Below are 72,089 nucleotides of genomic sequence, written 5' to 3'. Positions count from 1 at the left end.
CCATCTTGAGTGAACACTGCACGTTCCCCAGGTGGAAGAGCAAGAGTAGTTGCTCATCTCTCACTGTGGGTACTGGAAGGCCCACAACAATTGTCAGCACAGCCCCTAAGGAAGTCTTAGTAGCAGGATGCCTCTCATGCCTTGGGACTTTGCCCAACCAGTTCTGAATGGCCTGGTATGAACAAACCCCCTCCTCAATGTCAATATTCTGTGACTCTTATAAGCACATCCATACTATGGTTGACCTCAACAATGAGGTCCTTAATAGCCAGAGGAAATGTGGTGTAAAGGGCAAAGCCCAGAACTACTCACATGGGTAAGGAAAGCTCCCCAATTAAAAAGAAAGCTGGAGGCCGGGCGCAGTGGCTCACACCTGTAATCCCAGCACTTTGGGAGGCTGAGGCGGGTGGATCACAAGGTCAGGAGATAGAGACCATCCTGGCTAACATGGTGAAACCCCGTCTCTACTAAAAATACAAAAAAAAAAAAATTAGCCGGGCATGGTGGCGGGCGCCTGTAGTCCCAGTTACTTGGGAGGCTGAGGCAGGAGAATGGCATGAACGCAGCAGGCGGAGCTTGCAGTAAGCCGAGATCGCACCACTGCACTCCAGCCTGGGCGACAGAACGAGACTCTGTCTCAAAAAAACAAAAAACAAAAAACAACAACAAAAAAGAAAGCTGGAGATAATTTAGTACTTTCAGGATGCTGTTGTTTGCTACAGATCATTTTCCTGCTAATGTTGAAGTTAAACAGAACAGACACAGTATGAAGAACTTTTTTTTTTCCTTTTTAACTCTGAGGAGACCACCCTATGCAAAGACATGGTATCAACTGTAACCTTTCTTTTTGGGACACAGAACTAATTTGTACTTATTCAGTAAAAAATAATCTGAAAGAAAGGGATCTTTATTGGGGATTAGAGAAAGATATTCTTGTGTCATCTTTCATTCCTTCTGTTTCTATGGTTTCATAAACTCCTCTCTCCATCTCTCTCTGGGAATAAAATCTTTTATAGTGGACCTCTTGGAACCCCAATCAGATCCTGGGACCAGCAATCAACCCTCCTGCCTTTTAGTGCTCCTGTCCTTTTTCCCCACGTGGCTTCCCACTGCCAATTCAAGTAAGGGATATGACTCCTTTCTCTTTTTTCCCTTCCCTTCCCATCACATGTATTGAGTAACTGTGTTCTCTCAGACTCTGCACTATGCACGGTGTGTACAGTGGTGAACAAAATAGAAACAGTGCCTGTCCTCGTGAGTCTCATAACCTAATATGGAAGGCTGATATTTAACAATGAAACCCATTAGAAATACAGATACAAGCTTTGAAATATGCTATGAAAGAAAAGATTTTGTTCTGCAAAAGACAATAACACACTATCATGCTTTAGTTTGAGAACCTAGGGAAGAACCCAGGGAAGAAACTGCCATGGAGTTGGTTCTGAAGGATGATGAACAAAAAGGAGTTGCCAGGTAAGGAGAGGAGTGGAAACTTTATTCACTGAGGAAACGGATTCTCTTAGTTGGCAGAACACTTCCTCCCTACTTGGAAGGAGGAAAACATCTTTCTTTGATTTATGAACATGAAAGGAAACTTGGTTAATTTTAAATTATGGGAATCTCAGGTTTTCTACTCAAAACCTTTAGATGTTTCTCGGAGTAGTTTTGGTATCTAAATTTCACAGAAGAAATCAAAGGCCAGCCAAATTTTCTTGCTTACATATAATGTTTTTTTCACCTTATGAAATTCGTAAGTGCTTATGATATTCATACATTATTTCTTTACATTTGAGATAGTCCCCATATGTGTTAGAAATCTTATCTTTAATTATTGTTTCAAAGGGCGTGTGTTTATCTTATTATATATTTGTATTGTGTTTACTACATTTGATTTGATATCAATTCTAGTTTGTTGCTTTTTTCTTTGCTTTAAAGACAAACTGATTATTCACATCTTAACTTTCCATTTGCTGCCATAAAATAAAATAATATTATATCTATTCATTTTCAGTTTATTTCCTTTCCCTCTAAAGTCTGGCAGAAATTATTAAGATTTGACTGCAGGACCAATTCTCCTCTTTATGAAGAGCCACCTTTTTCCAAGAATCGTTGGCCCTCACATAAAGCAATTGATCTCCAAAGTTCTTTCAATACTCTGTGTCCTCACCCTGTTGCCATCATTGATTAGACACTGAGTGGGGATCTATCCCAACTCACATTCAATAGATTTCCTCTCTCTTGAGAATTTATAATTGGGATTTAAAGTGACTTTCAAGCTCAAACACATTAATTTCTAACTCTTGTTTCCAAGACTCCTCAGACCCAACAGACCACAGAGTTCACAGAAACCTCTGTATCTTCCTAATATTTTCCCTTTTTGTGTTTGTTTCTACAATTGTATTTTTATTACTTTAGTGAAAAATACTTTGCCCAAGTCCATGTATCAGGAGAAATTATTCCAGTCTTCCAAATGGCTGCTCACTCTAACCTACATGTAGAGGATTAGAAAATATTTAAAGAATTTAAAATTGATGAAAGACATTTTTTTCTGCTTGAATAGCATAAATTTGAATACAAGTTGTATATAATGAATACTCACACATTGCAGGTTTGAAAAGAAAGATAAAGGATTTAAAAGGCATTAGGTGACTTTCCTTCAGCTCTCCACAGCCTTTGATGTTCTCACAGGGCCTGCTAAATCCCTGTCAGGCAGACACAGCAAGGCGGGAGGGGGTCTGTTGCTTCCTCCAGCAATGGTCATTTCCACCTTGTCCAGAAGACACCATCTTTTGACCGAAAGTTCAGGAATAAAATAATGTTCATCTATGTGCATGGAGACAGAATCTGAAGACTTACAGATCAAAGGATACTGATAGTGGAAACAAGTGAGGTAGAATGGTCAAGGAAAGATCAGCATTATCTTAGTCTGGTAACTGGTAGCTGGGAAGTGTATCTACTGAAGTTAGAGTGATCATTAAGCTTAGAAAGAATACAGAAAAAAGGTGAACTATTATCCCTACAGCAAAAAGACCAATCAAAGATTTCCTTGGTGAACTGGGAACCCTTGGACCTGTCACTAGTCTCATATGAAAGGTAAAGCCCTGAAACAGAAGCAAAGCCCAGCATTAAAAAAAAGCAGAACAGAAAACATAAAACAATCCCATTTGGGGCATTCACATGTTGGCATAGACTAAGAGAAGAAACAAAGGATTTTGTTCATATTTAGTAATTTATTTGCGTTAAATAATAACAGAACTACTATTTGTTAAAATTTGTGTGACACAGATAATGATTCTTACAGGGAAAATCATAGCCTCAAAGGCTTATACCATACCAGAACAGAAGGAAGGCTAAACGTTAATGAGCTAAGATTTCAACTTAATAAAAAGCAACAAAAATCAAACAAAAATAAAAGTAATCAAATCAGAATAAAGCATTGCAAATCAAAAACAAAAAAGGAAACAATAAAGAACAGGAATTAGTAAAAAGAAAACAAATGTAACATAGATAATATCAGTAGTATCAATTTCTGTTCATTTCAAAATACCGTAAAAACTGACAACCCTCTAACAAGACATATAAAGAATAAAAGTCTCAAATAAGTAACTTTAGGAATGCAAAATGTGCATTTTTGAAGATGCAGGGAATAAAATAATAGAGGTGATCGTAGAGCAATGGGTTCCTATGTATTGAAAATTGTAGTGAAATTGAAATATAATTCCAAGAAATATGAGTTTCCAGAAGATAGAAAATTTGAATTCCCTTTTTCTTACCCTACTTACTTTTTTTTTTTTTTTTTTTTGAGACGGAGTCTCGCTCTGTCGCCCAGGCTGGAGTGCAGTGGCGCGATCTCGGCTCACTGCAAGCTCCGCCTCCCGGGTTCACGCCATTCTCCTGCCTCAGCCTCCCGCGTAGCTGGGACTACAGGCGCCCGCCACCACGCCCGGCTACTTTTTTGTATTTTTTAGTAGAGACGGGGTTTCACTGTGTTAGCCAGGATGGTCTCGATCTCCTGACCTCGTGATCCGCCCGCCTCGGCCTCCCAAAGTGCTGGGATACCCTACTTACTTTAAATCATAGTTATACCAAGTATTCAAGGACTAGACGACTGTAAATTTAAGAAAATTCTTTCAGAGACTAGAAAGAGATGGTACTTTGAAACTCATGTTTTGAAGTTAATAAAATATTCGTATCATAATCAAGGTAGGACAATAGGATAAATGAAAATTATAGTTAAAGCACTCATGAACATGAATGCAAATCTTTCACCTCCCACTCAAAATCAATAAAAATGGAATCCAGTACTGCATAATAAAACAAAGGGCATAATACATCTTGACCAACTTGGATTTGTTGCTTATATGTAAGATTATTATGTGGTATAATTCACTATCGTGAGATATTGAAAAAGAAAAGTATAACAGATTTATAATCATTGCAATAGATGTTTCAAAATGACAAAATTTAATAACCATTCATGACAAAATCCAGCCAGAAAAATTTCTCAACAAAATAGGAATAGAACTTTCTGAAGTGATAAAACATTTTTATTTAACAAATAACCACCAAATCTTTTGAATGATTGTATTAGTCAGGGTTCTCCAAAGAAACAGGACAAATAGGATGAGGGTGTTTGTGTATGTGTGTGTTTGTTTCCCTCACATACGTGCACACACGCACCCATACATGAGATTTAAGGAACTGGTACACACAATTATGCAGGTTGGCAAGTTCAGAACCTGCAGGGTGGGGTGGGGGGCTGAAGATCTGAAGAACATCCCATGTGGCAGTTGAAATCTAATGGTTATGTGCTGGCAGAATTCTTCTTTGCTAGGGCAAAGTTAGTCTTTTCTTCTATTCAGGCTTTCAACTGATTGGATGAAACCCCCTCACATTATGAAGGGCAATCTACTTTACCCAGAGTCCACCAATTTAAATGTTTATTTCATTTAAAAAACACCACACTCACAGAAACATCCAAAATAGTGTTTTACCAAATACCTGGACACTATGTCCCTGCCAGGTTGACAAATAAAATTAACCATCATGGTAACAAAACATTTGAAAGTATTTTCTTTAAAATCAGGAGAGTGACAAGGGCATTTGCTACTAACATTTTTATCCAGCATGGGTCAGAGGTCCTAGCCAGTATAATAGGACAAGAAAAAGTAATCAAAAGTGAAAAAATTAGAAAGGATGAAACTAAATTTTTATGATCTCCCCGTGATATGATTGTCTCAAAGAAAATTTTCTATCAGAAAATTACTAGATTTGAAAAGAGATTTCAGTGAATTTTCTGGGTATAATGCACAAAGTCTATTTTATTTCCAAATGTTATCCACAAACAATTAGAAAAATGCAATTTAAAAAGATATTATATAACTGCCTAGCCATAAGCAGAAAATTGAAACTGGACCCCTTCCTTACATCGTATAAAAGAATCAAATCAAGGTTGGGCACAGTGGCTCATGCCTGTAATTCCAGCACTCTGGGAGGCCAAGGCAGGTGGATTGCTTGAGTCCAGGGGTTCGAGACCAGCCTGGGCAACATGGCAAAACCCCGTCTCTACTAAAAACACAAAAATTAGCCAGGCGTGGTTGCACAAACTTGTAATCCCAGCTACTCAGGAGGCTGAGATGGGAAAATCATCTGAGCCTAGGACGTTGAGGCTACAGTGAGCCGAGATCATGCTACTGCCCTCCAGCCTGAGCAACAGAGTAAGACCCTCAGGAAAAAAAAAAAAATCAACTCAACATGGATTAAAGACTTAAATACCTCAAACTATAAAAACCCTAGAAGAGGCCGCACACGGTGGCTCACGCCTGTAATCCCAGAACTTTGGGTGGCAGAGGTGGACGGATCACTCGAGGTCAGAGTTCAAGACTAACCTGACCAACAGGGTGAAACCCCATCTCTACTAAAAATACAAAAAAATTAGCTGGGTATGGTGGCGGGCACCTGTAATCCCAGCTACTAGGGGGGCTAAGGCAGGAGAATTGCTTGAACCCAGGAGACGGAGGTAGCAGTGAGCCGAGATCACGCCACTGCACTCCAGCCTGGACAAAAGAGTGAGACTCCAACTCAAAAAAAAAAAACCCTAGAAGGAAATGTAGGATACCATTCAGGACATAGGCACAGGCAAAGATTTCATGACAAAGATGCCGAAAGCAATTGCAACAAAAGAAATCATTGACAAACGGGATCTAATTAAACTAAAGAGCTTCTGCACAGCAAAAGAAACTATCAATAGAGTAAACAGACCTACAGAATGGGAGAAATTTTTTTGCAAACTATGCATCTGACAAAGGTCTAATATCCAGCATCTATAAAGAACTTAAACAAATTTATGAGAAAAAAAAAAACAACCCCATTAAAAAGTGGGCAAAGGACATGAGTAGACACTTCTCAAAAGGAGACATACATATGGCTAACCATCAGGAAAAAAGGCTCAATATCACTGATACTTAGAGAAATGCAAATCAAAACCACAATGCGATACCAATCTCATACCAGTCAGAGTGGCTACTATTAAAAAATCCAAAAATAACAGATGATGGTGAGGTAGTGGTTTAAAAGGACTGCTTTTACACTATTGGTGGGAATGTAAATTAATTCAACCATTGTGGAAGACAGTGTGGTGATTCCTTAAAGACCTAGAGACAGAAATACTATTTGACCCAGCAATTCCATTACTGGGTATATACCCAAAGGAGTATAAATCATTCTATTATAAAGGCACATGCATGTGTATGTTCATTGCAGCAAAGACATGAAAATAGCAAAGACATGCAATCAACCCAAATGCCCATCAATGATATGCTGGAAAAAGAAACTATGGTACATATACACCATGGAATACTATACAGCCATAAAAATAATGAGATTATGTCCTTTGCAGGGACATGGATGGAGCTGGAGGCCACTATTCTTAGCAAACTAATGCGAGAACAGAAAACCAAGCACTACATATGCCCACTTTCAAGTGGGATCCAAATGATGAGGAACACATGGAAACAAAGAGGAGAACAACACACACTGGGTCCTGTCAGAGGGCAGAGGGTGGGAGGAGGGAGAGGACCAGGGAAAATAACTAATAGATAATAGGCTTGATACATGAGTGATGAAATAAAATATGCAACAAACCACCATGACACATGTTTTCCTATGAAACAAACCTGCACATCCTGCACATGTACCCCTAAACTTAAAATAAATGTTAGAAAAATAAAAATTTAAAAAAGATACCAGATACAATAGCAATTAATGTGTTTGGTACCTAGGACAACATTTCACAAAAGGCATGGAAGATTTTTATGTAAATAATTATAAAACTTTAAAAATGACATTAAAGAAGAACTAAATATATAGACATTGTTTTCATGAGTAAAGACTCACTCTCAGCATTATAGATGCCATTTGTTCCCAAATTGACTTACAGATTCAATATAATTGAAATAAAATAACATTTTACAATAGTATTTTTATTTTATCAAATAAAATTTGACAAGATTGTTCTCAAATGTATCTGGAAGAGCAAGGGGCTCCAAATAACCATAAATACAAGCTGCATTAGAGGTAGATAAGTGGATATATAAGTAATAAAGTATGATATGTCATAGAAATAAACAAATATTCTACCACAGGCACATAACAGATAACCAAATGTAGACTCAGGAATCTGAAAAACTGATATAATTCAAACTGACTCAGCAAATTAGTGAGGAAATAATTAACCAATCCTGTGGATCAATAAGAATAAGTCCCTTGAAAAAGCATTTCTTACGAGCAGAAACGCAAATGGCAAAAAAAAAACCCATGAAAATGAAAAAATGCTCAGTCATTAATAATTCAGAGAATTGCAAATTAAAACCAACAATTAAATATTATTTTATAGTCACTAGTCTGGAAAATACTTAAATCCTGCCAATTCCATGCTTGGGGAAGGATATGAAGCAAAAGAAAACTCTCATGACTGCTGGTGGACGTATAAATTGAAATTACTTTGGAAAATAATTTGACATTATCCAGTAATGTGTGTATTATGTAACTACATAATTCTGTTCTATTTCTAGGTATATGACTTCAACTCCTGCACAAGTGTACCAGGTAACATGTACAAAAACATTCAGAACAGCATTGTCTAAAATAGACAATTATGAACATAGCTTGTATTGATTTCCCTTTGCTGCTTAACCAATAGCCACGGATTACATGGCTTAAAACATTTATCATCTCACACGTCCTATAGGTCAGAAGTCTGAGCTCAGCCTAGCTGAATTTGTTACTTATGGCTGAAGTCAAGGTGTTGGCTGGGCTGCGTTTATTTCTAATGTGGGGTTCTCTCTCAAGCTACTGTGACAGTTGGCAGAATTCAGCTTCTTGCAGCTGTGCGATTGGGGTTCTCATCTGCTTGCTGGCTGTTGGCTGGGGGCCCGTCTCCACTCTACAGGTCACCAGCAATTCCTTGCCATATGACTGTCTCCTGCTTTGAATCTCTCTGATTTTATATAAGGATTCATCTGAGTAGATTAGGCCACCCATGATTATCTTCTCAACTTTAGTAAAATCAACTGATTAGGGATTTTAATTACATCTGCAAAGCCTCTTCACAGCAGCGCCTAGATTGATGTGTGATCCAGTAAGTGGGAGAAGGTATCTATACATCAGGGTTTGATTATTTGGGGGCCATCCCGGAATTCTGCCTGCTGCACAGTCCAAATGTTCTATTTCATTAGAGTGAATAATTATATGTTTTAAGATATAGTCATGTGACAGAATAAGTTACAGTAGTGAAAACAAAGTTGAGTTACATGTATTTAGATGCAAGTCAAAAGTATGTTAATGGAAAAAATTAAATAATAAAAATATTACAGCATGATTCCACTAATATAAATGCCAAAAATGTGCAGAATTACACAAAATTTAAGTTTATAATACACATAGGTGCAGAATAACATCTAAATATAACGAAGATGATTAGCACAGATTTAGAAAAGACTTCTGGATTGGAAGGCAGAAAATGAGTGCAATTAGGGAGGGAATGCAGGGGGATTTAAACTGAATATTAATGTTCTATTTCTTAAGCTGGTGTTATAAAAATGTATAAGTACTGTATATATTTTTAAAATGCTACATATGCATATTTTGTACATTTTTATATGATAAATTTTACATTAAAATATTTTAAGATAAAATTAAATATGTTTAAAAGCTATTTCATTTACAAAAGCAACAAAAAATGAAATAATAAGAACTGTGCAGTCTCAATATAAAAAAATCTGTTGAATATCCTAAATAATGACTTGAATGAATGGAAATAGGTCTTTTAAATAATAGGATCCAATATTATCAATATGTCAAAGACATAGTTTAAAAGACCAAATTTGTCATCATTTTCTATTAAATTTATAATGTATGTGTGACTTTCAGCTTAATACAAACAGGAAAAAGATCAATAGTAAGTCCTTTCATTATTTCCATAAAATTTCTCCTTTTATTTTCTAATCTTTCCCTGAAAAATGAAACTAACTTTAGTAATTTGCTGCCATCGTGCTTCCCACCTGGAGCAAATGCTGTGTTCTTCCTGGTGCTGCCTTATGGGTGCATTTCTAGCAGCAAGTTCTGCTGTAACCAATGCATTTAAGGAGCGTGAAGAGGAACTGGCTCCGTCTTCCCTGCTCTAATTTCCCAAATAATGTCTGTGAATATAGTCTTCACAACCTGACTACCTAATTAAGAAAGTGACATGTTTGGAAAAGATTTAAAATGCCAGTGTTTGTCAAGCTGTTTGTTTAGTGAACTCTCTGGGTACACTGTTAGGCAAGAACTGTCTTAATTAAGGTTAATTGATGCATAATTAGAGGCACTGCCTTTGGAAAATATTCTACTGGTGGTAAAACAATGAGAACCCTTAATGTCTAGATTGAAGGACAAAGCAATTGCAATCAGCCAAATTTCAAGATATACCCTCTGCTTCCAACACAGAAGCTTTGCCCCTGGTCTGACCTATTTGGAAAACGACCTCTTTCAAGTGTTTGGAAACTTTTTGTGGACTTTGGATACCACAATTATTTTAATAAAATAATTTTTATTGTATATATGTAATATATAACATCATATTTTGATATACATATTTGCATTGAAATGATTACTACACTCAAGCCAATTAACATATCCATGATTTCACATAGATAGCTTTTGTGTGTGTGTGTGTGTGTGTGTGTGTGTGTGTGTGTGTGTGTGGCAAGAGCACCAAAAATCTACTGTCTTAGCAAATTTCCAGTATACAGTACAATGCTATGTACTGTAGTCCACATGCTGGACATTAGATCTACTCTAGATGCATTCCTGAAAAACTGCAACTTTGTACCTTTTTGTCTACATCTCCCTATCTCCCCCTACCTCTGGTAATCACATTTCTACTCTAATTTTATGTATTCAAGCTTTTTAAAGATGCTGTATATAAGAAAGATCATGCAGTATGTTTTCTTTTCTGCTTATTTCACTTAGCATAATGTCTCTAGGTTCATCATATTGCAAACGGCAGGATCTCCTTCCTTTCTAAGGCAGAATAATATTCCATTTTGTGTGTGCGTGTATCACAATTTTTTATCCAATCATCTGTTGCCAGACACTTAGGTTGTTTTCATATCTTGGCTATTGTGAATAATGATTCGATAAACATGGGAGTGCAAATATTTTTACAAAGTGCTGATTCCATTTGCTTTGAGCATATGCCAGAATAGGAATTGCTGGATCACATGGTAGTTCCATGTTTAATTTTTGAGGAATTTCCATACTGGTTTCCATAGTGATTTTACCGGTTTCCATTCCCAGCAAAAGTGCTCAAGGGTTCCATTTTCTCTACATCTGTGTCAACAGTCGTTATCTTTTGTCTTTTTGATAATAGCCATCTAACAGGTGTGAGGCGATATCTCATTGTGGTTTTGATTTTCATTTCCCTATTTTTTAGTGATGTTGTATACCTTTTCAAATACCTGTTGGTCATTTCTATGTCTTCACTGGAGAAATGTCTATTCACATCCTTTGGTCGTTTTTCAACTGGGCTATTCATTTTATGCTATTGAGTTGTCCTATCCACAAAGTCATTGCTAAAACCAGTTTTATGGAGTTTTTCCCCTGTTTTTTTTTGGGGGGGGGGGAGTTTTATAACTTCAGGTCTTATATTTAGGTTGTAATTAATTTAGAGTTGATTTTTGTGTGTGGCGTAAGGGTCCAGTACCATTCTCCTACAAGTGAATATCCAATTTTCCAGCACCATTTATTGAAGAAACTATCCTTTCTCCATGTGTCTCCTTGGCGTTGTTATTGAAAACTAGTTTTTTGTATATGCTTGTGTTTATTACTGGGCTCTCTATTCTGTTCCATTAGTTCAGGTGTCTGTTTCTATGCCAGTACCAAGATGTTTTAAAATGTTTTGACTACTATAGGTTTGTAATACAATTTGAAATCAGATACTGTGATTACTCCAACTTTGTTTTTATTTCTCGAGATTGCTTTAGCTATTTGGGGTCTTTCGTGGTTCCACAGACATTTTAGAATTTTATTTCTATTTCTGTGAAAAGAGCCATTGGAATTTTGATAGGGTTTGCGTTGAATTTATGTATCACTTTGGATAGTCTGGACATTTTAACAGTATTAATTCCTTCAATCCATGAACACAGAATATCTTTCCACTTATTCATGTCTTCCTCAATTTCTTTCGTCAATGTTTTATAGTTTTCAGTGTACAGATCCTTTACCTTCATGGTTAGATTTGTTCCTAATTATTTTATTCTTTTTGATATTATTGTAAATGTGGACAAAGCAATTCTGATTCCAGCCTCATGGTAGTTACAAGAAAACAATGAGTAATCAATTTAGTCGTGGGGTGCTTATTATTCTAAACTATGTTAAAATTTACATCAGGCAAAAATCAGTCAATTCCACTTTCTCTGTTCTTCTTACCTTTTTCCTCTGCAAAAAGGGAGAAGTTGGGTGGATGGGAAGATGAGCATAGAAAACACAGGCAACCTTTTACTCAGGGTCTTCTCAGTAATGGAGAATTGACTAGGAAGAATGTGATGGCCTTTTCTCATGTCTATCCACAGTGCTATGGTGCATGATAGTGCACCATAAATCTGGTTTTCTCATAAGTCTGGCTTTCCTGGTAGTGAGGGCACCAAATACTAAAATGAATGCCAAAGGAAGTCATAAAAATTTCATTGGTACTTTAAAAAATAGGACAAAAGTGCCTAGCAATGCCTGACCTATAATAAGAACTTATTATACTTGGAAGCCAGAAAGTGACTGGAACTTCTGTAAAACAAACAAACAAACAAAACCTTTTTTGTTTGCTTGCTGTTCATTTATTTTTTTAAAAATTTCCAATTCATTGTGGACCAGTATTTTTATAAAATATAATACAAATGAGCTACTAAAAACTAAATAAGATAAAATTCAAGACCAAATATATTATTATGAGATTCAACAGACATAGAGTTGAATTGTTATATGAGTTTATAATATTTCTGTACTAATCTCTGTGAAAACTTGTAAGAAACAGTTCTTGCAGCAGTGCAGGTCTGTGGAACCTATGTTGAATACAACTGGACTAGATAATGTGTCAAAGTATTTATGTCCTGGATGTTTTGAGCAAACTTCACATCTGTTTGCTCTTTCTCCAGTTGGTTGTTGCTTTATATCTTCTCTCTTCTCCATAAAGAATTGAAATATTCATAAATTCGTAAAGCCTTTTTGTTCAGGCCAGAACTGCTTACCCTTCTGACACGTTTAGATATTCTTCAAAGAATCCTTTATTGCTTGAGAGAGAGGATTTACTGCTCAATAAAGAAATAATAATATGTGCTAACAAGCACACTGCTTGCTTTTGTATTCAGTTTAAATGCATTGGGTTTTTTGACAGGTGAACCTTTGATAACATCAGTTACTATTTTTTCTTAACTTCCCTTGAAACTTAAAAAAAATGTTCCACATAGAACCAATAGTGGCATGTTTAGATAAAGTAGTGGGCTTGGGATCAGTTTCCTCTAAATGATTGGGCCTTGCTTGTCTGTTGTGTTCACCTGGAAATTGAGCCTCTGTCTCTGAACACTCAGTAGGAAGGCTTTTTGTCCAGATGGATGGTCATTAAATATAAGAAAACTTCCTGTCCACTGCAGAGCCGGCTGAAAGGTGTTGTTTTATTAATTAGAGTGAGGAGCTTCGTAGGCTACTCCTGGGTCTGGTAAGTGAGTCTCTGTACCTTCTAATGGTGCATTCTAGTTTGTAAGACTTTGAATCATAGACGCATACTGTGAAGGCCAAGGAATGAATTTATCACCCGAAAAAGGTGGGGTATTACAGGCCTCTTTTCAGAAGAATGTCTTGTTCATTATTCAGAGTATATATAGATTTTGGTTAGCCCACATCTAAGTTGATTCTGTGTACCATCATCTTGTAAGCATCAGCAATTTACAAGTTTTCAGGAAATTGAGAAGCAATGAAATACGTAAACATCTAATGTTCTGCTGAACATGACTAAATCTCCTTAATGGCTTTGAAGGCAGTTCAGGATTTTCCCATTTCTCTGTGTAATCATTAAAAGCAACACTTTTCACAGTGCTGGACAACAAACACAAAAGGATTGAATCATGGCCTGATTCTGTTTTATTCTACGACACACTCCAGCTATTTATTGAGCAAAATTCTGATAAATTTGTTCATCATTCAACCATTTAAACTGGAGTTGTAGAGTTAAGGGCATGAGAAGGTATTCAAGCTTTTTCAATATAATTATTTCACATACAAGACTCTTGGCTCAAAGCATTTACCTGAAGAGAAGTTGATTTTTAAAGTCATTGTATTGTTTAATTTTTTCAAATGAAACATTTTAAAAGAATATCGTATTTCCTTATTTTGTCTCCCTTCTAATTATAAAAGAATGTTCTACCTCATGTCTGCTGACACAACTACCAAGAATTAGTCAGAACAGTGTAAGAATGTTCTACTTAACAGGTAAGTTTTATATGCAAATTAAGGGCTTCTAATTTATGTGACCCAAGGAATGCCAAGAATTGGATCAGAAAATAACTTAATTTTTTGGCCATTTAAAAATCTGTTTTCCTAACTGACATTACAATAAATAGAAAATGTCAACATGGAATGTCTTTTTAGAGTGTACAGACAGGAAACTATTAGATTGAAATACATAAAATTGCCATATTTGCGGGTAAAAATTGCTCAAATATTGGCAATTTTAGGTGGTTTAGTCTAACAGCTGATGTGGCAGGTGTTTCAAAAGTTTGAATCTAAAAATAGCAACTTGGATACTTTTGGTAGATGGCCTGAAATTTCCCAGAGAGTCATATTTTCTTTAGAGTAATTTGAAATTAAAACACATCTGTTTATGAAAAAGAAGGAAACAAAAGACAGATTTATCTCTTCCATCCTGTTAGCATAAAAAGGAAATACAGAGATAGTCAATGAAGTAGCGTAATGAACTATAAGCGCGGCATTTGAAAGTAACACGATGTCTTTTCTCTATATTCACACTGACATTTGAGAGAGATATGTTAAAGAGAGCGATAATTTGAAGGGATTTTTTTCTCTTTATTGCTGATTTCAAGATATAAAAATATATTTGCATCTCAGGCCCTTAACTCTTTTGCATTGGTTTAAGGTTATAGAAAGCTTTGTATAAATCTTTGTATTGGTTTTTTATGCATTAAAATGGGTGATTATGCTGAGTTTTTCATTTACTGTTGATTTCAAGATATTCAAAACTTAGTTCTATAAGTGATTAGTGTTGCTCAAGTACAACCTCGTTTTGAAAGGAGATCTACATTTCTATGGCCACTTAAATAGGATTCCAAGGAAACATTAAACTCCAAGTGAGTTTATTTAAACTCTCCATTGATTTTGGATGCTTAGAAGTAATTTCCATCAAAATATTGCCATAGTCAACAGTAATTTGGCTCTTTAAACATCTACATTCTGTTTTGGAAGGACATGTCATGCTAGATTTGTGAGCACAAAGCAGCCGTGTGACTTTCTGAACAATGGCAAAGTAAATGTGTCTCTGATTTCACATCTCTAGCACTATTCAAGTGTTGATAGCATTAATACCCAAAATATATGCCTTACACTTGAGGAAAAAAGTCATCTCACGCCAAGCTAATAAGCACATTCTTAACAATTATACATATATTACACTGTACTTATAAAACACTGCTTATCAATGTTCAACTCTATGGCAACATTTTATTCTTAAGTGTATTAATCTCAAGAGTATCCTTCAAACTTTTTCATCTCTATCTTTTATTCCATGTCACCAATGTGCCAGGAACTGGGCGAGATGTTTTTGTATCTCTTAGCTCACTTTATTGTCACTTACAACTCTACGAGTAGCTGTGATCTCTATTACCTATCCTCGGGCATAAGGATCACACACCTAGTGACTAGAAGGAGGAGATTTGAAACTCAGTCTTTCTTCTTTCATAGTGTGAGAGTTGTCCTGAAATGCATGTTGCAGGTGTAGCTAGGTGTTTTGAAATTTCTGAAGTCTAGAGTGTCTTAGACTTCAATAAAAATTATCTGAGAATCTTGCTAAAATGCCGACTCTGATGTAGTAGATTGGGGTGGGGTGGGAGAGTCTACAGTTCTGATAAGCTCCCAGGTGATGCTAATGCTGCTGGTCCGGCAATCCACCTAGAGCTTTGAGGATCTACACTACTGGATGCATGGCCAGGTAGAGAGTTAAGGCCTGCACTTTAAAATGAAAAGACGGCTTTGAGGAGAAGCAGGTGTGAGATATTTAAATCAGCCATATCCTAACAAGGCAAATGTGGTACTTTAGGTGTGGGAGCTCCTGGAGCCTACGAAATTAAATAGGAGTTGGGAGATCTGGGAAAATTAGCCAAGAATATTTTAATTTAGATGAGCTATACAAGACAGAAATCATGGAATAGGGATGATCAAAAATAGGACAGTCGGGGATGAAACAGGGAAGAGAAAATTGGGAGGGGATGTTCTGGCATTTATGTCATGACCTGCCATCACACCCTGTTAGGAGTGGCTTCTGGCAAGTGAGTACTTAAAAAGATACTGTACCTGGGAATGCACTTTTATGGAAGCATTCATCACACAGAACTGTCAAAATTAGTCTAAGTTTTTGTTTCCTCCTTGAATGAAGGCAGAGGCTATGGTTGTTCACTTGCCTATGAATGAATGAGAGCAGGAAGTTTTAATTGAGATCAGGCACTCTGGGTTATCTATTAACTAGCTTTTGGTTAGTAGAGATACTTCCATTTGTTATGTGGTACCTTAACAGTCAAAGTGTTATCCTGGGAGAAGCAGCATCAGCATCATCTGGGAACTTATTAGAAATGCAAATCCTTGATCCCTACCCCAGACCTATTGAATCTGAATTTGCATTTTAGCAAGATCTGTGGGTGATTCCTATGCACATTAAAGTTTGAGTTGCACTAATATAGTAGAAAGTGGGAGTCTGGAAGAAAGGCCCAGCTGTTTGCTAAGTTTTGATGGGAACAGAGAGAGGTTTGGGAAAGAAAGAATTCTTTATAGGCTTACCAAAGAGATGAAGCCCAGAGAGCATGAGGATGCTGGCTTAACTGAATCAAAGCTGCAAATTCAAAGCTACTACTTGGAGCAGAAAAGAGCTGTTTGGATAACCTTGTTAACTTAGGCACATTAGGCAATTCCTGATGGCTCAGTGGTATTGCCTCTCAGGGCCAGAATGCCTATGCAATTACTTCCCTGGCACCATCAGTAACCACCCATGACCAGATCCAAAAACAAGAGAATTTGTAGCTCAGTTCAACAACAGTTTCCTCTATTGCTTGGATAACCTTGCACCCTTGCCCAGGAAAGGCACATGTGAGGAGTTAAAATTGTTTAAGAAAAATATGTCAGACTCTCCTTTATCAGAATGTTTTTACTCCTTTGTAGAAAGCTCCCCTCTTCAAGATATCTCGACCCTCATTATCTTAAACTGTGTTGTCAACAAGATCAAAAGCAGCTGAAGCAGAAGGACAAGCCAACAGCTTATAGCTTCTTGCCTCTTCCTCTATTATGACACTAAGCACATTGGTGCAATTGGTTTACGGGCTGTATCAATTAGTATCTTTCATGTTACCAACCTTCCCAAATGACCTTTATTTAGCGCACAACTCTGGACTTAGCTGGGCAGTTCTTCTGGCCTTAGACGGCATGTGTTTATGGTCAACTGCCAGCTTGGCTAGGGGCTGGATGTTCAAGTTGGCCTCTGTAGGCCACTTCATCTCTGCTCTGTGTGGTCTCTGATCGTCCAGCAGGCTAGCTTAAGTTTGTTTATATGCCAGTAGCAAGGTTCCCAGGGGTTGCCAGGTGCACCCAGTCTCTGAGGCTCAAGGTGGAACCAACATACTGCCATTTCTGTTCCATTTCATTGACAAAAGCAAGTCACATGCCATCCAAGACTCAAGGGTGGAGAAATAGATATAAAATGCTTCAGTGCCATAAATACTGTAAATACAGAGAGGGGAAGAATTATGTCCCTTTTTGCAATCAACATGCTACACGGGCCAAATAAAAGATCAGAAGACTCTCACAGACAGGGACCATGTTTCATTCATCTTGATTTCTCTAGCACCATCTTGGTGTGCTTAGCATCTGACATATTTTGGACATTTAACAAATGTCTTAGAAAGAGTTTAATTCATTTTGTTTTGCTCTTTAAATAAGCTTCGAAATCTCTGATCAGAATCCAGATTCTGTTGAAATGTGATTATCATACTCATGGAGGGGATCAGAATATGCCACTTCAAAATATGCTACATTGGCATAAGGATTATTTTGAGCTGAAGAGAGTCGAGAAAGAGCAGATTTAGAAAGAGCTGTCTGAATTCCTCCATCTGACTATATGCAAGGCAGAAATTTCCATTTTTATTGGTGTCCCTCTCTCCAGAACCAGGAAGAGAAAAATGACTTCAGAGATGGCTCCCTACCAGAGATGGCTCCCTACCAGAGATGGCATTGAAATGAGTCTACGTAAGCAAACCTTACTAAATAAACCTTGTTTATCACTCGTTTACCTCATATGTTTACCTTCCCATAAGTTACTGCCTCTTGAAGACCAAAATCTCTTTTCTTTGTGTAGTCACTTTCCACAACGTATTGCCATTTGTTAAAACAGCATCTAAGTCCCCAAGTCTAACCACTCCTTTAGATTTTTACTTCTTTTATATGAAGCTTCTGTGCATGTAAACTTTTTCTTCTCTTTTGTCAGTTTAATTTACAGGTTCCAGCAATGGAACCTAAGAGGATAGACGAAAAGTTTTTCTTACCTTAAACTCACAAAGATTACCTGATTACCCTGATTAGGATAACTTTTTGTCCAATTGTATATTTGACAACTTACAGAAAGAGCCACAGTAAAAAAAAAAAAAAAAAAAAGACAATTAGAAAACATAAAATTTGAATGATATTTTTGAAAATGAGCATTGTCTCATTTAATAAAAATTCTTTTAAAATTTTTCACCCAAAGATATTTTTATAAAATCATTTATAAGGATAAATACTGTGAGAAAACTAAAAATACAATTGCAAGTTTAAGCAAAAGTTGTGATATACCCACATGACACAATATTAAGCATCCGTTATGAAGACATGAATGGAAAATACTTTATAATATTAATATTAAAATATAAATACTCGCATTTTATACTTATATCTTATAAATACAAGTATTTGTATCTGATACTTATAAGAATATTTATATGAATATAAATTATGAAAATATAATACAAGTATTTATATCTGATAAATATTTTCAAGTATTTATATTTTAACAGAATATAAATGAAATATATAACATATAAATAATATAAAATAATTGTTTTAATAATTTATATTCATATAATGTTTGTAAATAAAATATAACATATTTGTAAGCTTATCAGTACAAACATAATTTATATTTATATAATACATACTATTTAAATAATTATAAAATATAAAAATATCCATACAATATTATTATATATAATATAAACATACATCAATATAAGGCAGACACTATGACTAAATGCAAGGCATGAATATGCCTGGGTAGATGACCTATAGTTTATATATATATATATATATATATATATATATGTGTGTGTGTGTGTGTGTGCGTGTGTGTGTATATATACACACACATATAAATTTAAATTTTTATGCATTTTTTATTTTCTAAATATCCTGCAATACAAATATATGATATGCTTAAAATAAAAAATAAATGTAACATAAGGAAAGACATAAAGAAAAGTGGAAGGAGAGAGGTAGGGGAGGTAATCTCTTATCTATTCTGTAAGGAGCTTTTTCTATAACATCACAGATTGCTATATAAGCTCATTTAATTCATGTTCTTACCTTCTTGTAGGACCACAACAAAAGTACGGAGAAAGTTTCTTCCAGGGAACGAGTTAAATAGTTCAGCTATCTTCACAGCTATGGAAATCCACTTTCCTGGAAATCTTCATTGGGAAGAGCATATAGGTCTCAGCCATCAGAACAGCACAGATATGGGGACAAATGCCCAATGTTGCTGACCTCACTGGAGAAGTTGAACACCAAGGACAGTCCTAAAGAATTAGTTAAAGATAACACAGAGATGTGTGGAAGGCAGCAGAACCAGTCCTTCCTAAGTGTCTTGGTGGAAGCATAGGATGAGGATGAGGAGGGGCATAGGATGCCAGTCCTATCTCAAGAAGCCATGTGATGATTGCAAAAGGAAGGGACACAAGTTCTGCTCATTCAGATCCACAGGTAAACCAGGAATGGAGGAGAAATTTGGAGAGGACTGTTGGTGACGATGGAGTCAGACAGTAGTTTCAATTTGGAGTCCTTATTGGGATATAACTGCTCCTTGGGCTGACTCGCACTGGAGAAATGCCGTTTCATTAGCATCTCGTTAAATAAGTTTTCTCCTTTTTCTTCCTCAGCTTTGTCTCCGTCTTCCTTCTCTTCTTCCACTTAATATTTTGTGTTTTTTCTGTTGCTCTTCTTCCTATTCTCCCCCTTTTCTTATCTCCTGAATCACTGCCAATTACCAGCACAAGGGGGACCTCCCAACTGATGAATGTATAAACCCCAAATTGTGATTTTGATGATCCCTAAGGTTTGCTACTGTCTTCTTATAGTCAACAGTCATTCCCATTCACTTCCACTTCAGTACTCTCTTCTAAATCTCATTTTAAATCTCTCCCTTTTAAACCTCTTTTCCTCGTGATTTATAAACATGGGATGTCAGAGACTTTCTTCAGGCTGGTTCATTTAAGTATTAAAACATTTCATCAGTGTGCAACTGCCTTCAAATTTCAACTTTCATGGCCTGTGCTTGCGCTAAATTAATAGTCAGCACTTCCATAGCATTTGTGATTTTCAAAGCAATCTGCAAGCATTAATTAATGCTAATGCTACCCTAAGAGAATGTTCTAACTAGCTAACTGACTGAACTTTATCTCAAATTATTTTTAAATAGTTTTCAACTTGGGAGGGAAGCTGGAGTGAATGTGCAAGAGTGTATAGGATTTGGTATCATTTGCTGCCTCCTAAAAGTAATGATGCAGTAAATTGAAGTGAATCATCCTCAAAAGGATATTAAGGTTTGATCCACCTGGAATTAATCATTTCTAAGAATTGCCTATTGCCTAAACTGCATCTATCAAGGCAGTTCTTGGAATAAACATCTATGGACAAAAATAACTCATAATCCGGGCATCACTCTTCTCCTTACTTTAGTTGCAATCATGGGATTCCATTATTCTGTTTCCTTTGATTCTTGTCACCATTTGCCAAAAAAATGTATGATTGGCCCTGCAGTCAATCAGTAAGCATTTATTTAACACCTACTAAGTGTCATGTGTACTGCTTAGTTCCCAGAAAAACAGAGAAAAAAACAAAAACAAAAAAACCTACTGTTGTTGCCTTAGGGTAGACTTCAATTTAGTCATAAATCAAGCTAACATGTAAAACTTTTAAAGGATACATGTTTACTAAAGTTTGGGTCTACATGTGCAGTAGGAAAAAAGGAGAAATCCTTGTGAACTAGAAAAGTTGAATGAAGCTTCATGGAAGAGTTAGACTTTGAAGATGGGCTTTCACATATGATATGGTGGGTTTCGGATCATCCTGAAGTATAATACTAAGGGAGTCACTGTAAGTTGTTGAGGTTGTGAAAGATGAAAGGGCTGTGTTAGGCTGAGAGTCACAAGCATGATGTCTTAGAGATGATCAGAGGTGGGACACGAGTTTGAGGACTTTGTGGGAGTATTATGGGATCTTTGGGGTGTCACTTTTCTGGCTGGAAGCCTGTGGCTGGTGGTGCCCTTGCCTGAGTGTTGCTCAGGCCCTCTGGGCTTATTCCACCCACCAGGCCTGGCAGGCTATGCTCAGCTTTCACTACTCGCCTGGATCCCACATCTCCAAGGAAGACTGCAAGTCAGGCATGGAGCAGTGAGAGGTGTGTGAGCGAGTGTGGGGTCTTGCCACTGCATGGTCAGACATGCCGGCTGCTGCCGCTGTGGGGTGGGCAGCTCCAGGTGCTGGCATGGGCGCTGGCTCTCTGCAAGGCTGTGGCTGGACCAGGCATACTGCAAGCAGCTTCTCTGGCTGGCGCCACAGAATGCAGTGGTGCTCCGAAGCTTGAAGATGCCAGGAACCCCAGGGTCCCAAAGAGGAAGTCACGGCCCTGGCTTGGGGAGCTCCCAGGTCTGGGCTCTCTGAAGGACCACCCAGCTCTTCTCTCTTTCTCTTCACCTGTAACATGGTAAGCAAGAGGCATGTTTCAGCCTTGTTTGTGTTACAGATTTTTTATCTTCACTATTTGGTGGGTCCCAAATTCTTGTCTTGTGAACAGGAAGAATGAGGTATGCAGACAACTGAAGGGTGAGCAAGTTGAAGTTGAGCTTTATTGAGCAATAGAACAGCTCAGAGGAAACCTTTAGCAGGCAGCTCCTCTCCATAGCCAGGGTGTCCTGATGAGTGTTCAGCTCCTGGCAGAGGGGGTAGCTCCTCTCTGCTAGGCAGGTCATCCCAATGAGTGTTCAGCTCTCAGCAGAGAGGGTAGCTCCTCTCTGCAGCCGGTCCTCCCATTGTCTGTTCCAGCTCTCAGCAGATTGGTAGTTCCTCCCCGCAGCTGGTTGTCCCATGTCTGCTCAGTTCTAACTGAGTCTAGGGCTTTTATGGGCCTCAGAGGGGAGGAAGTGCATGCCCATTAGTCCATGGGCAGCCATGGGTGGGCCAGGAAAAAGCACCATAAGTTCCCACTCCAGATCCTGGCACTGGAAGCTGGGCCCATAACCCTCAGGCCCTTCCTGGCCTGAAGGTGGAGCCTCATTGGGGAACCCCCACCTTCCACCCAGGAGCCTGTCTGCATCCTGCCACTGTCCATTGCACCCAGGCTGCTCGCACCAAGGGGCACATGCAGGCCAGTGCCAAGCTGACCTCAACCCCACCTCAGCTTCACCCCCATGCTTGTTGGACCCCAAACTCTGGAGGGGGCTGAGGTGGCAGGGGGGTGGTGTGTCAGAGCTGCCCTGAATGTGTGCACATCTGATCAGGCTGTGACAGCACCTGGGCTTGGCCCCAACTCCATTCTGAGATCAGAGCGGGCTCTGGGAGTAGGGGGAGGTCAGGCAGTGGGAGACACCCCCAAGCCTGAGAGGCCGAGGGGGCCTGGGGCCCCCGAGGTTGCAGAGTGCAGAGAGGGACCCTGTGCCTGGGAGAGCAGGGCCCCTGCTCATTCCATAGAGTGTGCAGGCAGCCCTGGCCATGCCTTTTCTCAGCCTGGGGTGGGGGTTCCAGGTCCTCACTGGGCCCCTCTCTGCCCGCCCTTCCCTGCCCCATCACAGTGGCCCCTAGGGCAGTGGTCTCCAGGGGGGCTTCCACCAGCCCTGTGGAGCGTGGCACAACCCTTGGCCCAGCTGTGCCTCCTCCCCGGTGTCCTCCCTGCAGTGGCTGACATGATGGCAACAGCCACTCTGGACAGCCTGCTGCTGCCATCAGGAGGTAGGGTAGAGCGGTTTCAGAATAGCAGCATAACACTGGAGGCAAGCACTGGACTCAGGTGACCATGGGTCCAAATCCTAGTCCTTTGTGGAGAGGTGACCTTGAGAAAATTCTGTCTCTCTTGGGCTTCCATTTCCTCATGTGTGGAAGGAGGATGACGATAATTAGAGTGAGTATGGGGTGATGTGAAATTTAAATAAGGTAATATATGAGAAGCACTGTGCTTGGCCCCAGATAAAGACATAATAGGAACTTGCATTAAACAATAGGGAAGAGTCAAAAGGCTTTCTCGATTGGTTTTCTTCTTCTTTTGGTCATCAAGTTAAGTATTTCACCGTCTGTGCCCTGGGTGTGCATTCTCCTTCATGATGAAAGTGAAAGTCTTAAGGCTTGAGTTCCTGTTTCTTGGAGTATGTAAGGTTACTCTAGACGACCTTTCTGCTAGAACAAAAATAAATACTCAGAAGTATTGAAAAACAGAATATGTTCACATTTATTACTGAACCGATAAGAAGAAAGAATATTCAAAAGCTAAAAACTTACTGCAGGTAGGAATCAGGCAGGATATAGGAGAAGGAAGTTTGTCCAGAAGGCATTTGTTGAACCTATGTGACGTGGAGCCTCGGCTTTTATTGGCCTTCTGGGCATGCAAGAATTAGGAGATACAGCCTTCGGCCCTCACCACACCACGGAGCAGTGCATTAGGTTTATCTCTGCTCCCAAAATTGGCACTATAATGGACTGCCCCCTAGCTGTCAGGGGATCTGTTAGTAAATCTATGCTGCCCACCTGCTCCCTAAGAGAACTGCTAGGAAATTTGCCCCTTTTGAACTTTGGTTCTGGGTGAAAGGAGAAAAACATCTTTGAGAATTTATAACCAGCCTGCACAAGACTTTGCATCCTGAATTGATATAACTTGTGTGATCCCAAAAAACCTCCAGCTTAGAATTTCATGTAAGGTGCAATGATTCCTCCAGGTACCTTGCAAAAAAGCCCTAAAAAAAAAAAAAAAGCCCCAGAAATCTAAATTCTCCCTTAGCTATCCTTTTTCAAATTCTCCTGTGCATGAGGTTATGATTAAAATAGAAATTCTTATTCAGGAGGTCTGGGGCGGGGCTGAGATTCTGCAGGTCTTACAATCTCACAGGTGAACCCTCGGCTGCTGACCCATGGATCACACTTTGAGTGAGGGCAGAGACCCAGCTTCAACTCACATCTCAGAGAAGTTCCATGTAAAACATCCTGAGGGTATAGTTTTAGTCAATTCTGCTTGCTATAACAAATTACCATAGAATGGGATGGCTTAAACAACATTTATTTCTCACAGTCCTTGAGGCTGGAAGTCTGAGACGAGAATGCCATCATGGTTGAACCGGGTGAGTGCCCTCTTTCAGGCTGCAGAGAGCCGCCTTCTCCTTGTATCCTCACATGGTGGGAAGACGGGCAAGGGAACTCTTTGGAGTCTTCTAATAAGGACACTAATCCCTTATATGAGGGTTCCTCCCTCATGACCTAATCACCTCTCAAAGGCCTCACCTTCAAATACATTCACATTGGGGATTAGATTTTAATATATAGATTTTAAAAAGAACACAAGCATTCAGTCTATTATGGGTATGAAATCACAAGTCATAACTTTAAAACACAAAAGAAAACAAATGCTAGGAGAGATAATTAGCTCAGCAAATCCTTCAGATATTACAATTATCCAGCTGAGATATAAAATGGATATTTAATACATTTTAATAATTTATGTATGAGTGAAAATATGAGGAAGAAGAAAGAAACTCATAGAAATAGTAAGGTTTGGTAAAACCAAATAGAACTTCTAGACATAAAAATACATATATGATTATAAAGTTTTAAAAGTTAGTAGATGGATTTCAGTGAAGATTAAATCTAGCTGAAGAGAATATTATTTTTAACTGAGATATAGATCTGAAAAATGTATTTAGAATAAAGCTTAGAAACACAATGAAGAAGAGAACACTGTCAAAGACTTCTGTATAACTAAAGTAAGACAAAAATGTTCAGGTTTAGGATGCCCAACAAATTTAAAACAGAATAAAATGAAAAAATTATACTAATCCATGGCAAAGAGATTTTCAAAGGAACTTAGTGAAAAAGACAACCAACTGCAAACTTTACAGTAAAACCAATGGAAACCAGAAGATAGTCAACAAATATATTCAATGATCTGGGAGAAAATAGTAGTTAACCTAGAATTCTCTCTTAAAATGATCTTTTCACAGTGAAAATAAGGTTTGTTAAAATGTGTAAATAGAAATATGGTTAATCACTAACAGTCTTGTAAAATAAAAGTCTAGAGGATGTATTTCTGATGAAATTCAAGATTCAGATTCTAGATAGAAATTGTATAAGGCATAATTTGCAAAATATTTTTTAAAAAGAGATTAATACATGATGATAATAACAAAAAGAGAAGTGATTGAATTTATTGTGTTTGAAGTATTTGTTTTGTCTGGACGATGTGCAAAGATACTGACAAACTTTTGACTTTAGTAACTTAGTTTCTTCAATTTCTAGGGAAACCAATAGAAGAAGAGAGGCAGAATGTATGACTTCTATGTTATTAAAAAACAAAAAAAAATTACCTAAACAAAGTAAGAAAGATGAAGCAACAGAAAAGGTGGCCTACAAAGACACACACACAAAAACAATATAAATAAACTCAGAAATAATAATAGACATGGATACAGATATAGTAGTAATTATAGTGGCTAAAAATGGGTTAAATGTTTCAGGAAAAGATTGTCAGGCAAGATAAAAATAAAAAAGGAAACAACTAGCTGAGTGGTCCTTACATTGTGATCTTTGGACAAAGTGGCTTCAGCATCACCTGGAAAATTGTTAGAAATGCACATTCCGAAATCCACCCTGGACCTACTGAAACACAATCTATGGTGCTGGGTCCTAAAGACCTGTTCTTTAACAAGCACTCCAGGTGATTCTGATGCATGCTCAAGTTTGATAACCATTGCTCAAGCTATATGTTCCCTACAAAAGACATGTCTAATACATGAGTAGAGAGGTCTAAAAATTATAGATAAGTGTGCACCAGGTAAATATTAGCAACAACAACCACAAAAGCTTGTGTGGCTATACTAGTATCAGCTGCAACAGACTTATGTGAAACCTTTTTATGAGAGTTAGATTTCTTCATTAGTTTGCTTTCATTTGGTAACAATTAATTTCCAAATCTCAGTGCCTTCCAACAACAAGCATTTGTTACTTTTGGGCAGGTGCAGCTGGCTGCTGCCACTTGCCCAACTCTGTTCCACGTTTTCTCACTCTTTAGAAGTGCATATTCACTGGCAGAGGGAAAGAGCAAGACAGATGGGGGAAACACATGATCACTTTTAAGGCTTACACTCCTCGGTGGCAAACATTACATCTGCCCATATTGTGTTGGCGAAAGCATGTCACTTGGTCCAGCCCCTACAGAGGCAGGTATGCAGACATGTCTTTCTCACAGAAACATTGTATGTCATAGCAATATGCCGAGGTGTATAAGCTTCTTATGGAAGTGAGAGTAAATATTAGGAATACGAATATAATCTATCTTAGTCTGTCCTCTTAATCACAAATCTCCTCCTTTTTCCATTATGTCTACAAACTACACTCAAAGGCCCCATGGAACATACTGCAAGGTCTCATCCAATTGTGACATCAGGCTCAAAGCCCAGGATTTTATAGTCATCTCTGCACTGGAAAATCCAATGCATAATGGTGGAATAGGGACAGGAAAGTCAAAACAATCACTTCCATTCATAAGGGAGAAGGATGGGAGGCATGGAGCAGTCACTGGTTTAGAGCAAATCTGAAATTCTGCTCAACAAATGCTGGAAGTCTCCCTTTTCTGGGGTAAGAAATGTTCCTTGATTATGCACCAGTGCTGCTCCTTGGAAGTAACTCCTTTGCTCTCAAGACTCTTGACTCACTTCTCTGAATATCTTTCCTCTTCCATTGTCCTTCTTGGTCACATTTGTAATGGATATTGTAGATTATGCCCTTTTTGGGGTCAAGCAACTCTTTCAATTTGCTACCTGCTCATAGAACACTGGGTGCCCCAAATGTCATTTTAAGTCTCTGGTAGAGATTTTTGTTTGTTTTTGTTTTTTTAAGTTGGACTAGTGGTTCTTTGGAGAATATAATTCATTTAAGTCTAGGGATCTCCATTTGCCAGTAGCCACAGTCAATTCTTTCCAATAAGTAATTTTCTTTAGATTTAATTTAATTATAAGTACCAATCACTCTTACCAGGATTGTTTCCATGCATTCACTAGTATCTCTCAAACAGCCCGGAGTGAGTGCTCTGACACTTTCAAATCCTTCCCTCTCTGTGATGTTTAGGTCTCACCAGAAACCTTTTTTTTGTTTCATCCCAAATTGATTGCTGATTTTTTCCTTCCTATTTAAAAAATTTTGGTAAAATATCCATAACATAAAATTTAACCATTTTAACTGTTTTTGAGTGTACAATTCGGTGGCATTAAGCACATTCACAATGTTATGCAGTCATTACTATGATCAGTTTCTTTTTTTTTTAACATCACCATGACTGCTTTTATAGACCTGATATATGGTATAAAGAATAAAATATAAATTCATCCATGGCATAGAAAGGCTTCCCTTCCTAAGGTCAGCTTCCATCACAGCTGCAGTTTAGGCCTACTGAATTTACTCTCCATTCTTGGAATGTGTTGTAGAAACCTTACTTGGGGCCTTTGCTTATGCATCCCCTTGGCTGGAATGCTCCCATCCTCCCATTATCTGTTGTCTACTGGAGAATTTCTTTGCAGCCTTCGTATTTGCCTAGAGGGAATTAATTTTTTCCTCTCTTGTCTTTCCACTACACTCCACTATTTATCATAGTATTGATCCTGCTTTGCTCTGCATTGTGGGCAAAAATACCATTTACAGCCTCCTTCAGAGTACTGTGAAGCCTGAGAAATACAAAAAATGCCCTCTAACTAATCCTCGTACTTTCCAAGAAACCTATAATCTGCCTGGAACATGGCAGGTTGTCTTCTCAGCAAGATAGGCTTTTGTAAGAAGTGTTTCTAACTACAGGAGAGCGGGGTAGCATTGCTGTCTACAACTTCATCAGCTTTCTAAAGTGTGCAGATCTTATTAAAGGGAAAAGTACTTTTGTTCGTCTGAACAAAGGTGGATATGGATCTGAGTTTAGGTGTGATAGGTGGATAGAACCAAAGTCATTGACATCTTTGTTCAAAATGTGTTCTGTGGGACAGTTGCAAAACGACTATCTAATATACTTGTCAAAAGGGCAGTTTCCAGAGTCCCACCCTAAATCTGATTTCTAGTCTTTGGTTGGCCCTAAGAATTGTTATATTAAATAAGTTTGATATGTACTCCAAGATGTAAGAGCCACTATTACACTTGAGTGAGGGAAAAAGAAAACTTTGAATTCCTAGAGTGAATATGGGTTTAGGGATTAATGAGAAATAATTTTTAAAAAGAGGGAAATATCAGGGATATAGTGTAAGGGAGGGGTAATAACATGAAATGCAATAGCCAGTAGACAATTACAGTGGTGCAACTGAGTTTTATATATTCCACATGAAGTTGATTTCATGGCTGAAATATAAGCCCCAAACTTTTCAAATAAAATCTGTTGCGTACAAACATGCAATATGTGTGTTTTTAGTTTTCTTGTTAGTTCCTTAAAAGTTGATAGGAATGAATTCTACATATAAGCTTATGTAGGGGAGTAAGTAGGTGGTGTGTGTGTGTACGCATAAGTATATGGGTATATACATACCAAATATATAGGATGGCAAGCCAATCTTCTTTGGCAGATGCAAGAGTTTAGAGTGGGTATACTAAGAATGCAAGCATCCCTGAATTTTTCAGGTGTCTTGGGGGAAAATTTTGATATTCTATTGAGGATAGCCTGGAAACATGAAAAATTTAGCTCTGAAGATTTAGAGACACCCCAGATGACACCTGGACAATTTTTGTGCAAGTACTGTTAACACAATGCAAGTATTCTTTCTTGTTGATTTGTCTTTACCAAGCCTTTATCTTAATTTCTCTTTTATTTTATTTTATTTTTTGAGACAGAGGCTTGCTCTGTTGCCCAGGCTGGAGTGCAGTGGTGTGATCTCAGCTCACTGCAACCTCTGCCTCCCAGGTTCAAGCAATTCTCATGCCTCAGCTTCCTGAGTAGCTGGGATTACAGACGTGTACCGCCATGCCAAGCTAATTTTTATATTTTTAGTAGAGACAGGTTTTTGACATGTTGGTCAGGCTAGTCTCCAACTCATGGCCTCAAGTGATCCGCCTGCCTCAGCCTCCCAAAGTGCTAAGATTACAGGCATGAGCCACCGTGCCCAGCCTTCTTTTTTATTGATACATAATATTTTAAATATATATGGGGTACATGTAATATTTTGTTACATGCATAGAATGTGTAATGATCAAGTTAGGGTATTTGGAGTATTTGTCACCTTGAATATTCATCATTTCTATGTATTGAGAACATTTCAAGTTCTTTCTTCTGGCTACTTTGAAATATACAACACATTGTTGCTAACTATAGTCACCCTACTCTGCTATTGAATACTAGAACTTACACCCTCTATCTGACCTTATGTTTTGACCCGTTGATCAACCTCTTTTCATCCCCCACTCCTACCCGCACACACTTCCAGCCTCTGGTATCCATCATTTCACTCTCTACCTCCATGAGATTAACTTTTTCGGTTCCCACATAAGCGTGAGAACATATCATATCTGTCTTTTTGTGCCTGGCTTATTTCACTTAACATAATGACCTCCAGTTCCATTCATGTTGCTGCAAATGACACGATTTAATTCTTTTTTTAATGGCCAAATACTATTCCATTTTGTATGTATACCACATTTTCTTTATTCATTCATCCATTGATGGACACTAAGGCTGATTTCATATATTTGCTATTGCAGATAGTGCTGTAGTATACATGCAAGGGCAGGTATCTTTTTGATATATGTATTTATTTTCCTTTGGATCAATACCACAAAATGGGATTGTTGGATAATATGGTAGTTCTATTTTTAGTTTTTTGAGAAACCTCCGTACTGTTTTCCATAGTGACAGTACTAATTTCTGCTCTCACCAACAGTGTCTAAGAGTTCCCTTTTCTCCACAGCCTTGCCAACATCTGTTATTTTTGTTTTTCTAAAAACAAGCCATTCTAACTGGGGTGAGATGATATCTCTTTGTAATTTTGACTTGCATCTCCCTGATAATTGGTGATGTTAAGCACTTTTTTCATATACTTGGTCATTTGTATGTCTTCTGTTGAGACATGTCTATTCATGTTCCTTGCCCACTTTTAATTGAATTATTTGTTTTTATAAATTGCTGAATTATTTGAATTATTTGTATATTCTGGATATTAGTCTCTTATTGGATGAATAGCTTGCAAATATTTTTCTCCCATTCAACATGTTGTCTCTTCACTCTACTCAGTTTTTTTTTTTTTTTTTGCTTTTTAGTTTAATATAGTCCCATTTTCTATTTTTGTTTTTGTTATCTGTGTCTTTGAGTTCTTAGCCGTAAAACATTTGCATGGACCAATGTCCTAGAGTGTTCCTTTTGTTTTCTTTTAGTATTCTTATAGTCTCAGGTCTCATATTTAAGTATTTAATCCGTCGTGAGTTGACATGTGTATATGGCATGGGGTCCAATTTTATTCTTCTGGGTATAAATATCCAATTTTTTCAGCATCCTTTATTGAAGAGTGTGCCTTTTCCTCAGTACATGTTCTTTGTGCCTTTGTTGAAAATTAGTTGGCTGTACATACATATTTATTTTTGGATTCTCCATTCTGTTTTGTTGGTCTATGTGCCTGTTTTTATACCAATGCAATGCTATTTTTGGTTACTATAGCTTTGTAATATATGTTGACGTTACTGTGATGCCTCCAGTTTGCTTTTTTTGCTCATGATTGCTTTAGCTATTTGGGCTCTTTTTTGGTTCCATATGAATTTTAGGATTTTTTTTTTCTATTTTGTGAAAAATTACAATATTTTGATAGAGATTGTATTGAATCTACACATTGTTTTTGGGCAGTATGGTCATTTTAACAATATTAATTCTTCTGATCCATGCGCATGGGATGTCTTTCCATTTGCTTGTGTTCTCTCCAACTTACTTCTTCAGTGTTTTGTAGTTTTCCTTGTAGAGATCATTCACCTCCTTGGCTGAATTTATTCCTAGTTGTTTTATTTTTTTGTAGCTATTGTTAATGAAATTGCTTTCATGATTTCTTTGTCAGCTAGTTCATTATCGGTATATAGAAACATTACTGATTTTTGTATGTTGGTTTTTGTCTTCATTTCTTAAAAGGATATGAAATTTTAAGTCTAGCATGTGAGTTCTCTGACAGCAATGAAAATAATGTTCATTTTCTATGGATCACAGAGTTTGAGAATTTGTGATCACATCCTTAAAATGTATTGCCTTATTTCATATTACTGAGGTTGTGTTTCTTACAAACATCTCAAAACCAACTCTGCTTTTACCATTATCCATCTTTAGGTTATTCAAGCATTCAAGCACAAAGCAAGACTTATACACTATCCTAAATCTGCCAGCAGTGAGTGTTAAGCAATACAAAGTATCAGATAAACAACTTAGAGTAATAACTTGGATTTAAGATGCTGTTGGAAAAAGTTATGATGTAGTCAGAACTTATTCAGCCTGTTTGCCGAATAAATCCGCCTTTCCCCCACCTTTTTTTTCTTCCTGTGGAAAGAAAATGAAGTCAGTTTTTGTTCTTCCTGAGATTCATCTTGTAAACTGCAATATAAAAATAAAATAGAATATGAATTTTATATTTCAGATTTCCTACTTGACAGATCTCAAATCCTTGGCAAAGCTAGGTACTATTAGGTACCATCCTAAGGAAGAAAACACAAATTACAGGGGCACCAGCTGCCATTTAGTATTTAGGGTGAACTCATATCTAACGTGGGCTTGAGGATAGAGCATATTTTCTTGAGAATCAATCCAAATCCAGAAGTTATTCTTTATCATGGACCCAAATTTGAATACATATGAATTACTAAAATTCAGTAGATGTGCAGATATGGCTTTGTGTTTATTTGTCTTAATGTAAGTTTGACATTATCTGGGGTTTACCAGATCTTGACGATTTAGAAAGAAAAAAAAACAGTGCTGCCCCCAATTTTATATTCTTAGCTTAACTTCCCATTCCATATCCTGTGAAATCTCAAAGTTCGCCGCATGATTTCTATGAGTCCTAAAAAATGTACGGTATCTTCTGTTTCTGAGCTACTGTTTTCACTTATACCACTCTAAGGAATGCTATGCTGAACCAAACATAAAAGTCATTCTCCCTTGATTTCTACAAAACACCATAAAAGAATATCATACAAAAATCCACTCACATGCAGCATCTAAATACCTAGTTTTGCTCATGATTTAGGATCCTTGAAGAGGTTACAATGCATAGGGCACATCATAAAAGCTGTGTCAGGATCATTAATATAATCTTTATGGCCTTTGCTACTTTCTTTGTCTCACCACAGACATCTGATGCCTCCTGGAATTAATTCTCAAAGAAACTGTGTGGTTCCAAATTCTGCCATGGGTTCTACTTTTGGAGAAATCTGATTTAAGACAATGATATGCTGTCTCATACATTGTAAGTTCAGCGGTTGTGAGAACTAAATGGGGTAATTTATGTAGAACACATGGAACAGCACATGGCAATTTGTAAGCCCTCACTCAGTAAAATAGCCAGGATTCATGGGATTACAAAGTGGCTCAGCTCCTTCACTCTCCATTCTGTGAATCTCCACTCAAGATTTAAATTCGGGGAAGGGACTGTGATTGGATTAGAGTATGTCGCTTGTCCTGCTGAGGGCAGGGCTTTGGCCCCATCACTGAGAGCCCCGCCATATGATATGAAGTGAGAATGGATTGTTGTCACTAAGAAAGGGTCAGCTCAGCTGTGAAGGCAAAATGACTCCTACTGGAGTCCTAAGCCCTGTTTTATGTATGCGGGAATGAAAGCTCAGAAAAATTCTGGGATTTGCCAGAGTCACATAGTCAGTAAGCAGTGCAAAAGAAATCGTCTTCACCTCCTTGGATTCTAAATCTAGCAGTCTTCCCTCTACAATGCTAGTGAGAAGAAGAGTACTGATTATGATTTGGCACTGACTGTACCTATGAGCCTGAAAATGTACTTAATGTACCTATCCCTGAATTGCTGTTATTAGCGAAATTGTTTCTTACTTGTGCTATTTTGCTTCAAATGAGTTGGAAAGAAAATAAGCTATTGATTTTCCAAATCTTCTTCAAGTCACTGGTGAAAAATAAACAGTAAGATTTCTAGCCAGGCTATAAAATGTTGACAATCAACAAACATTATAATGATGCTTACCACTGAAGAATTCCTTTAGACCTGAGGAACAGATATCAAAAGGTCACTGAAGTCTATGTCAAGGTACATTGAGAGTAGACTGGAATCAAGAAGGAGAAAAGAGCTGCATTGTGGAGGCAAATAATAACATATCATCATAGGGAAATGTGTTTAAATCCCAGCTTGAAGAAGAAAAATCTAACATACAGCAAGCAGTCATACCCCACTTTATTATTACTATTATTTTTGTGTGGGCAGCCATGGGCTACTTAAGACAAAGAAGTAGTCCCGGTGAGCAATGGCAGTGAGACCAGCAGGCCCAGTGATAACCCAAAGGCATAGTTTGACAGTTATATGCTATGAAAAACGATTTTGGGGCCACCATAACTCACCCCAAATGTCCCCATTCTTGAAAGCACCACCAACCAAGGGGTTATCTTTGGGTTCAAAGGATAGCATTACTGATATGTAAAAGGGCTTTAGCCAATTCAGGGAATAGGCACTATATATATAAATCTAAAATAGTATAGTCCCTGAGAAATAATATGACTTTTAGCACATAAAAACTTTCTGGATTCTGAGAACAAATGTCACCAGCTGAGGTGAAATTACATATTTCTGTAGTTCGGTTCAGTGTAAGAAAATTTGTAAAATAAACTATGGGACTATGACCCCATTTCACAACCTACCCACAATAAATTCACCTGAGACATTCCCCCAAACAATATCAGCTACTAAAATCCCTTAGATAAAGTGACCTTCTTTGGTAATCAGATGTTATTATTTTTAGGACATGTTTTTCCAGATGATTTTCTGGTTTTGGAATAAAGAAAATTATTTTGACCTTTATTTCCCTAAGTTTTTAAAACACACACACACACACACACACACACAGAGAGAGAGAATCCAAAAATGATTCCTAGCTATAAAGCAGACTTCAGAGGAACTTTGGCTGTAGGCCTTATTTTGTACTGACTAGGCAGTAAATAAATGGTTTTGATCCATGTTGAATCTGGCAATCATGATTTTTGTGCTTTGTGTTAGATTTCAGATACAAATGTGTGCCTTTCTGAATGTTAAACTCAACTGCATTCCTTTTAGATATCAGGAAAAACGCTGCAAAAACAATATATTGACACCTTAGTAAAAACCCAATTACTGGGAGTACAGGGAGGTTTATATTTAGATTTTTTGATTAAAAAAGTCACTTGGGAGCTCATTTTGGCCAAAACATTTTTTAAAATAAAAATGCTCTAAAATCTATCACTTTAATAAGTACATTGTGGTGAAACATTACACCCTTTTCTTCTAATATAGTGAAGGATTGTCAGGTAGAAGTATATGGGTTTGATCATAATTTATACTCACCCCAAATTGTTTCTCATAAAATTTTGGATGATATTAGTAATATATAGCCCACACCTACATAGTAGTTTCTATGTTCCAGTTACTTTTCTGAGTTTCATATGTTACATCTATATGTGTATGATTACATATGTATATGTTAATACATTTAATTCTTATACCACCTTAAGAAGCAGGTAGTATTACTAACATCCCCACTTTGCAGATAGGGAAACTGAAGCACTGAGAAGCTAAGTAGCCTGGTTAAGATTACACAGCTAGTATATAGAAGAACCAGGGTGGGAATCCCAGCATTCTTGCCCCAAAGCCTCTGTTCTTAATCATCGCACTATATTTCCCTAAGGCCAAGTTGGTGTGTTCTTATTTAGCTTTTTCTTGGGAGGGAAATACTTAAATCAACCACAACTTCTGTATAATTGAAGTGCTGTGACTTGCTAGTGTGAAACCCAGTGCATAGATTACCTCCCCTTTTCTCCGCTAATCAGCTTCAGAACCTTGGGCAAGTTACTTTGGGCCTTGGGATTCCACTTCTTGCCATAAATTAAGGAAATCAATCTAGAACTGAGATGTCCAATGTGGTCATTTCCAGCCTTACAAGATTTCTGGGCTCTGGAAATGTGGCCAGTCCAAATTAAGATTGCTGTACACACCAGATTTCCTGGAATTAGTATTTAAAAAGAATGCAGAAATATCTCATATGTTTTTTTTGTATTGATTCTGTTGAAATGATAATATTTTGGATATATTGGGTAAAATAAACATATTATTAAAATTAATTTTATCTGTTTCTTTTTACTTCTTTTGATGTGACTACTAGAAACATTAAAACTATATACATGATTTAACTTTGTGGCTCACATTATATTTCTATGGGCTTGTAGTGATCACACTAGCAATTCTTCATCTATAAGTGCATTGACATTTCCGAGTGAAACACTCCTACTGGAAGAATGCAGGGAGATGCACGATTCCAGGAACATGAGTTCTAATGTCAAGATTTTCTCACATGCTGAAAAACAAAACAAAACAAAAACCGTAGAATGCAGGAGCATGACAGTAACATTATAAAAGTAATTCAAGTCCACTCCAAGCCATTTTAAAAAGTTAATTATTTGCAAATGTTGCTATTTGTCATTAGGAGCAAATTATTTGGTCGCACTTCAAACCTAAGTAGCAGCCTAGTGTGTCAAGACATTACAGTGTTTTAGAATTCTCTTTCTCTCTTTTTTTTTTTTTTAATTGAGACAGAGTCTCGCTCAGTGCCCAGGCTGGAGTGCAGTGGCGTGATCTTGGCTCACTGCAAGCTTCGGCTCCTTGGTTCATGCCATTCTCCTGCCTCAGCCTCCTGAGTAGCTGGGAATACAGGCACCCGCCACCATGTCCAGCTAATTTTTTGTATTTTGTGGTTCTGTTCCATGAACCAAAACCCAGCTGTTGAATTTCTATAAGATTAAAATGGAAAATAAAGGTGCAAAAGTAGAACACACACCTGTTTGTAAGTTGGAGAACGTCAGAAGCACTGTTATCATTTTTTCCCTTTTTGAAGATGAGCTAATGATCTTTGCATATGTAAAGCTGTTTGCCTTAGAAAAGCCTTTTTTAGAGAGTTGGTCCTGGCTATCTCTGGGAAATTGGTTGTTAAAAAGTTTCTTTCATTATTGGATTATTTTGTTCACCAGGGGCACTGAACCCCTGCTTTCCTTTTTGAGGCTGCCAACAGTGAACTCACTGGAAAAAAAGAAACATTCAAGGTGACAAGACTAAATGGCCCAACCAGCAGCACAGACCTGGCATTCCTCTTGTAGATTTGCAGTTCTGGTGCTGGTTTTGCTCACCTTCACAAATAGTCTTGTTTCCACCTGCCCTAAGGTGTGGCAATAACAACTGTCCTTCAAGTTTCCACTGTCAAGCTTGTTGGAGGTGAGACATCTCAGGCAGGTGCTAGGTTAAGCCTGGGGGATAAGCTGGGAGTTTGTTTTCTTCCCTGCATCGTGGAAGTTGGATGATAAAGATCAGCTCCAAGTCAAAAGTGATACTTCTTGATAACTTATTGCTTTAAAGGTGTTGTAGATTGACTCACGCAATATACAAGGTGGTAGTGGTCAGAAGCAGGGGCATAGTAACCTTAAAAGGATTTGATTATTAAATTTTCTTTAGATAATCTTGTGAATTTTTTTTTCTAAGTCCATGCAGTGTACTATAAATGTATCTCAGGTAAAAGCTAGATTTACTGAATAAGGGAAAGCCATAGCCAAAGAGAATGAAAACCATTTGAGAAACTCATTTCTTCCCCTACACCTCCCCTCCCGTCCTTCAGATAATAAGCCATAATAAAAACTATGGGTCATCTAAGCCCTTAGCTTTCTGCTGTCAGGAATTATTATCATAATACAGTGGTTCCCAAAGTGCCTTGATTCTTTGCAACATGCCTTTAGTGAAAGGCAAAAAGAAAATGGCTTTAACATTGTTGTTGGATTGAGATCCCTTCATGTATATGAAAGCATTCTTAAAACTATGATTTTAATTTCTTTTTATTTTAGCCAGAAGTACAATTAAAAGTGCAGTGTACAAGTATAGTGGTAGAGTCTCTCAAGAAGCATAGTCTTCAATCACATCAGCTCCTGAAAAGAGTGGACGATCTTTCTCTTGTGGACATACATGGTCTCTGAAGTCTATCTGTGATCCCAGGATCGGCACCATTAGCATTACCTGGGAATTTAGAAATATGAATTCTGGGGTCTCATCCCAGACCAACTAGAAACTCTGGAGGTGAATCCCAGCAACTGATGTCTTGATAAGCCCTCCAGGAGATTCTCATGCACATTAATGTTTGAGAACCTGTACCGTAGTAGACACTGGGGGGACCAGGCTAGATTCCCTTTACCAGCTGGTACAGTCATCTGTGAGCATTGCCACTAACAGTTCACAGCTGTGACCTTCTCCAAACCATCTTGGTTGAACCACCTTGCCCACCTTGGTTGAACCACCTTGCCCAGAGATGGAGACCCTTTGGAGGTTTTTCCATAATCACCACTCTGGAGCCTGGCCAACAACTGACTGGCCTGGGGACGAAAAACCCAGCCACCTGTTTTCAAGGTAGGACAACGCTGCAGTGTGACTTATGCTCCAGAGCTCTTCCATGGAGTCAGGCCAAGGTTACACTTTGTTTAACTCATGCCATATTCTTACTCAGATCTTTGCTTTCCTTGTCTTACTGCCTCACTGCCTTGTAGGTTTCACCTGAGAGTCCTTCCTCAACATATCACGGATACCCAAATCCTTGCCTCAGGCTCTGCTTCCAGGGAATCTGCTTACTCACATCACAGTTCAGAAAATTACAAAAATTACTGCTAACAGGCCACCACCTGTTTGCATAAATGAAGTTTTGCTGGAAAACAGCTGCGCCCACTATTTACAAACTGCCTGTGGCAGCTTTTGACCTATAACAGCAGAGTTAAATAGTTGCCACAGAGACTGTATAGTTCACATAGCCTGAAATACTGAAGGAAAAGTTTGCTGATGTCTACCCAAGACATGAGACTAGCTCAGAGAGACAAAACCTAGGAGGGACTAAAACACGGTATGTATTAAGTCTGTGTTGTAAGCAGTGTTGTGCTGGAACTGAGTGTGCGTATCTTCATCTCTTTCCAGCTCTCTATGTAACAGCACATTGGTAGCTTGACATCACCCCATGATGGAAACATTTCCACTATGGAAATGGAAATTGTCAAATGCCACAAATATATATATATGTGTGTGTGTGTGTGTGTGTGTGTGTGTGTGTGTATTTCCTGGAGAGTCAGGTGTTAAGCATTTACCAGCATACCACTGGTTATAAGCCAGATGTCTTACACACTTAAGCATGTTGCAAAGAATCAGGATCCTTTAGAGAAAGGCAAAAATAAAGTGGAATTCACATTGTTCCTGTATTGAGATCCCTCCATGTATATGAAAGCATTCTTGAGACTGTGATTTTAATTTCTTATTTTAGCAGGAAATGCAATTAAAAGTGCAGTTTACCAGTAGTGGTAGAGTCTCCCAAGAAGCATAGTCTTCGATCACATCAGCTCCTGAGGATAGTGGATGATCTTCCTCTTGTGGCCATACATGGTCTCTGAGGTCTATCTCTGTGTTACCTTCTAGCAGTCTGTGCTGTCCACCAGTTCCCTCTGAGATGGGACCACTTGTTCAGCTTTCTGAACAAGTCATTTCCTGTGTTCTTGTGGTCAACCTTGGTACTCACAGTTTTCCAAACAGATTCTCTTGGGCATCTGTTTGGTGTTAGCATTTCCAGAATTGGTACAGCTCTAAATCCCTCTCTGTTCCCATTTTCAGCAGCCTTGTATTTGATCTTCCTCCTAGGAATGGCTAATGGCTCTATCTGGTTAGTATTTTAAGTTTGAAGGCATTATGGAGGTTTTTATCCTCCTAAAATAGGAAACGGATAGAACAGGATTAGGGTCCACATAAATTTACTTTTGAGAATTTGGTAGCCAGCCTGTAAGATGACTCCCTAATGGTCTCCTTTTTGTTATTTATGCCTATGTGGTTCCCTCCCATATGAAAATACTGTAACCAGTGGAATGCTGCAGAAATGGCAGTGAGTGACTTCTAAGAAGTCATGAAACACATTATGGCTACTGCCTTGGTTCCTAGGATCATTTATCCTGATGGAAGCCAGCCACCATGTCTTGAAGACACTCAAGCTGGTCTCTATAGAGGCCCACAGGACAGGAACTGAGGCCTCACCAACAGCCAGCACCTCAGAAGTGGATCCTCCAGCCCCTGTCAAGCCTTCCAAAGACTGCAATCCTAGCTTCCTAAGAAGCTCTTGAATTCCTGATCCAAAAATACTGTGTGAGATAATAAATACGTATTTTGTTTAAGCTGCTGAGTCTTGGGATAATTTGTTATGCAGCAAAAGACAACTAACACATGTAATGTTTATTCCCTTTGATAGCAGTTCATGATCAAACAAAATTTGAAATCGTCTAAATTTAAAACCAGTAAATCCCAACAGTCACTGGAGTACAAATCATTTCTACTTGTTTTGCTTGCATAACTAAAAGCATTTTTGACTCAAGAGCCAAGAAAATCATACTAACATATAAATCCTCAGATATGTGTTACTGCCTCACTACCTAACAGAACACAATAATGTACCAACTTGCTACTCCAGGTTAGAGGTTGCAATTTTGCTTAATGATTTTGGCTTGCAACTGATTTTCTTTAATCATAGTATATTATTTTACCATTGATTTCATCTGAAAATGTTCTTCCTAGCATTGGAGTCCTGACAGGCGCTTATCACACAGCTAAAATTCCCCATGAGTTGGTAACACTGCAGCAAGCCCTCTGCCCTCAAGGCCGTCTCTTCAGATTTGGCCTAGATAATAAATTGCTTTGTTTTCCTCAGAAGTCCTCAAGGTGTGCTGAAAGCCCAGTGTGTTTGGGCTTCCACCCTAATTATTGAGCACACAATTCATTTCCCACTTTTGTCAGGTTGCCCAAGAGGTTACAACTAATTTCTATTTATCATGTTCTGTACATTTTTTATCCTAATTTGACCTTTTTCTGTAATTGGAACTTTGACTTAATTTTGCATCTTTGTTCCCCCTTAAAAACAACTGTACTGAGAGGGAAAGAAATTGAAGTTTCTTTAAAGCATTTTTTAATTCATGAAGATTATTAACCCTTTTAAATTTTCTATCCTGTTTGTAAAAATGATCAGTTTACTTCATAGGAGGCAGATTTTCTCAGCTTTTAGAATGATGTGGTCTATGATGCAATTTTCATGTGTGATTGTAGACATAAAAAAGTCACCAGTCACTATGACCTCTTAATAGAAAACATCCTTATAATGGCAACTCCAATTTGGTACCTGTCCTGAAACTTCAATGTAAGAACAGACTCTCTCTCTGTCTGCTGGGTAGAGAGAAGTACTATCTGGCAAAAGTTGGGGATGAAAATATGTTTTCGGATCTTCCTCTTTATGCCCCTTTCCAGCCTTCTCTCGCCCCCTCCTCCTCCCTCCTTAGGGTCTCCCTCTTCTCATAGCACCCACAGAGGCCCTACCCAGGCCTCATGTGCACCCCTAACCTATGCTTTCCCATGTCATCTTCAAATCCATTCTTCTTGCCTTAGAGCTGTGGTTTGTGAATGCTCTTTATAGTGAGATCCTATGAAGTTTTACACTCTCCTTCAATAAACAGGTAGATAAAAACAGTGTTGTTTTATTATACATTTATTTGCAGTTTCAAATATGTTAGGTTTACTTACTGTAAATTCAACCAAGAGTTTATTGAGGATGTTGCCTAAACACAGATACAACACCAAAACTGACTGTTGGCATTCAGAGTCTTAAGCCAACCTTGTCATATATTTTTTTCTCATTTTGTAAAATATGTTTTGCATATAGAGTTAAAAAATCCTGATGCCAACAAATAAGTTGCTGCAAATGGTAACAAGTTCATAATAAGTCACTTTGAAATATTAAAATACACTTCAAACGAATATGTCTATAATTTTGAAAATGGAATAAAAATTTAATTTCAAAATAGGAATTATTTTAAACGTCTAACTATCCATTTTAATTATTGAATTTTAATACACATCTCTTTTGGAGGGGTAAAAATGCTTTTTAAATACATTCAGTAACATGAGATTCAGCAATTCATTTAAAAAATTTTCTCAGTGCTCATCTTTTCAGAGATTTACTCAAGATTTCAGAAAAATCAAATTATATCATTTTTACCTGGCATGCAACAAAATGTTTTATATTTTCTGAAGTCCAGATCAAGCTCATTTAGCCCAGCAAGGCATCGAAGGTTGGGCAGCTATGTTGACTTGGAGGTGCAGTTGGATAATCTCTTTATACTTCAGGATTCACTGACCCCATCCAACATTATCTCCAACTATGAAAGTGGGGCCAAGCACGGGGGTCAGCCTCAAAGGAACTACTGTCATTTTGCTCTCACTGTTGTGTCCTCTTACTAGTGATAAGCTCCAGGCCAGGGAAAAGTCAATGAGGTGGACAGAACCCAGCTTATATGCACTCTGGGATTCAGTCCCTTCCTCCTCTCCACAACTTTGTTACCTTCATCCTCTGCTCTGGCACCTCCACTCTTCTTACTCAGGTCTATTAAGTCTTGGGCATATGGGGCTTCACTTCAATGAATTTCACCCCATTATTGTACCCAGTGTATCATCCAGATAAAATTACAAGAAAAGGAGCACCTGTGTGCATGCACGAGGCCATGGTTCCTCACTCTCTATTCACGATTTATAGATAAAGATATATAGCATGTGTTTTTCAACAGAAATATTCTTTGGAACCCCTCACTTTAGGGCTGCCTATGAACACCTGCAGGTATGATAACATTTGGACATCATTATTCATGTTATTTCAGAGAATTCACAAAGATCTAATTGGAAAGGCACTCTTATAAAATTACATTTGTGTTATCATTCAACACTTTTGACAAGTATTGGCATCAAAGTTAGTGTTCACCTCTCTCGAACATATTTCAGCATTTTTTAAAATGCATATTACTCCTTTATTATATTGATCTGGAAAAAAGGTTTAATACAGTAATTCTCAAAATGAGTACTAGGCCCATGTAACAGGGCCAAACACCTAGAACATGATTCAGAAATCAGACAGTGAAAGACACACTTGGACATGATCAAGAGGCATTTCGTTGCCACGAAACAAGGTTGGAAAGGGAATGTAAGGTTCATAGCAGAATGTACTCCAGCCCCTAGGAGGTCAAGATGCTTATCCCATATGAGTGTGAGGAATGGCTCATTTTCTCATGACCACATGTAGGACTCTTTCAACCAACACTAAAAGCCTAAAAAGGGGGCATTTTGTGTGTGTGTGTGTGTGTGTGTATCTATATATAAAATATAAAAATACTTATATACCTATATAAATATATAATACTTATATAATAATATAAGCATATATGTTATTACATATTATAAGTATATAAACTATATATACTTTTATAATATACTTATATAGGTATATATATTCATAAAAATAAATGCTATGTATAAACTTAAATCAGGATTAATCCCAACCTTCTGAAGACTTCTAGAGCCAGCTTCTCTGGGATCAGGGAGAAAATGGTTTCCACATCATCATGCAGGTTACATTTATTACATTTATCTGGAGCCAGCTCCTCTGGGGTCAGGGAGAAAATGGTTTTCACATTATCAGGTAGGTTACATCTATCTCCACGGGAATGACTAGATCTTCTCTTTGATTTGACTACAAAGAGTACCGGACTGGCTCTGGAGAGCAAATAGGCTCTCTTGATTCTCCTCATTGGTCATGCCTTAACATGATTCCTTCCTGTTTCCTACTTAAGCAGGTCTTTAGTAAACAAAGCACTGGCACAAAGCTGAGTTATTACCTTTCAATTCTCTTGGGTAAGGGGAGATTTCTTTTGGCTTGGACTGAGAACCTATGCCCCAGAGGTGCTATTCTGACTACAGCGTATGAAGGGAGTGGGTGCAGATTCTCACAGGAGGGTAGCTGATCTTCGGTGAAATCTGCATACCTGGAGTCCTCATTGACATTGCTATGGAAGAGATGGTCAGGCTCCATGGGAGGGGGTGGGACATCATAGCAGGGCTCCAGACCTTTTCCTGGGCCTCACCATGCTTGGCAGCAGCTTCTGCTTTATTGAGGTTAGTCAGTTCCCCCATAGTGCTGAGGCGCCAAGTCCTTGCTACAAGCTACCATGTCTAGTCAATCACATCCAGCACTGTCCAGATGGTTCAGATCACTCTCTTCTGCACCAAGGTGCAGCAGATGTCAAACTCATAGCCGGCATCTTGCAATGCCTGCCTGCTGCACTTCACTCTTTATGGCCCAAGCGGTTCCCCAGGTTCCAGGCTCTCTGGCCGTGCTGGATCTGCACCAGTGTGTAGGCAGCCATGGTTGCAAGCTGGGGACACGGTGCTGACTGGGAGCAATGTTTTAATGAAATTCTCTACTCCTGTCATATTTTGTGCCTTTTCTTCTTCCCCTTCAGTCTGGGTACGCTGACATATAGAAACCAAATTATACAATGGCACATTGAAAATGGATATAAACATTTAGCAATACATCCCCCTCCCAAATTTCCAGTGTTTCTAACGTAAGTCTTCTTGATGTTTATCTTCAAAAACACACCCTCAAAAAATACTCAGATTGCTTAAAAAATAAAGTCAAGATGGCCATGGGTCAGTCCTTTTTGTGTTCAATCAAATTTAAAATGATTACAAACTCATTGATCAAATGTTGGATAAAGGCTGTTGCATGCTCCCTGTTCTCATCAGGCAAAGGTACTGACGGCATTTTGTTTCTGCATGGCTGTGCACCAGAGTAGCCTGCCCTTCTGTTTATTCACATTTAGTGACACCTTTGAATGATGCCACAGTGTATGTTATTCTTAAAAATGTTAAATCTATATATGTATTTTAATCTTTGGATCTCAACTTTGCTTGCATACAGTTTTTATATAAAGCCCTGTAATTTTTATGCTGAAAGAAACCAAGATCCTTATTTTTATACTCACTATGTTTGCTTTAAATATGGCATTGTAAGTTGGAAAGGGATACAGAAAAGGTGGAAAAATATCACTGCATAAAACACAGGAGCACTTGGGCACTTTTGCCTTATAAAGGTGAAGCCAGATGCCTAATAATTATTCTTGTGCTCTACTGTCTCTGAAAGACTCATCCCAAGAATTTTCACAAGACTTTTGTTTCATACTCTCACCAGTGGGACCCCCTTTGGCTGAAAAACCAGTTGCTATTTATATAGCACAGTGTGTCAATTTTTCTTGTGCCTGCTCAATCTCTCCATTCTATCAGCACAGTTCTTTTGGCTTTTTTCTTTCTTTAACGCTTGATCCATTTCTTGTTTTGAGTAATCCTATCACCTTTACCTGAAATACTATGATAAATGTATGAATATAAATCATAGGCCAAACACTTAACATTTATAAAGATTAAAACTCTGACATTAGCATGCTTAAATGTATTCTGTGTTCACTCACTCAATCATTTCATGTTCTGGGCGCAGAGACTGCTATTCATGGACTTTCGTGGCACATAATTGAACATGATGAGTATGAGCTTCTGTTTGGAACTCAGGTGTACAATTTTATGTGTGCAGAAATGCTTACTCCTGCAAAAAGCCATCGGAGCAGAATTTAAATCTTTCTTGTCTATGACCTTCTTCCAAGTTCAATAGATGCAGAGGTATAGTGGAAAACTATTAGAAGTTAGCAACAAAGCCTAGTTGAAGTGGTAATATGGCTTAAGTTGGTTGTCTCTAATGTGTTAAAAATTTGGGCTGTGACACATTTGAATACGTGGGTTGTTAAAATACAGCTTTAAAATATTTTAAAAACAGAATTTGAATCAAACATATGCTTGCTTTTGCATATTCTGAATGCAGTTTGATAACCATTGCTTTAGAGCAACTCTGCTCCCATTAGTTCAAATTCAATATTGATATGTGAATGGTTGAAAACACATTAATTTTCTTATTTTAAAAAGAACGCTTGCTAACTTAAATACAGCTCAAATTGGTAGCACTGAAGGAAGTATAAATGATTCTCACCTCGAGAGTATAGAAGGATTACCTTATGAGCTGGCTAAAAATGTAGAGTCTTGAGCTCTATGTCAGTAAATTCAAAGTCAGTAAATCTAAGGTTGATCCCAAGATCGCATATTTTTAAAAGTGATTTTTAAATCACTAGGGGTTCTGATACAAGTCATACATGCATTATATTTTGCAAAATGGAACTGGAAGCTCCAGTTATCTGAAAGAAAGCTGGTGATGGTCAATTTCTCCCAAGAGCTGTTTGAACTGTTTGAATGTTTTTCCTGCTAGTGCCTCTGGTTCACTTCAGACTTTGCTGTGAAATAGGAAGTTTGAGTTACTATTGCAGAGTTCTTCCATTTGTTTTGCCAAGATTGCTGGCAGTGGCCTTTAAAAACAGCAGGTATTGTAAAATCCAGAGAAACCTGGTAAAGTTAATTAACTTTTATCACCACAATTTTTCCCAGCTGTCAATTAACAGTATTTCCGCAAGCAGAAATTCTTCCTACACGGTAGTAATTCTTTTAGCCAGAGTAATGGCAATATAAATTTAATGTGTTATTCTGTTTTACTAAGCAAACTTTACCAGCCACCTATGGTGTTGTCACAGAACAACACAGATGGAACACCGTTGGGAAGGTCTCTGTCAGTGTTGGTGTTGGGGTGCAATACTGATGACATGCCAGGAGCTTGTGCACTGGAGTACCAGCTATGCTGGGAGTCTTCAGCCATCTTTCGCCAGCTAACTAGACAAAATCTGAGGGAGACGGCTGCCGGGATTCACCCTCTCTATTCCATTACCCACTGCCATTTTGAATGTCTTGCTCTCTTCATTTGAGTTTCCCTAGGAGCAAACCATGCAGCTTGAGTGCACGTTGTTTAGTTGGGACATGCACCAGGAGAGTAAGAACAGGAGATAGGACAGAGAAGAAAGTCAATACAGGAAAGTGGATGTGTTATCAAGAAAGTCAGCACTGCAGGCAACTGGAGCTGCATTGGAAACTCTAGGAGACAGTGACGTACACGCCTTAGAGTGATCCTGACCAAGGATTGAGTAAGCGGTACATATACATCAACTTCCTGTACTCAACAGTAATGGCTGCTTCTGGGACCTGTTGTATCTTCCCTTTTATGCCAGTGGAGCAGGCTCGCTGGTCAGAGAAAAACAAACAAACAAACAAACAAAAACACAAAATATCCTCAGGCAGAGAAGCCTTGTTTTCAGTAAGGAGCCTTGAAAATGCAGAGGTGGGGGCTGACGGGTATGGATGCAACTTAACGCAAGGGCTACACTATGGACCACACTGTTTTTTCTCTAGACTAGAAAATTGCTAGTCCCGGGGACTTTCTTTTTCTCCCAAATGATGAAGCTTCTCCCCGATGCACCTTTTTGCCTAGACATTGCCAACATTTTGTTGTTGTTTCCACTGTATTTACTCTATAAACCTGTAGCCCTGCGTTGAAACCTGTGTTCCAATTCCTATGCTGGGAGACTCTGAATTAATTTTTCCTCTCATTTGAAGTAATAAAGTCCACGGTTACAACTTGAAGTTTGGCCATGACTTCAAGTCTGGATCACAGGAGTTCGAGTCATGTCCAGTCTTTTAGAGTTTTGCTTCAAATATGGACCAGAGAGTATTATTTACTACTATGCCATTTGTACATGTATTTTTCTTGAGGCCCTCTTAGGGAGGGATGATTACATGAAGACTGTATTTGGGTATTACTGAGTAGCTAACCCAATGTCACCTTAATTTCATCTCAAGTATTGCCAAAAAAGTGTAGACTCAAATTATTATCTTCCCTGGCATCCTGTTCCTCCCCATACATGTTGGTCAATGGTGCCAATATTCACAAAGTCACCAGAATCAAAAAGTTGAATGCATCCTAGAATCTACTATTAAAGCCTTTCTGTTAAATTGGTTCTGCATATTAAATCTCAAAATATATTTGGGATCTATCTTTTCATTTGTATTTTTTCACCACCGTGTTGCTTTGGCATCTTAGCATCTTTCATGTAATTGTTGCAATAGCCATTCTAGCTTTATGGCGTCTCTACCTGCCCATTCCAAATTTTCCTTCATCTCAATCCTAGTGATGTTTTTCTTATGAAACTATAAAATTCTTTACGTTGATGAAGTATATAAAAATAACAAGTACTTATCTATTCATCTTTTACTTTAAAATATGTACTAATGGAGCTGCATTTTCTCCTAATCTATCCTTGATCCTCCACTTGAAACTGTTTTCCTGAATTTTAAATTCTTGACTCCCGTGTGTGTGTGTAAGAACTTCCACACATATCTTCATAATTTTTACTACGTATGATTGTATCACAAAACAGTACATGTTTTTGTTTTGTGTGCTTGCAAGTCTTATAGAATTTATGTTGTTCTGAGTATATTCTGTAGTTTGATTTTTTTCACTTAATATCTTTGGAGATTCTTTTATCTACGTGAGTATATTTCTAGATCAGGTATTTTCACAGTTTTAAAATGAAATGAAATGAAACAAAATAATTAGACAATGTTTCATTGATGGACATTTATTTCTCTTATTTTTATATTACAAATCATGTTGCAGTAATAATCTTTGTTCCTGTCTCATTTTTGGCTGTGCATGAGACTATCTCAGGGATGCTTACATGAAGCTGCAGTCACTGGACTGAGGGGTAAGAATTATTAACTTAACCAGAATTATGAAATTGCTCTCCTAAGTGGTTTTCTACAGTTAAGTTCTATCAGAATAATGTGAGAGTTTCCACTGATTCACAGCTTTACCAACATCAGCTGTTGTCTGGTAAAATGATACACAGTTTTAATTTTTATTCAGATTGTTTACTAGTGATATGAAGAATCTTTTAATACGTCTTTCAATTTGGACTTCTTTAAATTCCTTGCTCATATCTTTGAGCCCATGTTTAAAAACTGGGTAATTTTAATTATATTCATCTTAAGATACATGCATAGGTAGAGATGGATATACCCACAGGCAAAATAATAGCCTTTGCATATGTTACCCTACATAGAAAAAGTGAATTTGCAGCTGTGATTAATTAAAGAACTTTGAGATAAGGATATTATCCTGAATTATCCAAGTGGGCCCAAAGTAATTACACGAGTCCTTAAAAGCAGAAGACCTCTTAAGGTCAGAGACCATAAGGCTGATTCTCTTTAACTGTGAGACCAGTGGAAGCAAGCGTGTGTGAACTTGGCACAGATTGAAGGATCTGCCCTGTTGAGGTGGGAGGGCCTGACTGTTGTCCCCCAGGGTCCTAAAACTTGGATGGACTCAGATAGTGAGAGAGGAGGCCTAGACTGAGATGTGAGTCTTGTTGAAGACTCCCTATCTACCCCCCACCTTGGTCCCTCTCAAATACCCACTGGAATTCCAACTTGAAGGATTGCATCCTGCTGGGACTGAACGTGCCTGCCAAAGATGTGTCTGACCTGCGTTCCTGACTCCCTCGTTCAGAGACTGCCCTTCTCAAGGGCTCTGTGTCTGCGCTGGGAAGGAAATAACTGTGGGAAGGAAATCCATGTGTATAAACTGCTGTCAACAAATGGAACCCAGACCTTCCGGCTCAAAAAAAAAAAAAAAAAGATGTCAGAGAGATGAGATAGATGGAAGAAGAAGAGATTCGAAGCATGGGAGGAACTTAACCCATCGTTGTTGGCTCTGAAGCTGGAGGTAGGAATGTGGATGACTTTCAGAAGCTGAAGACAGCCCTCAGCTAATAGCCAGCCCTCAGCTAATAGCCAGCAAGGAAATGGTGATCTCAGTCGTACAATACAAGGAACTGAATTCTGTCAATGACCTTAATAAGCAAAGGAAGAGATCTCTGCTAGAGTTTCTAAAAAGGCATGCAGCCCTGACAGCACCTTAATTTTATTTCATTTTATTTAATTATATATATATATATGGGGTATGACATGAAGTTTTGATCTATGCATACATTGTGGAATGATTAAATCAAGCTAATTAAAATATCCACCAGTTCACATACTTATCATTTTTGTGGCGAGACCATTTAAAATGTATTCTCTTAGCAATTTTCAAATCTTGAGCACATTATTATAAACTGCAGTCACTGTGCTGTACTATATGTCTCCAGAACAAATTCCACCTGTCTAACTAAAACTTTGTACTCGCTCACTTACATCTCGCCTTTTCCTAAATCCCCAACCTCCAGTCTCTGGTAACCACCATTTTACTCTCTACTCCTATGAGTTCAACTTTTTTAGAGTTCATATATAAGGGATCATGCAATATTTTCCTTCCTGTGCCTGGCTTATTTCACTTAGCATAATGTCCTCCAGGTACATCCACGTTATTGCAAACTACAGGATTTTCTTATTTTTAAAGGCTGGCTGAATAGTATTCCACTGTGTATGTATATGTGTATGTGTATAATATACACACACTACATTTTCTTTATCCATTCATTACTTGATGACACTTAGGTTGACTCCATATCTTGGCTACTGTGACTAATACTGCAATAAACATGGCAGTGCAGATATCTCTTCAACATACTGAATTCATTTCCTTTGGGTATGTACCTAGGAGTGGGATTACTTGCTCATATGTTAAGTGTATTTTTAATTTTTTGAGAAACATCTGTATTATTTTCCATAATTGCTATAATAATTTACATTCCCACCAACAATGTACAAAGGTTTCCTTTTCTCCATATCCTTGCCAATATTTTTCTTTTTTTGATAAAAGCCATTCTAATAGAACACCTTGATTTTAGCCTAGCAAGGCCTGTGTCCTGTGTCTGACTACAGAACTGTAAGATAATTAATTTGCGTTCTTTAAGCGGACAAATTCATGGTAATTTGTTATGACAGAGATAGAAAACTCTTCTACATGCATAAAGAAGGTATTGTACTCCTCCTTTGTTGTGTGTATACCTTGCAAACCTTTTCTCTACATCTGTAGGTTGTCATTACACTTTTTAAATTGTGTCTTTTAATGCACAAAAGTTTTTAATACAATGTGAGATTGGATTTATCTTCTCTTTTTTCCCTATTGTGTGTGTATTATAAAATGAATCCTCCCACTACACCAAAGTCATAAAGAGATTTTCTGCCTTCAACATTGAAACATTTCATTCAACTGCAATTTTTTTTCATATGGTTTGTGGTAGGAATACTATTTGTTTTCAGTGGATGATAATTTCCCCAGTGCCTTTTATTGACTAGCATACCCTTTCTTCACTAATCTTTGTCTTTGTCATAAATCAAGTTGACCTGGTTTTGTGATTCAGTTTCTGGGTTCTCTGTTTGAATTCTTTGTCTCTTTGTCTATTCTTAAACCAGTATTACAGTCTCTTAATCATAGCACTTTTATAATAATGTTTGTTATTTTGTAGTCTAAGAACCCCTACACTGTTCTTCTTCAATTATCTTGACTAGTCTGAGCCCTTTACTCTTCCTTATGAATTTTAAAATAAATTTTCAAGTTTCTTAATAACCCTGTTGGTATTTTGATTGGATTGCATTGAATTTATGGATTAATTTTGAGAGAACTGACATTTTTTATAATATTGAGTTTGAGTGTTCCCATCCATGAACTTGGTTTATCTCTCAATTACTGATGTTCTCTTTTGTGATTTTGAATACTGTATTATACTTTTATATATTTATGAACATTTTGTATGATACCTTTAAAAAAGTGTTTTCTAAGTATTAATTCCTGATATCTAGAGATACATTTTTAAATAAAGGTTTTGTACTTAGCAATATTCCTTAAACTCTTTTATTAACTCTATTGGTTTTGTTTCTTATGTTGACAATTATAATAGTCATAACATTTTTTAATAATGAGTATTTTATTTAAAATACTTATATTTTAAAATTCCCTTTTCTCATCTTAATGAACTCCTTTTAGAAACTCTTATACAATACTAAAAGGAACACTCACAGTGAGTGTCTTAATTTTGTTGCAGATTTCAAAGAAAATATTCCTATCATTTATTTTTAAGAATGCAATTTGCTCAATCAGGTTTTAACAGGTTTTTTCTATTCTTAATTTGGAACTATTTATTTTTAATGAATAGATATGGGTTTATTAAATGATTTTTCTGCCTCTGTTGAAAATTACAATTTTTTCCTTTTAATCAGTTTATACCAAATTACATTAACAGATTTTTCTAATGAAAATATTTTTGCTTTCCTAGAATAGACCCAACTTTTCCTAATGGTGTTTATATATGTGTGTATATGTGTCTATGTATTAAGAAGCTGGATTTTCTTGCTTATATTCTATTTGGATTTTTTGTACCTATGGCCATCAGTGATGCTCTAAGGAAGCTTTTTTTTCGTGTACTATCATCTATAAATTTGGATATCAAGATTATGTCACCCTTAAAAATAAAATATATAAAGAGGAAAAGAATAAAAGAGGGAAAAGAAGGAAGGAAAGAAGAGAGGAGGGAAAGAAGAAAGGAGGGAGAGAGGGAAGGAGGAAGGGAGGGAAAGGAAGAGGATGTGATTTCTTGAATAGTAAAAAAATTACTGATTTTTGAATATGTGTTAGTATTTGCTTATGAAACAATCTGCTAGAACTATGAAACTAGTTTTTTTATGTTTTTGTTTTGTTTGGGGGGGGCTGAATTTTTTAACTATTAAATTTCTTTTTTTTTTTTTTTTTTGAGACGGAGTCTCGCTCTGTCGGCCAGGCTGGAGTGCAGTGGCGGGGTCTTGGCTCACTGCAACCTCCATCTCCCGGGTTCACGCCATTCTCCTGCCTCAGCTTCCCAAGTAGCTGGGACTACAGGCGCCCGCCATCGTGCCTGGCTAATTTTTTTGTATTTTTTAGTAGAGACGGGGTTTCACCGTGTTAGCCAGGATGGTCTCGATCTCCTGACCTCATGATCTGCCCGCCTCGGCCTCCCGAAGTGCTGGGGTTACAGGCACGAGCCAACGCGCCTGGCCTAACTATTAAATTTCTTTGTTGAAATATTATAAAACTGTCATGTTTCTCGTTAGTTTTGATGTTATCTTTTGCCTAAAAATGTTTCTCTATTTGATTTTTCATAGCACGGGCTTCGAGTTGTTCACTATAATTTATTTTTCTTTTCAAATCCTACCTGGAGCTCAGTTATGTATTTCTTTTACCCCTAACATGTTTTAGTTGTAACCTTTCTGTTTCATTTTTTATCACTCTTGCCAATTTTGTCTATCTCATTAGTCTTTACCTTACACCAGGTTGTGTTTATCCTTCACATTGATTTTTCCAAAACGAAATCTGATCCGTTCCTTTCAGCTTAAAACTGAAAAACACCCCCTAAAGCTAAGGATTTAAAACATATATACAAGGATATAAAGGCCTGTTCCTTTATAGGCTTTCCCTAGGCTCGTCTTCCACCACTTCTCCATAAATCTCATCTGTGGCCCATTGAGACTTCATCACTTGCAGTTTCTGAAGGTAACATGCTCTCCTCCTGCCTCTTCGTCTTTTTTTTTTTTCCATCAAAGGTTGTTTTATTTCCATACACAAATGAAACTTGTACACACATATATACACACATATATCTTACATTATGGATACACCATATAAATATACATAGCATATACATATTGGTCTATATATTGTATGCATATGTTCACATGTATATATGTATGTAATTTCCACATGCATGCAAACTACCTTAAGCGCCTCCCTCAAGGGGTAGGTGAAGAGAGGATCAAAAAGGGGATTATTGGTCTCTTGCACAATGTGTTTAACAGGTTTGATTCTCATTTTTACCTTTCCTGAAAATCTAGAAGTAAAAACCTGAATTTTTTTCGGAAGAATTACTGCCCTTGTTCACGCCATCCTCCTACATACTGTGGACAGACAAGCGTTCCTGGTGCCCAATGCTCTTCCTTCCACCCGTAGTAGCCTTTCTTCCATCATATTCTATCATCTTTTTTCTTCCTATTATGCTCCTCCTATTAATTTATATCCTTTCATTTACATACTATCCCAGTTCATACCCTTATTATTGTGTTTAGTTCACTAAATTATAATTGTTTATCTGTTTCCTCTCTTCATGACTCAAAACTTCTAAAGGGGAAAGAGTTAACAACTTGTAATTTTAACTGGCCCACAATAACTTCTTAATTGACATTTAAAGCCACACATGTGTGTCATTTATTTATTTAGAAAACATCTATTGAGTGTATTTGTATTTTAAGATACTTCAGGAAAAAAAGGAAGGAAGAAAGGAAAGAAAGAAGGAAGGAGGAAATTAAAAAGGAAGATGGAGAAGGAAAAAGAAAAAATGAAAAGAAAGAAAAATGAAGCATAAATAGTAGAGTACTAATAATTATTAAAGATGAAGAATACCCATATGACACTTTATTACACTATTATCCCAAGTTTGTTGAAATTAAAATAAGCATTCAATGGAGAGATTTCTAGAATAGGCTTATCTTTAGAGTTGTCACAAAGCACAATTTTTAAAGAACACTTGGCTGGGCATGGTGGCGCATGTCTGTAATCCTAGCACTTTGGGAGGCTGAGGCGGGTGGATTGCCTGAGCTCATGAGTTCGAGACCGGCCTGGGCAAGCCTGTCTCTACTAAAATACAAAAGAAATTAGCCGTGGTGTGCACCTGTAGTCCCAGCTACTCAGGAGGCTGAGGCAGGAGAATTGCTTGAACCCAGGAGGCAGAAGTTGCAGTGAGCCGAGGTCGCACCACTACACTCCAGCCTGGGTACAGAGTGAGACTCTGTCTCAAAAAAAAAAAAAAAAAAGAAGGAATACTTGAAAGATTTTTAATTTCTTAAATATTTCTTAGCTTTCATAAATGCTCAACTTTTCCATGGAAATAGACCCAAGTTGCTAAATATTTGAAGGTATTTGTCATTGGATTATACATTTATATAAAATGATAATGAGTTCTACACATAAAATAAACTTTATATTCTATAACAGTCCTAATATTCCTCCTGTGGACTCATTCTTCCAGTTGCCAACTTTCACTTACTTCTGGCTTAAATTCCTGATTTTGGATAATTCAGCCTTTTTTGTTTTTCCAGCCTCTCTTTACTCTCCCTGGAGATGGCGCATCAGGGCAGGAGGTTTGTGAACTTCCACAGAACCATTAAACATGTTCACTGTCCTCAGATCATCAATGGCTGTTGCCACAGGTGACGTGTCTCTTCTGTTCCCTGGACTGGTGACTGCTGACGCATGACTGGTCCTGCCTTTCCTTCTGACTTGCTTTTCAGGTATCCACAGATAATGTCTCAGGGTCCCCCCTTCTGCCTCTGCTCTAAGTCTGCACACTGTGGCTTCTTCATTACATACTCAGGCCATTGCCACACATCTGTGAGTCCCCCGCTCCCCTCTGAGGCACAGAGGGATTTCTGAAATCTCGAAATGCCTCCTTGAAGACAGTGAGAAAACAGATCTTCTTCAGAAGTACCCTGTGCAAATGCTATTTTCCCAATGCATGTTTGGAGAACATGGGGCTGGGGCTTCTTTTAGTGAAGTGCCCTCCCCCTAAAGGCTGCATCTATGAAATGAATCTACTCATCTATCTCCTGATATTTTCAGGTTCTCCAATGATTATGTACACATATATAGAGATAATTTCCTTTCTCTACTTCCCGTTTTAACCATCTGTGATCTCTCCTAAGAAGGGAAGCCAGACAGGTGTTTTCAACCTCTTTATTTTCTTGGAATGATTTCTCATTCTAGAAATTATTATACTGCCCTAGAAATCTTTCTGTGTGTTCCCAGGTGGGGAAGCGGTACCTTAGCCTGGGCCCTCTCTGCAGCAGGCATACCATGGAATTGTCATGCTCCGACTACCCACCAGATCTAGCTGCTGTTATGTAAGCGGAAACTTTGAAATTTATAAATTCCTTTTTTATTTCCACCAAGTAAACCCTTTAAAGGTGAAGTATATGCATTATTTTACACAGCCGTTGAAAACATAGGTAGTGAAGAAGGTTGAGGCCTTCGGACTTCTCTGGGGCCAGCAGCCGCCCAACCAGGGACCCAGGGCTGCGGGCTCAGCTGACGACCCTGGGCTCCGTGTCCAACCAGCAGTTAGCAGGTGGCTGCGCCAAGGCGGCAGAGGAGATGCCTAAAGAGATGCCAGAGGACACGGCCCCGGCAGCGGAGAAGCCTCAGCTGCTGCACGATGCAGGCATCTGTAAGCGGTTCAACGTGCGCTTGGGGTTCGTCTTCCTATCCATGACCGCCCTCGCCAGGGTCGCGCTCGATCCCCCAGTGGACGTCTTTGTGTACCAGAGTAAGCTGCACACGGAGGGCTTCCTGGAGCCTGAAGGAGGACGAAACAGTGGAGGAGTCACCCAAGGGTGTGTAAACTATCTGTGTCACCGGACCTGGTGGAGTGTTCTGCACTGGGAGTGAGAGGCGGCCAAAGGGGAAGAACATGCAGAAACGCACATCAAAAGGAGACGGGTACTACAACTGTGAAGGTCTAGACCATCATGCTAAGGAATGCAAGCTGCCACCCCAGCCCAAGAAGTGCCACTTCTGCCAGAGCATCAGCCATATGGTAGCCTCATGTCTGCTGAAGGCCCAGCAGGCCCCTAGCGCACAGGGCAAGCCAACCTACTCTCCAGGGGAACAAGAAGAAATCCACAGCCCTGCCCTGACCCTGGGGTTCCAAGAATTGAGCCACAAAGGGTGAGGCTTCCTGTTTCCCAAGAGCAGGAAGTTTCATGGAGCAGGCAAAGTGGAGAAAGTGGGAATAGGGTGCATTTGGGCCAGTTGGCACTGCCATGTATCTCAGGCTGGGGTTCATACCATTGCCCCTTCTTCCCTCTAGGTGGGGGGAAAGGATGAGGCAAAGGAACTCCAACCATGCTCTGTCCATATGCAAGTGAGGGCTTCTGGGGGCGGTGGGGGATGGCGGCGGGAATTTCCAGCTTTTGAAAGTGGCCTAGATAGGGAAGTTGTTTTCCTTTGTTACCGGAAAGAGGTCCCAATCCAGACCCTAAGAGAAGGTTCTTGGACATGGTGCAAGAAAGAATTCAGGGTGAGTCTGTGAAAGCACGTTTATTAAGAAAGGAAAGGAATAACGAATGGCTGCTCCATAGGCAGAGCAGCCCCTGAGGGCTACTGGTTGCCCGTTTTTATGGTCGTTTCTTGATTATATGCTAAACCAGAGGTGGATTATTCATGCCTCCCCTTTTTAGACCATACAGGGTAACTTCTTGACGTTGGCATGGCATTTGTAAACTGTCATGGCACTGGTGGGAGTGTAGCCGTGAGGACAACCAGAGGTCACTCTCATCGCCATCTTGGTTTTGGTGGGACATGGCCGGCTTCTTTACTGCAACCTGTTTTATCAGCAAGGTCTTTATGAGTTCTGTGTTGTATCTCATCCTGTGGCTAAGAATGCCTTAACTTCTTGGGAATGCAGCCCAACAGGTCTCAGCCTTATTTTACCTAGCCCCTATTCAAGATGGAGTTACTCTGGTTCAAACACCTCTGACAGTTTTAAAGAAGAATATATAGTAATAATTCCCACGCCAGAGTGAAGTGATTAAGTACAAGACCAGATCCATGGAGCCAAGCCACTACATTCTGTGGGAGGGAATCTCTCAGGAATAAGCCAGTGTTTTTGTTTTGTTTTCACATCTTGTATCCTTATACCCACTTTTGGGTTAGGGTCCTGGGAACTCTTCCAAGCAATGGCTACAGATGATGGCAAGAAGGGTGTTTGGGAGAACAGCTGCAAACCTGCTGCTCCTATGCTCGCCCCACCCCATTCTGAGCCAATGTGATTTTATTTATTTGCTCCCTTGGATACAGCACCTCAGGTCTCACTTTCTGCAGGATGCCAACTGCATTAGCTGTGTGCGACTGACGTCATCTTGTGCATTTTAACGTTTTTTTCCTTAATGTAAATATTCTGCTTTTGTATTTTTGTATATTTTAACCTAAGGCCCTCATTTCCTGCACTGTGTTCTCAGGTACATGAGCGGTCTCAGGAACAAGCCGGCAGCAACTCCAGGTTTGCACAGCAGAAATACTTTTTGTCATTTTTGGAACCAGGGAGAGCAACTATTTGGAGTGCCTGGCCCATTGAACTACCTCATTTTTGCTAATGAGAGCTGGCTTTTCTGCCATAGTATCCTCTTGAAACCCCCTCTGCCTTGAAAATGTTTTACGGGAGACTAGGTTTTAACTGGGTTGCCTCATGACTTGATCACCAACTACTGGAAGATTGGAAATTAGTCCAAACAGGAAATGGTGGTGCAGAGAGATTAGGAGAGGTTGGGCCAGGTGAAAGGCCCAGAGAGGAAGCCAAGATTAGGTGAGGCTTGTCTAATCCTAGGGCACAGGACATGCTTTACATCCCAGATTCATTCTTCACCAGATTAGGTCTACCATGTTCCAGAGGGTATGTGTGTTCGGAAAAAAATGTGAGTTGGTAAGGATAAGTTTTAAGACCAATACCTCCGTACTTATCCTGTGCTGTCCAGGGCTGGGTATATGAAGCAAGGTCTAAAATCCTTAACCTTTCAAAATTTTGGGGTTCCAGGGAAACCCATAAGCGAGGGCTTCTTCTTTTTTTTTTTTTTTTTGAGAGAGAGTCTTGCTCTGTCGCCCAGGCTGGAGTGCAGTGGCGCGATCTCGGCTCACTGCAAGCTCTGCCTCCTGGGTAGCTGGGACTACAGGCACTTGCCACCACGCCCGGCTAATTTTTTGTATTTTTTTTAATAGAAACGGGGTTTCACCATGTTAGCTAGGAAGGTCTCGATCTCTTGATGCGAGGGCTTCTTTGTGGTGCCTGGAGCCCATGCCCTGCTTGCTACAGTAGTGATTAATAGTATCGGTAGCTAAAGGAGAAAAAGGGGTTTCGTTTACACACTCTGAGATCACCACAAACCCACCTCACTGTGTTGAAATGGGACAAATGAAATAGACCGCACTGGGTGGTGTGTGTCTGATCATGGGTTCTTATCTTCCCTAAATGCTGCCCTTCCCACTCCCCCAGTTATTGTATTTGTCTGGGCTTTGTAGGACTTCACTGAGTTGGTGATCGCTAGAGGGCCTACTTTATGTAAATACAATGTATTGGTCTTTTTCCATGTTCTTTTGGGGTTTTGTTTACTTCTTGTTTACTTGTTTACTTATAACTTCTTTTTGTATTGAGACCATCTTTGACAGAAGGTTCTGTGCCAGGCAAAAAGATCTCAAACACTAGTTTGGGGTGCCTTCTTATTAAAGTGGAGATCTTGAACCATCCTTTCTTTTGTGTTCCCCTTCCCCATTACTTATTAGACCACATCTTCTGTCCTAAAATCTTGTCTCCTACCCTGCCCTGTTTTCTGTTCATCCCCAAAAGAAAACCTACACACCCAGACACATACACATTTAATGCTCGGAGTGTCTCCACAACTCTTAAATGATTTATGCAAACATCCTGAAGAAGCTAGGAACCCTCCATCGCTTGTTCCCAACTTCCTGAGTCAAGACCATTTCTTGATGTATCCATGCCAAACTCTTAAGACACTGCTGTACTTTGGATGGATCAAACCTAGTTAATCTTTAATCCTAAAGTAGAGAGAAGCAACTGGGAGCCTTCCATGTGGAAAGTGGGGTCAGGAGGCCAAGAAAGGGAATATGAATGTATATCCAAGGCACTCAGGAACTGTTATGCAGGTGCAAGAAACTTTTGTCAAAGTGGCCACAAGATTGTTTAATAGGAGACGAATGAATGTAACTCCATGTTTGCTGCTAGAAACCAAAGCTTTGCGTGAAATTTTGTGTTTATTGGGAGGGAGGGTAGGAAAGCCTGAGGCTGTCTGTTCTTTTCCTGATCCCTTCCCCTCATTCCTGAACTGCGGGAGACTGAGCCCCTTTGGGCTTTGGTGACCCCATCACTGGGGTGTATTTATTTGTGGTTGAATTTGCTGTACTAGGTACTTCCTTTCCCATTTTCTAATCATTTTGTAACACATGCTGACTCTTCCCTTCCCTTCTCCTTTCCCTGGGAAAATACAGTGAATAAATAAAGACTTACTGGGAATGAAAAAAAAAAGAAGGTTGTTAACAAACATTGTGTTTCTTCAAAAATTATGGTTAGATTACACTTGCCATATTCTCCAGAATCTAAGAATGACCTATATTTGGTTGGCAAAATGTGAGCAGAAGGAACCTGTGACCTCTCTTATAGAAGTTTTAACATAAAATGCACAACATACCATGTCCCTTTTTTCTGCCTTGATAATTATGGAAGTGCACTTCAAGAAGAAGTGTCCCTCAACGTGCGTTCCTAAGTGACTATGGTAAAAAAAGCCCCCTGCCCAACACATAGGGCTTGTACCATGTGCAACAAATAAACATTTGTTGTATTAAGCCACAGAGCTCTGGGGGTTACTTGTTACAGCCCTATAATCTAGAGCATCCAGACTGATGCACAGACTAATATGCATTAACATAGGAAAATAGTCATCACATGTGATTGTTTAATCAAAGCTAGCATGATCACCATTATGTTGAGATCTCAAGTCAGTTGAGTAACATACTCAAAGCTGATAAAACACAATTTGCTCTTTCAGCTATTAATCCTGAGTATGTTACTCAATTATTAATTGGGATGAATAGGTTAAAGAGTAAATTCTTCCTTTAAGACCTTTTGAGAAGCCAGAAATTTGAGGAGCAGGAATTATATATATATATTTTTGAGACAGTCTCACTCTGTTGCCCAGGCTGGAGTGCAGTGGCATGATCTTGGCTCACTGCAACCTCTGCCTCCTGGGTTCAAGCGATTCTCCTGCCTCAGCCTCCTGAGTAGCTGGGATTTCAGGCACGTGCCACCACGCCTGGCTAATTTTTGTATTTTTAGTAGAGACGGGGTTTCACGATGTTGGTCAGACTGGTCTCAAACTCCTGACCTTGTGATCCACCCACCTCAGCCTACCTAAGTGCTGGGATTACAGGTGTGAGCCACCGCGCCCGGCCAGGAATTATATTTATGGCTGTTTTCAACCTTTTGGATAGGCTTCCAGTATTTGGGAAAATTCACCTGTGAGAAGTCTGTCTTTTCAAAGTAGAAATCAAAATTGAGTTCCTAGTCTCACTTGGAGCTAGGCTGTAGGCATTTGACTTACATATACCCACTAGTTTCACTGATCTGAAGGCAGGAAATAGAGGACATTGTTTTGAGTAGAATTGTCCTTTGGTTATGGGAAGCCTGTGGATTTGGGGAATGGTAGTGGTTTCAAAGTCAGGTTTTTGTCATAGGGTGTTACAGCAGACAGAATTTCCTGTCTCTCTAACTATACATATTTAATTAGATTTCTAGCTCTCTAGAGAGGTGTGCCAAGGAATTGAATTATACAGTGGTGTGAACTGATACAGTTGAAACAAGTTTGATATCTGTAGGGTGGGCAGTCAGAAAGGGAAGATTATGAGTAGGAGGAACTTCACGGGCATGGGCTAAAGTTGTCAACAGAAAGAATTTCTTTGCGCTTTTTCAGGAAACACTCTGCCTTGCTTTTTAGGTCTTCTAAGTGATTGTCATGCCTAGCTAGATTATCCAGGCTTATCTCCCTTATTTAAAGTTAACTGATTAGAGACTTTAATGACATCTCCAAAGTCACTTCACAACAACACTAGATTAGTATTTCATTAAATAACTGGGGACTATCACCTAATTACGTTAACACATTTTTAAACATTACAAAGCATTCATCAACAGTGGTTTCAGAAAAGCTGACTTCCTTTCTTCCAGTAATTGATATGGCAGTGCTATTAATTTTATTTGTTTGTTTGTTAAATGCAGCCTGTTCTACCGAATGGTTTGTGTTGTTTTATTTCTGGAATCTCAACCTTATCTGTTCCCCCAGATAACTGCTATTCTGGTAGCTATTAAGATCTTTTTATAAATAAATCCCTTACTGGTTAACCTAGACAGAGTAGATTTTATTTATTTTAACTCGAGAACCTGACCATACTAAACTTAGCCTTCTTAGAGAGAAAAATCACCTTTTTCTATTAAGATAAAGGACTTTGGTCAAAATGACATTACACAGACTTCTGCTTCCTGTTTATGAAGCAAACTTTTTCTATAGGCCATATTCTTTTGTTCTTAGATTAGTAAGTTCTAGAAGTCATGCCCTCTCTATGGAAAGACACTTCCCTACGCTGCTTCTTCAGTTTTCTCTTGAATATCTTTGTAACAGAAACATTTAGTGAATTCATTGAAAATTTTCAAGAACTTTGTTGTATGGAAATGCCAATACCTTCTTCCTTTTGCATGCTTACAGCAGAGACTGTTACCATGAATGGCATGGAAAATGGAAGAGGAAGAAGAAGAAGAAAGATGTAAGTGAATAGAAAAGATGAAGGTAAACTAAGGAATAAAGCTCTATTTTAATTGAGGAAAGACTGAACAATGGATTACAACCTTTTTTCTCTCGTAATATATTTGTACCATGTATTGTCTTGTCTAGGTTATTATTAAATATTGCTTTATGAGCTGTTGTACTATGATCATACCCAAATGCTTTTACCCTAACCTTAAGTTAATGGTGCTTTATATATCTATATGTCTGCATATATTCATAAACTTATTTGTTGGTTAAAACATTTCTATATCATTACTTACAACAAAATGATTAAAAGCACAGCTTATGGAGAAAAACTGCCTAGTTTTGTTTAGTTATTGTTAGATTTAATTTAATTTTTTAAATTGTGTTAAAATGTACAAGACATAAAATTTACCATTTTAACCGTTCTTAAGTGTACATGTCTGTGTCATTAAGTTTCACACTGTTGTGTAACAATCACCACCATTCATTTCCATGACTTTTTCATCATACCATGGTGAAACCCTATACACATTAAATAATAACTCTCCATTTTCTCCTCCCCTAGCTGCTGTAAAACTCCATTCTACTTTCTGTCTGTATGAATTTGACTGCTGTAGGTATCTCATATAAGCGGAATCATGCATTTGTGTGTGTGTGTGTCTGGCTTACTTCACTTAGCATAATGCCCTCAAGTTTCACCCATGTAGCATGTATCAGAATTTCATTCTTTTTAAAGGCTGAATAATATTCCACTTGTATTTATAGACCACACTTAATTTATCCATTTATCTATTGATGGACATTTGTATTGTTTTCACCTTTTGGCTATTGTGAATAATGCTGATAGGAACACTAGTGTACAAATATTCATAAACTTATTTTTTAAAATTAAAAAAAAATATTCCCAGAAGTAGAATTGTTGAATCCTATGGTTTAATTCTGTTTAATTTTTCAAGAACTGCCATACTGTTTTCCACAGTTGCTGCTGCATTTGTTATTTCTACTAGAAATACTGATGGTTCAAATTTCTTCAGACCCTTGTAACACTTGTTTTCTGTTTTGTTTTGTTTTGAAAAATAGCCATCCTAAAGTTGTATTGACTAAGTTTTCCACACTCTTGATGCTCTGGAAATTGGGGCCTCATTGATACCAGATAAACTTCCTTTCCCAAGGGTAACTAATTTCAGACAGCAAACAACTCCCCTTTCAGCCTGTCTTTGATATACAAACAAAACAATTCAGTCCACATCCCCAACCATCTCCTTTGTCAAACTTTCACACACCGAGCCAATATTTTTCCTGTCCTAAATCACCCTGGAGCCAGATACCAGACAACTAGAGATGACTCCTATAGTCTACAGCTCACCAAAATTGTTAAAACATATCCCAGATATACTAGGTGTACCTATCCTGCCTTGCCCATTTCTTCCCAGGAAACCCCGAATAAAGGCTCCAGGCCATGTTTTCCCATGTTCCCCTTGTGCCTCCTAACTGACCTTGTTGCTTCTCTCATGTGGCCCTGTGTGGGCTGCTATGCCTCCTGTTTCTGGGGAATCTGTGAGTATAAAGTTCTTCACAATCATCATTTCTGTGTCTATAATAATCTTGACATACCCAATTACCACAAATCCCCCATGCATTTTTGAAGAGAAGTGGTGTCTCATTGTGTTTTGATTTGCATTTTCCTATTGATTCCTGGTGATGTTGAGTATTTGTTATATGTTTATTGACCATTTGTATATATTTTTGGACCAATGTCTATAAATCCTTGGCTCGTTTTTTAATTGAACTGTTTGTTTTATGGTGTTGAGTTGTAGGGGCTCTTTTTATATTCTAGATATTATTCCTTTATCAGATAAGTGATTTGCATTTTTTTCTCTCATTTTTTGTGTTACTTGTTTTACTTTGTTGATAACATCCTTTGATGAACAAATCTTTCAAATTTTGATGGAGTCCAATTTGTGTATTTTTTTTCTTTTGTTGTCTGTGCTTTTGGTGTCATAGCCAACAAATTACTACCAAATCTAGTGTCATGAAGCTTTTCCCCTATGTTTTCTCCCAAAAGTTTTATAGCTCTAGCTCTTAGGTTTAGATATTTGATACATTTTCAGTTAATTTTTTTCAATAATGTTAGACAATAAAATGTTCAACTTTGCTCTTTTGCATGTGAATATGTATTTTTCTATGTACCACTTGTTGAAAAGACTGTCTTTTCCCCCATTAAGCCATCTTGGCACCATTGTTTATTTGATCATAAATGTAAAGGTTTATTTCTGTGCTCTCTATTCTATTCCATTGGTCTATATGTCTGTCTTTATGTTACTACTACACTGTTTTGATTACCATAGCTTTGTAGTAAGTTTCAAAAGCAGAAAATATAAGACCTCTAACTTTGTTTTTCCTTTACAGGATTGTTTTGGCAGTTGGGAATTCCTTGAGATTTATTACGAATGTTAGGAGTGATTTTTTTTTAAATTTTTGCAAAAGACATCATTGAAATTTTAAAAGGGATTGCATTGAATCTGTAGATTAGTTTGGGTAGTATGGATATCATAACAATAGTAGTAAATCACGTAGTTCATGTACATGGGATTTCTTTCCATTTATTTGTGTCTTCTTGAATTTCAGCAGTGGATTGTCGTTTTCAGTGTATAAATCTTTCATCTCTTTGGTTAGACTTAGTTTTTTATTCTTTTGATGCTATTGTAAATGGAATTGTTTTCTTAAATTTCTTTTCAGCTTACACACTGTTAGGACACAAATATAGCCAATTTTTATGTGCTGATTTTGTATACGGAAACGTTGCTAAATATGTTTATTAGTTCTAACAGGTTTTGTTTGTTCCTGTGTGTGTGCTGGGGGGGATGTTTGTGTGTATTCTTGGGATTTTATACATATAAGATGATGTCATCTGAGAACAGAGATAATTTTACTTCTGTCTTTCCAATTTAGATGCCTTTTATTTATTTTTCTTTCCTGATTGCTCTGGCTACAACTTTTAGCACTATGTTAAATAAAAGTGGTAAAATTGAATGTACTTGCCTTATTACTGATCTTATAGAAAAAGCTTTCAGTTTTCCACCATTGAGTATGATGTTAGCTATGGGTTTTCTACATATATCTTTATTGTGCTGAGATGGTTTTCTTCTATTCCTAGTGTGTTGAGTGTTTTTATCACGAGAAAATGTGTATTTTGGCATTTTTTTCTGCATCAATTTAGATAAACACGCTCCCCAACTTCATTCTGTTAATGTGGTATGGCAAATTAATTTTTGTATTTAAAACTACCTTTACATCCCAGGAATAAATCCTACTTCATCTTGGCGTATAATACTTCCAATATGCAATTGAATTTGGTTTCCTAGTAAACCAAAGAATTTTTGGCATCAATATTCATAAGTAATATTGGTGTGTAGTTTTCTTGTCATATCTTTTTCTGGCTTTGGCATCAGCATAATACGGGCCTCATTGAATGACTATAGAAGTATTCTTTCCTCTTTAATGTTTTTAACAATTTGAAGATTGATGTTAATTCTTCTTTAAACATTTGTTAGAATTCACTGATGAAGCCATCTGATTCTGAACTTTTCTTTCATGTAAGGTTTTTGATGATTGACTCAATTTCCTTACTCATTATCCATCTGTTGGAATTCCTTATTTCTTCATGATCCAGTCTTAGTAGACTGTACATTTCTAGAAATCTGTCAATTTTCATCTAGGTTATCTATTTTGTTGAGGTACAGTTGTTCACAGGACTTTCTTATAATTCTTTTTATTTCTGTAAAATTAGTAGTAATGTCGGGAGGCCGAGGTGGGTGGATCACGTGAGTTCAGGAGTTCGAGACCAGCCTGGCCAACATGGTGAAACCTCGTCTCTACTAAAAATACAAAAATTAGCCCGGCGTGGTGCAGGTGCCTGTAATCCCAGCTACTTGGGAGGCTGAGGCAGGAGAATCGCTTGAAACCGAAAGGCGGAGGTTGCAGTGAGCCGAGATTGTGCCATGCACTCCAGCCTGGGGGACAGGAGTGAGACTTCATCTCAAAAAAAAAAAAAAAAAAATTGGTAGTAATTGGTAATGTCTTCTTTTTCATTTTGGATTTTAGTTCTTTGAAACTTCTCTCTTTTTTTGTCAACTTAGCTACAAGGTGTTAATTTTGTTGATCTTTTTGAAGAACCAATTATTGGTATTGTTGATGCTCTCTGTTGTTTTTCTAGTCTCTATTTTATTTATTTATGTTACAATTTATTTTCTTCTGCAAACGTTGGGTTTAGTTTGTTTTTATATATTTCTTAGGTCCTGCCGGTGTAAACCTAGGTATCAGGTGAGGTGTCAGAGTTCCTGCATAGGGAAGTGGTTGACTCATGGGTTGGTAAGAAGAATTTACCAACAACAGTATAGATTTGAAAAGGAAAGTTTTATTAGATACAAAGAACACTGCAGAAGAGTGCAGCCGGGCACCACAGTGAGAGACGACTGAGTGCCCACAGTGGATTTTTCCTTAGGAGTATTTATGGACCTTAAAGCAGGAGGTGAAAGGTAGTTTGCACAATAAATGATTACATTTGTAGACATTATGGTTCCTTAATGTTGGCAAAGGTTGCACAATGAGTTTCGATATGCGTGCATTCCAGAGATGTATAGAAATTCTAGTTATATTTATAAATTTTAAGTTGAAAAGAGGCCTGGAACCAGGTGCCTTTAGACAATAGGAAAGTCTAATTACTTCTAAATTCCTCAGATAAGAAATTTTTATCTTTGGGGCTTGCTTGATGGTCACCAGGTGATTTTTACTCTCCTCACTGGATTTTTTATTTGAGCTTGTTCTTCTTTTTTAATACAAGTGTTTACCGTTACAATTATCTCTCTTAGCACTGCTTTTACTGAATCCCATAATTTGGCATGTAGTGTTTTCATTTCATTTGTCTCAAGATATTTTCTGATTTCCCTTCTGATATGGTTTGGCTGTGTCCCCACCCAAATATCAACTTGAACTTTATCTCCCAGAATTCCCACATATTGTGGGAGGAACCCGGGGGAGGTAATTGAATCATGGGGCCACTCTTTCCCATGCTATTCTCATGATAGTGAATAATTCACATGAGATCTGATGGGTTTATCAGGGATTTCTGCTTTTGCTTCTTCCTCGTTTTTCTTGTTGCCCCCCTGACTTTTGCCTCCGGCCACGATTCTGAGGCTTCTCCAGCTATGTGGAACTGTAAGTCCAATTAAACCTCTTTTTCTTCCCAGTCTCAGGTATGTCTTTATCAGCAGCATGAAAACAGACTAAAACAGTAAATTGGTACCAGTAGAGTAGATTGCTGAAAAGATACCCGAAAATGTGGAAGCAACTTTGGAACTGGGTAACTGGCAGAGATTGGAACAGTTTGAAGGGCTCCGAAGAAGACAGGAAAATGTGGGAAAGTTTGGAACTTACTAGAGACTTGTTGAATGGCTTTACCCGAAATGCTAAAAGCAATATGGACAAAAAAATCCAGGCTGAGGTGGTCTCCGATGGAGTTGAGGAACTTGTTGGGAACTGGAACGAAGGTGACTCTTGTTATGTTTTAGCAAAGTAGCTGGCAGCATTTTGCCCCTGCCCTAGAGATTTGTGGAACTTTGAACTTCAGAGAGATTATTTAGGGTATCTGGTGGAAGAAATTTCTAAGCAGCAAATCATTCAAGGGGTGACTTGGATACTGTTAAAGGCATTCAGTTTTGTAAAGGAAGCAGAGCATAAATGTTCAGAAAATTTGTAGCCTGATTATGTGATAGAAAAGAAAAACCCATTTTCTGGGAAGAAATTCAAGCTAGCTGCAGAAATTTGCATAAGTAGCAAGGAGCCTAAAGTTAATCCCCAAGACTTTGGGGAAAATGCCTGCAGGCCACCACATCAGAGACCTTCACAGCAGCCATTCCCATCACAGGCCCGGAAGCCCAAGAGGAAAAAGTGGTTTCATGGGCCGGGCCCAGGGTCCCCGTGCTATGTGCAGACTAGGGACTTGGTGCCCTGTGTCCCAGCCACTCCAGCCATAGCTGAAAGGGGCCAACTTGCAGCTTGGGCTGTGGCTTCAGAGCCTTGGCAGCTTCCACATGGTGCTGAGCCTCTGGGTGCACAGAAGTCAAGAACTGAGATTTGGAAACCTCCGCCTAGATTTCAGATGTTTGGAAATGCCTGGATGCCCAGGCAAAAGTTTGCTGCAGGGGCCGGGCTCTCAGGGAGAACCTCTGCTAAGGCAGTGTGGAAGGGAAATGTGGGGTCGGAGCCCCCACACAGAATCCCTACTGGGGCACTGCCTAGTGGACCTGTGAGAAAAGGACCACCATCCTCCAGACCCCAGAATGGTAGATCCACCGACAGCTTGCACTGTGTGGCTGGAAAAGCCGCGGCCACTCAAAACCAGCACGTGAAAGCATCTGGGAGTGGGGCTGTATCCTGCAAAGTCACAGGGGTGGAGCTGCACAAGACCATTGGAACCCACCCCTTGCATAAGTGTGGCCTGAATGTGAGACCTGGAGTCAAAGGAGATCATTTTGGAGCTTTAAAATTTGACTGCCCTGCTGGATTTCAAACTTGCATGGGTCCTGTAACCCCTTTGTTTTGGCCAGTTTCTCCCATTTGGAACGGTTGTATTTACCCAATACCTGTACCCCCATTGTATCTAGGAAGTAACTAGCTTGCTTTTGATTTTACAGGCTCATAGGTAGAAGGGACTTGCCTTGTCTCAGATGAGATTTTGGACTGTGGACTTTTGGGTTAATACTGAAATGAGTTAAGACTTTGGGGGACTGTTGGGAAGGCATGATTGGTTTTGAAATGTGAGGACATGATATTTGGAGGGGCCGTGGGCAGAATGATATGGTTGGGTGGGTTTATCCCCACCCAAACCTCAACTTGAATTTTATCTCCCAGAATTCAAATGGGACTCAGTGGGAGGTAATTGAATCATGGGGGCCAGTCTTTTCCTGTGCTATTCTTATGACAGTGAATAGTCTCATGAGGTCTGATTGGTTTATCAGGGGTTACTGGGTTTGCTTCTTCCTCATTTTCTCTTGACACCTCCATGTAAGAAGTGCTTTTTGACTCCCGCCATGATTCTGAGGCCTCCCCAGCCATGTGGAACTGTAAGTCCAATTAAACCTCTTTTTCTTTCCAGTCTCGGATATGTCTTTATCAGCATCATGTAAACAAACTAATACACCTTGTGATTTCTTCTTTGACCCATGGCCTGTTTAACAGTGTGTTGCTTAATTTTCACTCATTTCTGATTTTTAAAGTTTTCCTTCTGGTATTAATTTGTAGTTTTATTCCATTGTGATGAGAAAAAAACTTCATATGATTTCCATACATTAACATTTATTAAGACTTGTTTTGTAGCCTAACATGGTCTATCCTGGAGAATGTTCCATGTGCACTTGAGAAAAATGCATATTCCGCATTGTTAAATGGAGGGTTCTGTGTATATTTCTTAGATGCAATTGCTCTAAAATAGTTCTTAAGTTCTCTATCCTCTTATTGGTCTTTCAAGTTTTTCTATCCATTATTGAAAGTGGGTTATTAGAGTCTCCTATTATTGTAGAGCTGTCTATTTCCCCTTTCAATTCTCTCAATGTTTGTTTCATATGTGTTTATAATTGTTATCTTCTTGGTGAATTCATCCTTTAATTATTATATAATGTCCTACTTCATTTTTTGTAACCATTCTTCACTGAAAGTGCATTTTGTCTGATATTAATATAATTGCCACTTATCTCTTTTGGTAAATTTTTGAATTTAATATCATTTTTCTATCCTCTCGCTTTCAACCTATGTGTGTCTTTAGGTCTAAAGTGAGTCTCTTGTAGACAGTATATAGCTGGATCCTTTTAATTTTTAAAAATCCACTCTGCCAATCTGTCTTTTGAATGAAAATATAAATATTTTCATTTATGTTGAGAATAATTACTGATAGGGAAGAACTTACAATTAACATTGTAAATTTTGTTTTCTTATCGCTATTTTGTCCCTTATTTCTTCCTTTACTGATTTTCTTTATTTTTAGTTGATTTTTTGTGGTGATACATTTTGATTCCCTTTTTATTTCCTTTTGTTTATATTCTATAGGTAGATTATTTAAGATTATCCTGGGGATTGCATATAATGTCCTAAAGTTATGTTACTCTATCTTAAGTTAATACCAATTTAACTTCATCACATACAAAAACTCTACTACTATACAGCTTCAACCCCTTTATGTTATCAATGTCACACAGTACATCTTTATATCACATAGTCTTTAACATAGGTTTACAATTTGTTATTCATTTGTTTTTTAAATTTTGTAGAAAATGAAAGACTTAAGTTACAAACCAAAATTACAATAATATTGTTTATTTACATTTGTCCACATGTTTACCTTTACTTAAGAACTGTATATTTTTACATGACTTTGAATTACTGTCTGATGTCCTTTCCTTTCAACTTGAAGGACTCTCTCTCTAGCATATCTTGTAGGAAAGTTTTAGTGATAATAAACTCCCTTAGCTGTTGTCTTGGGATGTCTTAATTTCTCCCATAGTTTTGAAAGATAGTTTTGCCAGATATAGAATTCTCAGCTTACATTTTTTTTCCAGGACTTTAAATATATCATCCTACTGCTTTCTTTCCTGCAAGGTTTATTTTGTGAAATTTGCTGCTAATCTTATTGGAGATATATTTCATGTGATGAGTCACTTTTCACTTTTTGTTTTCAAGAGTCTCTTTTTGCTTCTTCATTCCTTTTGGTTTTGCTTCTTAAACGCAATATCAAGTGGACTGTCAAGGTTGCTGCTTCTCCTCTTTGCCTGTGATGATTAATTTTATGTGTCAGCTTAATTGGACTAAGGAATGTCCAGATAGCTGGTAAAGCGTTATTTCTTGGTGTGTCTGTGAGTGTGTTTCCAGGAGAAACATTTAAGTCATAGACTGAGTAAAGAAAGTTGGCTTCAGCAACATGATTGGGCATCATCAAATACATTAATGGCCCAATTAGAACAAAAAGGTGGTATGAGATGTGCACTGTCACTATGGGATGACAATGTTTTTAGAAGGGCTGTCTTTGACTTTTTCCTTGATTCGTCTATTAGGTTATTTGACTTTGTTGGTCACATCTAGCTGTTAGGTTACATGAATTGATGGATAATTGCTCTATTGTTTTCAACAATGTCCTGGGCACCTAAATTGCTTTGCAGCCTGTTTTCGAGAAAGGTCTCTTTGCAGAGGTAGCCTTTAAGATGAATCTTCAACCCTAGGAGTGCTCTTCTGTATCTTTTCCTGTATTATCTCTGGTAAACTTCAGCTGGTCTAAGGTTTAGATAGATGCTTCCATGGAATTACCTGCATCTTCTTAATTACTTACCACCAAAACCTTCATTGTTTTTGAAATTGCCCTTAGGCTTGAACTTTCCCACAAGCTATTCCAAATAAAATCCGTTTCTTTATAGAGATCTGATCACTCTCTTTCTAGGCAAATGGGCTTTGTGACTGCTCTTGAGTGGGGTGGGGTGGAGTGGGGCAATGACCCACTTGTCTTGGAGTAACATATCTGCTTTACTAGCAGGACAGTGGACAGAGCCAGTGGCTTCTATCTTTTTTAGTTTGCCTCATCTGGTATGGAATCTTCTAGTGTGAAGCCTCACAAGTGATCTGGGACAAGAGTAAATTGGGCTCCAATAGTCTCAGGCTGTCATGCCTGAGATAAAAGTTTTACCCTTTAATTAAAACTGTGTGGGGAAAGAAAGCCCCGTATCTTTCATTCTTTCTTGACTTCGTTCGGGGGTCTTCTTGACTGAATTTCTATACCAAAAACGGAGAGAAGGAGAAATTCTGGTGGCCTGATTCTTCCAAAAAGGTGTCATAGTCCTTAAGTGGGAAGTAGGGTGAGAGGGAGTCCTGTGTACTTCACTGCACTGCCCTGACATAATGTTTCTGTCATGCTGAGCAGGAAGAAGGGAGGGAGGGAACAGGTAGTGGCTCAAATGCCACAGAGTAGCACTGTTCTTACCAATATTTACTAGATTTATTATAATAAATTATCTTTAAAAAATTTTCTGTATGCTCTTTTAACAATTTCCAGAGATTAAAGTAATCTGGTTTTTGTTGTTTTTTCAGTTTTTACCTATTATGATTGTTTTGCTGGAGGGAGATTCCATGGAGCTCTTGATGCTACTGTTCCTGATGTTGTGCTCTATAATTAATTTTTTATATTGATCTTGCATCCTGCAATGTGGCTAAACTCCCTTATTATTTCTAATTGATATGTTGCAGATTCCATTATATTTTTTACATAGACAATGATGTCCTCTGTGAATAAAGACAGTTTTCTTCTTC

General features: G+C 38.2%; 1 pseudogene; it reads left to right on the top strand.

Moving 5' to 3' along the window:
- The first annotated feature begins 46,539 nt into the window (after window positions 1–46,539).
- Window positions 46,540–56,104, top strand: LOC101133549 (protein lin-28 homolog A-like; annotated as a pseudogene).
- The last annotated feature ends 15,985 nt before the right edge of the window (window positions 56,105–72,089 follow it).

This window comes from Gorilla gorilla, chromosome 21, assembly GCF_029281585.2.
Source record: "Gorilla gorilla gorilla isolate KB3781 chromosome 21, NHGRI_mGorGor1-v2.1_pri, whole genome shotgun sequence".
Taxonomy (NCBI): domain Eukaryota; kingdom Metazoa; phylum Chordata; class Mammalia; order Primates; family Hominidae; genus Gorilla; species Gorilla gorilla.
The sequence above is the reverse complement of the archived record's forward strand: the minus strand, read 5'-3'. Positions and strand labels throughout refer to the sequence as shown.